Source organism: Gopherus flavomarginatus, chromosome 1 (genome assembly GCF_025201925.1).
Source record: "Gopherus flavomarginatus isolate rGopFla2 chromosome 1, rGopFla2.mat.asm, whole genome shotgun sequence".
Taxonomy (NCBI): Eukaryota; Metazoa; Chordata; order Testudines; family Testudinidae; genus Gopherus; species Gopherus flavomarginatus.
Genome location: NC_066617.1, coordinates 43,376,154 through 43,448,242, shown reverse-complemented (window position 1 = coordinate 43,448,242; position 72,089 = coordinate 43,376,154).

Below are 72,089 nucleotides of genomic sequence, written 5' to 3'. Positions count from 1 at the left end.
ATATGTTCATTTTGTCCATCTGGACCCAGTGGAGGAGGATAATGGAAGTTAGAAGACATGCTTTCCCAACAGGAGTGAGACTGACAGTAGAGTTTGGTGGCTTTGGTTGACTGCCCATCCTTCTCAAGAGCAGGAGGATGTGAAGGTCCCCTTGCCTTTAATCGCTGCAGGGCTGGTAGAAAAGGCTGTGCCTCTTTGCTGAGTGCTCTCCGGAGTCAGTAATTCCACCTGACTCACCCAGACCCCCCTTAGTGAATTAGATCATGAAGGGAAGTTCAGCATGAGTGTCAGAACAACCTGAGTGGAAGCCAACAGCATATGCAGGAAGTAGAAAGGACCTAATAGTAAGGAGTAGTGAGAAGAGAACATAGAAGGCAGGGATAAAGCCTCATTTGGTGCTCCGTGTCTCAGGAGGTGCAGCCTAGGGAAAGGGGGAACAATGGGAGCTTTGCTCCACTTTTGCACTTTCTAGTTTCTGGGCTATTCCAGGGCCTCACAGAATTGACAGAGTTTTTGGTGCCCACTCTCAGATGCCCCCACCTTTCTCACACAGAAGGGCCATAGTAGTGTAGGGATGCCAACATCTTTCCTATGTTTCTGCTGCAATGTTGAAGCCCCTTTATGCTACAGGAGCAACCTAAAGTATCTGTAGCAGGAACTAGAATCTGGCATAGTATATGTCTAAATACAGTGCACTGATCACTGCAATATCTGCATGCCATATTGGAGGGGTGGGGTAAAGCGAGAGACTGGAGACCTTGGATGTGGGGAAGGGAAGATGAAGATAAGATCAGTGGCTCTGTGGGTTTTTGGATGCATTTTCTGTGTTGTAATATAACACAATGTGCTATTGTCGGCTTAGCGGATAGAATCCCAGAGAAAATCATAGTTCCTAAATGTCTTTAAGTATTCTAAAATGCAGGGATTTGCATCTGTATGTTGAAATGTTCTGAAGGTGACCCAGAGACTGATCCATTTTTTGTTTTTAATCCTGGTCCCTCTCCTTTACGCTCTTTCCCAAAATAAATCTGCATGGTTGCACCTGTGCCTTTCATCCATGAAACATTATGTAATTCCTTTTTTATCACCTCTAATCAAATTGTACTGCCAAATACAAATTGTATGTTGTTCTACATTTTCATGGTCTCATATATTGCATTTTGAAAATATATTCAAGCTCTTCCAGCTGAAATCATGTGCCTAACACCACAGTAGCAGCCTGAAAAGTGGATCTTCACTCTGGGATGTTGAGGATTTTTGCATTATTTCTCCTTTGTTGCTATGACACACACTGATCACTCTTATGTTGGTTCTCAGCTAGTAACCTGGCACAATTTCCTATCATAAATTCCTTGATGCAAAAAGCGACAGATTGGTTTAGGACCTTTGTTAAATGCCAGGCAAATAGTACCAACTATTGTAATGGTATAAGAAAGAAGTTGCAAACAACCAGATTTGTCTGTGAGGAGAATAAATGGGAGCAATGACGGTAGTTGTCTAGTCTAAGCACAATTGTTGATCAATCCCTTATCGCAATATGGACTTAGTACCAGCCAAATGCAATTGAAATGGTGGTTTAGAGAAACGCCCACCTTCTGTTTAAAAGAGGCTGTGCATCAACAAATATGCCAGCCTGGATCTCCATGAAACTCATTGAATAGAAATGTTCCATGTAGTTCAACAGACCCTGAATGTATATTGTCAGTATTCTTTAGTCTCTATATAGAGACTTAGTGTGGCCAAGTTCAATGTACAACAATCTTAACTTATTATTATTTTGTTGTTTTAGGTTGGTGACACAGAAAGTGGGTTTTTTTGGTCCTTTGATAACATTTTCATTCCCAAAATGCTATTTTTCAATAAGACAAATAATTATTTATCTGCTGCTTATAAAAAATATTTCACTTATTTTTACACTTATCCTGTGCCAGTATAAATCAACAAATTCAGTTTGTTCAGGGCTGTCCAGTGTAGTTTTCTGACATTCAATTTATTCCAGTGACATGGCATTCAGTTTTATAGAACAATGGTTCATGCAGTTCTCTCCCTATCTGTCCCCTCTCTTACTTTTTCAAAACATTAGGTTTTGTATAGTGCGCCAGACTTAGTAACAAATAATGCATCATTTTTCAAACAGTTACAAAAACTGTGAAAAGAGAACAAATAAAGTACTTGCTAAAATAAAATAATAATAAAAACCGCCCTACCATTTAAAAAGCAAGGACCTATGTGTTCGCTGAGGTATGTGGCATTCATCTCTGAATGAAGTCCTGAAAGCACTAAGCAGCAAAATTAAAATGGTACATGAATTACTGGGATCAAGTCTGTGCAAAAGAAAGCCCTTTGCTGGGCATGAATTGTAAACCAATTTGATTTTGTATCTGTTTTTCTCCCCCTTCCTTTTGAATCCCATTTTATAAACCAGTTTTGGTTGGGTTTATTTCCACATTCTTATCTAAAATGTGGTACTTCATCCATGCAATGAAGTTGTGAATTTCAATGAAATGAGGCTGCTAAATGCTAATGAATAAGTGTTTGTATCACTTCATGAATGTCAAGCTTAATAAGTGTTTCATCAGAGTCAAACAAAGTGATCCCGTCTAGGGCCATTGGTCCTGTAACTTGATGAATTAAACACAACCACAACATCAAAGTAGATTCTGAGCTTGGGAGAGGGAGGAGGTTGGAAAGGAAATAACATAAACAAGAAGTACATATGCTAATAAATAATCCCTAGTTTTACCCTATGCCATTCCTGAGAGACTTTTCTCTTATATTTATGTAGTCCTGTGAGGCTGCATGGATGAAGACAAATGCCCGGATTTGACCCTAATGGCAGAATTGAATTCTATTCTATTTTTTGCACTCATAATTGCTTGGGGTGCTAATTAATTTTAAATAAATTGGAGAGGAAGTATGCATTTGTGACTTATGGTACCAGACTGAAACCCAGATATAGTTCAGTTTCCAGACTGATTTCAATGGGAGTTAGGAACCTTTCAGGATCTGCACCTCTATGCCTCAATTTCCCATCTGTAAAATGGGTATTATAGTACTACTCTCCCCCCCCCCCCTGCCACATCTTCGATATGTCTTGTCTATTCATATAATAATCCTCTGGGACAGCAAGTAATATTCTTGTACAATGTGTAGAACAGCAGGACCAGATCTAGATTGGAGCCCCTGGGCACTTTCATAACACTAATAACTATTAATATTGTAACTCACAGAGCTCTCTGTAGCATTTTTCTTTACTTATCAGTAAGTACCTACAGACCTGTATCCCGTAAGGCATTAACTTAAGCAGTTAGCAGTCAGACTTTGACACTTATGAACTTCAGCATGAATAAGTCAACCTGTGCTTTGGGGAACTGGGAACATTGTGCTTAGGCAGGGAGTCTGTACAAAGCGATACCGGGCAACCACAGGAACATTGAAATAATGCTAGGCTTGGATATTGTAGGATAGAAATGTTGGCACATGCTTAACCACAAACTTGCTTTGGCAATGAGTTGACATGTCTGATAGTAAGACAAAATCATTAGCGTACTAACCTATAAGACAAGGACACCCCAACAATATTTGGGTGAGGAAGTTAGAGATGGACAAGGGAGGCTGAGGATATGTATGAATAGTCATGACAATTTCAAAGCCCTATAATAAACCAGACTACTATGAAAAGGGAGATCTGGACCATCAGACTCGTATGGCATGTCAGGGACAGAGCAAGACCTTTGTCTCTTACCACCAGATCCCCAAGAGAGGGTGAAAATGTGAGGAGCGGTATGAGAGATTACCTTAACTCTGCATGTTTTCTACCTTTTTATGAGTTTTGGAGTATTTGTATCTTAACTAATTATGCTAATAACAGTGGTTAAAGCTTTTCTTTGCCCTCAGTGTGGATGTCATCATTGTTCACATAGGGGTTCTGAACTTGATAACATTGATTCTGTTGTGCCTGATTCTTGGACTAGAACCCTACAGTCCTCAACTCTTTAAATTGGCACTCACTGGAAATCAATAATGAACAAACACTGAAGAATCTGACAGCAGGTGGCAACCCAGATGGGACCCAAATGGATGCATGGTGGGGACCTCCATTTTGTGGCTTAAACCGCTGAGATGGGTTGGTCTCACTTTTGGCCAAACTGGAGTTAGATATCAAAGCAGCTGTGTCTCAGCCAGCATGTACTGTGCTCTGAATTAGCTTCAGGCTTGATAGTTCCTTTTTTGCTGTTTTCCCTTCTTATTCCTGGTGTGGCTAGTGAGGTATTTCTTCTTTTATCTTGCTTGGCCAATTCCACAACCATAATTCACACTGATTTATCGATTAGTCATATTTTATTGTGTGGTTTCTTTGCTGTTTGGAATTTTGCAAGAAGGGAGAGATTGTGCTGTTTAAAGTTGATGCACGTGTTAAGTGTGCTTTGTATGTTGAATTGTGTTGTGATATTAAAGGTACTTAAAGTTGAATTAGCAGTAGCAGTGGGGCCCGGAGACTCACACTTCGAAGCGATGGAACTGATTTCATATTCTATTCTTAGTCACCAACAGGCTGCAGTAGTTCAGAATCTGTCTATCTCTATGGATAGACTGGCAGAGTTTATCTCAGTCCCACAGCTCCTGAGCACTGCAAGCCTGAGCCATCCATCTTGGAGAGACTGTGCAAGCTTTTCCCTAGCTGTCACAGTGACCAGTGAGTCCTGACAGAGTAAACACCCCCTTGATATCCTAGTAAGCATGTGAGCTGACAAGGGAAGAGAGGGAACTAACCCCCATTCTGCAGGTTAATTCTTGGCATACATACCCTCTGTAAGGATGGATCCAGCTTAGCCTTTGGAAATATTCAGAGAGAAATAATTGTTAAGCTGTTAATTAAGTCAGAGGGTTACCATTTTGGGATGGATGCTTCCACACTGAATGCTTATTTTGTTCAAATTTAGAATTAAGCTAGCTAGGAAAATTTAATTGAGCTCCTTTGGAGTAGGAGATGGAGTTGAGTGGAATAGAGTCAGATGAAGCTTCTGATGATATCTTTTTTCTAACTGCTAGGTGGCAGCGAAGCTACTTCTGCCAATTTACACTCAAAACTAACATTTTCAGCTCTTAGTCTCTTAACCTCTTGGACAGAGCTATGGATGAACCGTGGGTCAGAACCCGAGTTTACAACATCTAGAATGTCATTCATGAATTGTTTTCTTGAGTTTGATGGTTCAACAATTAGCCGAATATGTTTCTACTAAACACTGTTGTCAGGGAATTTGGGATTGTGGGCCGCTACTCAAATGCCTACCCAGTATCTGCCTAACATGTTTAAGAGTATGTGTATTGTTAGTGCAGTCTCAATGGGGGAGGGATAGCTCCAGTTGGGGAAGGATAGCTCAGTGGTTTGAGCATTGACTTGTTAAAACTAGGGTTGTGAGTTCAGTCCTTAAGGGGGCCACTTAGGGATTTGGGGCAAAATCAGTACTTGGTCCTGCTAGTGAAGGCAGGGGGCTGGACTCACTGACCTTTTAGTGTCCCTTCCAGCTGTATGAGATAGGTATATCTCCATATATTTTAATGCTCCATATGGTAAATTTGGTCTCACCCCATATTGTAGTTACTGGTCTCCCCAGTATCTCTGTATATCTCCATCCCCAAATTACCTCATATCTTTCTGATTCCATGTCTCATCTTTTTGATTTCACACAATATTTACCACTGCAAAATATTTACAACCTTAGTAAAGTAGGAACGCTTGCTAAAGGATTGCTTTGTAGTTCTAAGACAACCTTATGGTTGGCAGCAGCAGCCTGTTGGATCTCGTCCAAGAGTGAGTTTTGTCTCAGGTGCATCAATGGTTTGATGTTCATGTGTCGTTGTACTTCTTGGTCTTGGGCATCCTGCTGTATTTTTTCTGATTTTGGCAGAGTCCTACCCTTGGAGCAAAGACAAGTGGTAATAAATCAGAAATACGAGTGTCCACTTCATGGTTGCTGTCTGCTGGCTTCACCCTTGGTGTTCCCACAGTGTTGTTCACCTAGTCCCTGAAAAGCAAGTTTATCCATCTGTGACCTGGGTGATTGACACAGCTTTAGCTGATTAGCATGGTAGATTTGATGTCTGGGACACTTACCTCCTGTCACCTTGATTTTGTACACTGCTAAACTTAATTTATCAATGATTTGGAAAGGTCTGATTCATTGATTTCTTAGCCCATGTTCTGATGCCTTATAGGACAACAGTATTACTTGGTCTCCAACCTCCTAAACATTCTCTCATTCGCTTTTCTCCAAGTAGTCTTTTGCCTTACATCTGGATTTTCCCAAAATAGCAGTTGCTTGCAAGTGGACCTGATTTAAATATTCTGGCAGATTTTTCAGGTAGGTGTGCATTTTGATTCCCTCAAGTTGAGTGCCACTTGTGTGCTATATTCTGTGTTCTAGCAGCTTCATGTTTTGGCCTGTCATCATCTCAATGAGTGTCTTGTCAGTGGACATCACTGGTGATAACCTTAATGCCATTAAAATCAAACACACGAGAGTGTGCCAGTTACACCCATTGGCATCAACCAACTTCCTCAACATCACTTTTATGATGTGGTTGGTTCATTCCACTATCCCAGATGACTGTGGTCTGTATGGGACATATAGTCTCTGTGGGACTCCCATCAGTTTAAGGCAGTCCTTAAACAACTGTGTGGTGAAGTGTAATCCCAGGTCTTATTCTATTCTCACAGGGATTTCCCATCAAAAGAAAACTTGTCAGACTAGGACCTTGACTATGGCTTTTGCAGTCTTGGCCTTTGAGAATTATAGAATGTAGATATCTCAGTACCTTATGGCACTGGCAAATTTTAGACCAGTTCTATTTATTTTGTGTCTGTCATCAGAGTATCTAGGCGCCGTGTGATCTCTGGTGATCGGGCAAGTGGTATGCTCTAGGTTGCCATGTTGGAAACTGTGAAAACACAGCACCATCATCAAGAGACGGAATTACTGGCTTCTGAGGGTCTCTGAACATCTACTCCACGACACTGGAGCTGCACAAGGCACACTCTTGAAACTTCTCATAAATAATTTATTAATAGCTCCTCAGGCATTCACTAAGTAAATGTTGAACTTCTTCAAATGCAATGGAAAACCAGCTTTGGCAAGGACTAATGACAAAATTCACCACTGTGCAGGGGGACAGCACAAGGTCTATGAACCACTTAAATCCTCAGAATAGGTCATAGATTAGACTTAACTCTTAGCACAGGCTTCACGATGGCCTTCTGCACAGTGGTGAATTTCCCTCAAAGAAGGTTGTACAAACCATGGAATAGAGTTGCACTTACAGTTGCTCATTAAAGAGAGAACTATACTTGTATTTTCACTTATTTTGGTTCTACTGTATTTTTATAATTATTCTATCACATCCTCTCTGGAAATTCAGTTCCCAAACTGGGCTAGTCAATAACAAGTATCAAGTACTTTGCATAACAGATTGAGATGTAATTTTTAAGATAGTACTTATCAGACCATAAGTTTATGAAAAGTCTTGGTTTAAGAAATACAGTCATAGTCCCATACATAAATTACTTTTATACTGCATCATTCATACAGAACATTCCAAGATGTTTTATAAACCAAACAGGAATCTAGTAGCTCACCAGAAGTTTCATCCATAAATATTAGTTGGGTAAAAGGGAAAAAGCTAGACAGCTTTCCAATGCAATAACCACATTAGGTATGTCAGATTAAGAGTGCCCTCTCCCCACCCCCCAACCCCTAAAATGTGGTAATTCCATTTTGGGATATGTTACTCTGGTCACTCTTAAAAGTTAGCCAGTTATACAGAGGAAAAAAATTCCTATACTTACAACAGGATATACTGCAGACGTTGAAGTGTAAGTTATTTACTTACAGACAGTTCTAAGTTTCTATGTTTGATGACGATAGCTGTCCGACACAGCTAAAACTAATATTTTAATTGAGTATTCACTGACTCAATGAATAAAATTCATTCATGGTTTTGTCCGTCAGTGTGTCAGAAATTAAAGTTTAAAATAATTCAAGCCTCTATACTACTTGCCCTAACCACTCCCTGCTGCCCTGAGTTCACCAGAATATGGAGATTCTTCAATTTGGGTTTGCTCAACAATCAATACTTTTACTTTGAATACCTTATATAAGCCCAGTAAATCACAGAATCATAGGTCTGGAAGGGATCTTGAGAGTTCATCTAGTCCAGCCCTCTGCACTCATGGCAGGACTAAGCATTATCTAGTTTATATCTGGTTTACATTTTTCATGTAGAAGATTTTGGACTCTATCTCTCTTTTTAGAGGAAGATAATAGGTACAGTAAAAACCAAAACAAAAATGAATATTCATTTTCAGTATACAACATGAATTTTTAAATGTCTGCATACTGAAGGATGGGTGCTATATAAAATCCTAAAAGAGAATAAAATGACTTACCAGTATATAGAAAAATACGCTGTGCAGAGCCAGGAACAAAGTAATTGCACGTAAGCTATGCAAAATGTACAGTATATCACCACGATATATAATCTTCAGCATACAATTGTCCAAGACTGACTCACAAACGTAAAAAGGTTTGCCAGCTCAGTTTGCTTTGTATTAACCTCAGGTCTGCTAACATTGAACTAGAAGCCATAGATTTCTGGTTCTTCCTACAATGCAGAGGGAACAATATGTCTCATTTTACTTCTACATTTTTGCATTCAGCTGGGGACCAGGAAGGATGAACGAATGTGAAAATGAAAAATAATACGAATAAAATGTTATCCACATTTTTCTGAACTTCAAAGAAGGTTCAGTATCAATTCTGGGTTGTAATATTTTATGTCTTGTTTTAAACATGCTAGAAGAACTCAGTTGTTATAGGAATATGCTTTTAGTTTTATATGCTCAGGCTGACTGTAAACCTAATATTGATTACTCAAACAAAGTAATTCTCTTTAGAAAAGACAAGTTCAGGAAGGTTTAGTGTGAACAAAACTGTTGTGATTCATGCAAAACATAGTAGCAGGTTCTGCTACCTCTTCCTTTGGAAAGTGAGAAAAACCTTCTGAAACATTTTTATGTTTTTATAGCTTCATAAGTCATATTAATAAAAATAAGTTGAACTGAGTGTGATAAATGGAACATATAATCACCGTAAAGGATTAGCCATTCCAGGTAAATAAAGTGAAATACATGCTTGGTAGGGCCTGATTCTGATCTCATACTGGAGTACATTGGGAATGACACCATTGACATGGATGGGCAAGATCTGTGTGAATATCCGTATTCTAGAGCAGAAAAAATCCTTGAAAGGGTAATAGTTTGGGGCATTTACTTGTCCCAGTTTCTGCTGTTCTAGCTTCTCCTAGAATTTATTCTTGAATTAAGAAGATTGATCAGTTCCACACCTGAATTCATCCATAAAACAAAGCTTCTTTCTCAGTTTCTGTGAGATGTCTTTGAATATCTGAACTGACTTATCAGACAATTAAAACTGAAAAGTGGTTAAGATTGCAGAGCACAATGAGAAGTAGTATTTCTGACCAAAATGAAAGGTATTATCACAACAGCCATCTTCATGTGGATGGGAAAACACTACGTATATAGAAAAAAATCTTAAGAAAAGAGTCTTTAGTTCATCTATCCCCCTTCACAAGATCACACAAGATAAAAACAATCCCTGTGTTCTAGGAAAAAAACAAGGCTAACACCTAGGAAGCTATAAATAAATGTCAAGCATGTAGTGCTGAGAATTTGTTTGCATAATCCTTAAAACCAGGTGAGTAAAAGCAAATTAGTTTTCAGGGAAACAACAAGACAGTGCATTCAAGCTCACAAAAGACAAATCATATGATAGGCCCATGGGCAACTTGAAAGCTGCTACACAGTTTGCTGGGGAGTTGCCAAGGAACCAAATGCTAAAGCTGGAAAGAGTTTGCACAGCTTGACATATGGCCTCCGTGTTGGCCAGCTAGGACTCCAGAGTGGCCTCAGGTGCTGTCCCTTCTGCAAAAATGGAAGAGGTAAACAAAGCAAAAGAGAAATCAGGTTTTTCATCATGACCTAAAGCTATTCTTCTAAAATAACTCTGAAGGTGACCTTTCTAGGAATAATAGAAATGATCCATGATGGCAGCCCTCTAAAATTATCTTAGCTAAATTAAGCAATCTACCTCAATATTTGCACTATTGTCTAGATAGTCATTATATTAAAATATGAAATTAAAACTAAAGAAACTGACTAATTATCTAAGTCAAAATTGGAAAAAAGCTAAAGGCAGCTAGTGTGCTAATTATATGCTAGTGCTTGTGTCAAGGATTGATGGTTTAAGGTATTTCTAACAAGGTCTTGAGTACAAAGAAGATTCTTAGAATCTACCATAGTTCTATATCACAGCCTTTTTTCTTCAATTTTAGGTACTGTCCCACCATCTTCAAGTGTACTATTGTTCTTTTTTCATTTACATTGGAATGAACTATTTACTTTTGCTTTTGAAAACTATCACTACAGTTCTGAGAATAGGAATTCTTGGTTACCTTGATGTAACAGAGTTGCAGATTCTAGAATCCAGAATGCTAAACAGAGAGGGGGTCCACCTATAGAGGAAGAGGAAGAGCATATTTGGCTACAGACTGGCTAACCAAGTGAGGAGGGCTTTAAACTAGGTTCAACAGATGCAGGTGACCAAAATCCCCAGGTAAGTAAAAAACATGAAGACCTGGGAGAAAGATTGGAATCTGGAGGGAGCATGAGCTGTTATAGCAGAAATAAAGGAGAGATGAGACAGAACTGGGGGGGATCAAATCAGTATCTTAGATATCTTTATACTAATGTGAGAAGTATGGGGAATAAACAGGAAGAACTCGAAATTCTAGTAAATAAGAGACAGACTTATTGAAAGTCTCTGGGTAAGGATAAAAGGAGTGAAAAACAAGGGTGATGTCATGGGAGAGGTCTACTACAGACCATCAAACCATGAAGAAGAGGTGGATAAAGCTTTTTTTAAACAACTAACAAAATCATCCATATCACAGGACTTGGTGTTGATGGGGGGACTTCAACTACCCTGGGAAAATAACACAGCAGGGCACAGATTATCCAACAAGTTCTTGGAATGTATTGGAGACAATTTTTTATTTCAGAAGGTGAAGAAAGCTACTGGGGGGAGGCTATTCTAGATTTGATTTTGATAAATAGGGAGGAACTGGTTGAGAATTTGAAAGTGGAAGGCAACTTGGGTGAAAGTGATCATGAAATGGTAGAATTCATGATTCTAAGGAATGGTAGGAGGGAGAACAGCACAATAAAGACAGTGGATTTCAAGAAGGCAGACTTTAGCAAACTCAGGGAGTTGGTAGGTAAAATCCCATGGGAAGCAAGTCTAAGGGGAAAAAAATTGAAGACAGTTGGCATTTTTTCAAAGAGACATTATTAAGGGCACAAGAGCAAACTATCCTACTGCATAGGAAAGACAGGAAGTATGGCAAGAGACCACCCTGGCTTAACTAGGAGACAGGGCAGGCTCCAGGCCCCAGTGCACCAAGCGCGTGCTTGGGGAGGCGTGCTGCGGAGGGTGCTCTGCCAGTTGCCGGGAGGGCGGCAGGCGGCTCCGATGGACCTCTCGCAGGCATCCCTGTGGAGGGTCCGCTAGTCCCGAGGCTCCAGTGGAGCATCCACAGGCACACCTGCGGGACGTCCACCGGAGCCGTGGGACCGGAGAGCAGCAGAGCGCCCCCCGCGGCATGCCGCCATGCTTGGGGCAGTGAAATGGCTAGAGCCAGCCCTGCTAGGAGATATTCAATGATCTAAAACTCAAAAAAGAGTCCTACAAAAAGTGGAAACTTCGTCAAATTACAAAGGATGAATATAAACAAATAACAAAAGTATGTACGGACAAAATTAAAAGCCAAGGCACAAAACGAGATTAAACTAGCTAGGGACATAAAAGAAAACAAGAAAAAATTCTGCAAATACATTAGAAGCAAGAGGAAGACCAAGGACAGGGGAGGCCCATTACTCAATGAGGGGGAAAAGATGATAACAGAAAATGTGGAAATGGCAGAGGTGCTTAATGACTTCTTTGTTTTGGTTTTCACCAAGAAGGTTGGTGGCCATTGGACATCTAACATAGTGAATGCCAGTGAAAATGAGGTAGGATCAGAGTCTAAAATAGGGAAAGAATAAGTCAAAAATTACTTAGACAAGTTAGATGTCTTCAAATCACCAGGGCCTGATGAAATGCATCCTATAATACTCAAGGAGCTGACTGAGGAAATATCTGAGCCATTAGCAATTATCTTTGAAAAGTCATGGAAGAAGAGAGACATTCCAGAAGACTGGAAAAGGGAAAATATAGTGCCCATCTATAAAAATGGAAGTAAGGACAACCCGGGAAAATACAGACCAGACAGCTTAACTTCTGTACCTGGAAAGATAATGGAGCAAATAATTAAGCAATAAGTTTGCAAACACTTAGAAGATAAAAAGGTGATAAATAAGAGTCAGCATGGATTTGTCAAGAACAAATCATGTCAAACCAACCTGATAGTTTTCTTTGACAAAGTAACAAGCCCAGGGGGAAGTGGTAGATGTGGTATATCTTGACTTTAGTAAGGATTTTGATACTGTCTCGCATGACCTTCTAGGGAAATACAGCCTGGATGGAGCTACTATAAAGTGGGTGCATAACTGGTTGGAAAATCATTCTCAGAGAGTAGTTATTAGTGGTTCACAGTCACGCTGGAAGAGCATAATGAATGGGATTGGTTCTGGGTCTGATGTTGCTCAATAGCTGCATCAGTGATTTAGATAATGGCATAGAGAGTATACTTATAAAGTTTGCTGACAATACCATGCTGGGAGGGCTGCAAGTGCTTTAGAGGATAGGATTAAAATTCAAAAAGGTCTGGACAAACTGGAGAAATGATCTGAAGTTAATAGGATGAAATTCAATTAGGTAAAATGCAAAGTATTCCACTTAGAAAGGAACAACCAGTTGCACACATACAAAATGGGAAATAACTGCTTAGGAAGGAGTAGTGCGGAAAGGGATCTGGGGGTCATAGTGGATCACAAGCTAAATATGAATCAATAGTGTAACACTGTTGCAAAAAAAGCAAACATCATTCTGGGATGTATTAACAGGAGTATTGTAAGCAAGACACAAGAAGTAATTCTTCAGCTCTATTCTGCACTGATTAGGCCTAAACTGGAGTATTGTGTCCAGTTCTGGGTGCCACATTTCAGGAAAGATGTGGACAAATTGAAGAAAGTCCAGAGAAAAGCAACAAAAATGATTAAAGGTCTAGAAAGCATGACCTAAGAGGGAAGATTGAAAAAAATTGGGTTTGTTTAGTCTGGAGAAGAGAAGACTGACAGGGGACATGATAACAGTTTTCAAGTACATAATAGGTTGTTTCAAGGAGGAGGGGAAAAAAATTGTTCTTAACCTCTGAGGATAGGACAAGAATCAATGCGCTTAAATTGCAGCAAGGGCGATTTAGGTTGGATATTAGATAAAACTTCCTAACTGTCGGAGTGATTAAGCACTGGAATAAATTGCGTAGGGAGGTTGTGGAATCTCCACCATTGAAGATTTTTAAGAGCAGGTTGGACAAACACCTGTCACAGTGGTCTAGATAATACTTAGTCCTGCCTTGAGTGCAGGGGACTGGACTAGAAGACCTCTCGAAGTGCCTTCCAGTTCCATGATTCTATGATTCTATGAATTGTGACATAGAGATTCAGGGCTGTCCATTGTTGTTTTGCTGCCTAGGGCAGAACATTTTTTTTGTGTGTTCTCTGGCCTCGAATGGCCAATTTAAAAACAAAGCAAAAACCATTTGGTACACACACATCAGATGTTGATTTCATGCCCCCAGCGACCACCCTGATTTAACTGCCCCCCAGGCCAGCCTTAATGTTTAGTCCTTGAACTGGCATAGAAAGGTGCAGTGAATTTTTCTAAATCAAGTTAAGGCTAGATCAAGAGTCCAAGTAATTACAAAAAGTTATTCTGGGGAAGATAAAAATAAGGACTTGGACACAGGAGGTTATGATGATTTGCGGAATCTATTGTAAAATTTATGTATTCAGTGTGAAATTATGAACTCTCTGTAGGTATTTTTACCAAGCTGCAAACTCCTTTCTGAAAGTGAAGCCATTTGTCTTCTCTGTGGCCCTTTCTCTTCTAATTTGTAGTAACATTCCAAATGGGATAGTGGCAAATGTATCAGGATCAGTCCCCTTGAGGGATTATTTGATAAGACACCAGAGAAACAGGGAACACCAGCCAATTAGGCTGGGGCAACTCAGCCACATGGACGGAGTAGGATCTACAGGATTTACTAAACTTTGACTTGCTCAACTTAACCTGCATTCAGCTTCATTCTTTGTGAATGAAACAGCAAAGAGCTAACAAAAAAGGCTTATTAAATCTTGATTGTCCTGTATTCAAGAAGAAAGCATCCTAGAGGAAAGACTGGCTTCTGGAACTGCTTTAGCAGCAGATAGGTCACCTAGCAGCAAAAGTCACCTAGTAGGAGTATTTGGTCACTTGTTGAGACTGATTGAGGGACTGGACGTTTATTATAGGGCAGAAGCTGATCTATTTGCTCTCCTCTGACTCTTTCCCCCCAGCTTAAGATGAGGGAAGCTGCTGCAGGAGCTGGATGAACTGTGGTAGGAGGAAACCCTGCCTACCTGAACTCAGATGGTCCCCCAAGCACTCCCAAAGGAAGAGTGATGTCAAGGCAGGGGAACTGAATGGAAGGTTTATTATTTTTGAACAGATGTATGTCTTGCTCGTGTGATTAAGTAAAGAACATATAATGTCTTAGACTCAGTGCAAACTCTCTGTATGCCATATCCATGTGCCCCCTGAGAGAGCTAAACTGTAACCCAGAAGGCTCATACCTTTAATGGAATTCTGGGAGAGGAAATGTTTAAGCAACTGGACTATCTTGGAAGTCAATGCTGGACCTGGGGGCCTAAGGCAGGTGGGCTGAGGGACTCTATTTCCATGAAGGGGTAACTAATTAAGAGTCGGTGCCCAAAAAAATATGCCAGAGAGGCCAAGGGAGGAAAGAGTAGTGCAACCTACTGAGATCCAAGGATGTTTAAAACGCCTCAAAGCAGTCTGGTGGGTGGCTAGCAGCGGGAGCCCTACTGGATCTGTTTGAGAGGTCCTGCAGGGAAAACCTGAGAAACAGACAAGACTGAGGAGAAAGCTCAGGCTAATGTCTATAACTGGTGTTTGTTATCTGAGTTATCGATAGAGCCAACTGAGAGAAATGGGTGGAATTATGCACATCATACGCTATTCAGAGCAGGTTAGGAACTCTATCTTTGTATATTTGTATGTAAAAGTAGAACCAAAAAATATAGGATCGTACCATAAAAATATTTCATTTAAGTAATTTCTTGGCAATTTTAAAAATACATAAAATATTTAGAATTGAAGGGACATCCCTCACAATACTTTCAAGGTAGCTTTAATTTTAGTGCTTAATCATTTTTGTCATTTTGCCATCAAGCCGTTTCTGGCCCTGACTCTGATGAATTCAACCACAACAAAAAGTAAGACAATAAAAAGATATCCACATAGGAGATCTACAGTACAAATTATTCATAGTTGCTAGTATGGGGTCTATTGCTTACTTTATTGTCCTCTTCAAGTATCTTACAGAAGGATAACACTGCTTCTTTACTGCAATAAGGATATGCTGTAAAAATGTCTATAAAATCTAGGGTGAATTAGCTGTTTCTACTAACTATAAATTGATATACAGTGGAGAAGTACATTTATAACATGTGACTTTGCTACACAGCTGCCAGTAATTTGACCATAAAGATTTTTATAGGGCATTTCTAACTCTGTATGTAGCAATAATTGCTCCTTGTGTGTAACATTTGTTTTAAAGAACTAACATTTCTTTCTATATTCCATTCTGGTTTTACTTTCGTATCAAGATCATTTTTTCAACATAACTTGATGTCTATTTGATACTTTTTTCATGTAAGGGTCAAATATTACAACTAACCACATTGCAACAGAACATTGTAAATGATAGTGCAAATAGTATACCCCAAAAGTACAGTACATCCAAGAATAACTTCACAGAACTAGTGTTGCTGTTTGATTGACTATTGATATTATTTCTGGAAGGACCACAATTTAGAGAATTAATGTCCAGAGATGCCAGCAACAAATTAGTTAGTTTCCTGCTGGAATACTGGAAGGCAAATCAGTTCCTTGAAGGGGACCTGTTAGCAGCTTGATTCAGACCCCACTAGAGGCAATGGAAGAACTGACTGGATCAGCAAAGCACTTTAGAGTCTGTGTAACTTCAGATGTGTGAGAAGTCCCATTGAAGTCAAGTTACACTTGTGATTAAGTATGTTGCTAAATTGGGGTCTTAATAGCCAATTAAGTTAATAAAAAGACTAGTTGGATCAGTAATCTCACTCCTGGTACATTTGCAATTGAAAGTTATTACATGGGAATGGACTAGATCCTTAGCTGCAACTGAGATATGCTCAATATATGGAGCTGAGCTTCGAGTCACCTTTGCATTCCCCCATTCCGGGGGCTGTAGGCAGGCTGGTCTCCAGCATAATTTAGAGAAGCCTCAGATCCGCTCTCTGTTACGCACGACTGCCCACAACCTCAAGGACTTGTCTGGCTGAGATTGTCAAGGTGTATTAATAACTTTCAAGGCAATGCCCCTTTCCTCCTGGAAATCAGCCCTACTTCAGGGGTCTTGGAAATGGAGGAGTGTATAGCTACTATACCAGCTTGACATTGCCTGAGGAATTTCCCTTCCACAAAGCTAATTCTCAGGAAGCCAATTAAGCCACATTATGCTTATGCAAACATTTCAACCACATTTCTGTACCCACCATTCATTTTGCCTGAGCAAAATGTGGTTGCAAATTCTCTGGGTACACATTGCACCTGTAACAGGGAGACCAGATTCAGCACGGTGGAAAATCTAACCTCTGGGTTATGTTAATGCTACCAATCATGGATAAGGATTGCCCATTATTTCCTATCCAGCACTCATGAGAGAAGGTTAATGGGTAAGAAAGCTCTTCTGAGACTTTGAAGACTCTTTTTACTTCTATTGATGATGTCCTGCAGCCTTTTGATGTCTGAGGAGCTTATACTCTAATGGATTGAACACAGCATGAGGTACTGGGGTGCCAGAAAACCTGTTCCCCTTCCCAATTCTTCCACTGAATCCCTGGGTTACCTTAGGCAAGTTACATACCCTCAGTTACCCACTTTGGGGAAAAAACAGATAATCCATATTCAGGTTTATAAAGGTCTGATCTGAAGTCCACTGATTTCTGTGGACTTAGAGTCAGGCTCTAGAACACTTTGAGAACAATGAATCAAATGTGATCTCTAAGTGCAATATATAATTATTTGTACTCAAACAGAGAGTCATACTGAGTTTAATGGAAAGATTTGTGACTAGTCAGGAGACAGGAAATAATTGACTAAACTATAATAAGAACATAAGAAGAGCCATACTGGGTCAGACTAGCCCAGTATCCTGTCTTCCAACAGTGACCAGTGCCAGGTACTTCAGAGGGAATGAACAGAACAGATAATCATCAAGAGTGCTACCCCCTGTCACCCGTTCCCAGTTTCTGACAAACGGAGGCTAGGGACACTTCAGAGCCAGGTTTTGAATTCCTGCCCATCCTGGCTAATAGCCATTAAGGGACCTATCTTCCATGAACTTATCTAGCTTTTTTTTTGTCTTGGCATTCACAAAATCCTCTGACAAAGAGTTCCACTGGTTGACTGTGCATTGTGTGAATAAATACTTCCTTTTGTTTGTTTTAAACCTACTGCCTATTTATTTCATTTGGTAATCCCTCGTTCTTCTGTTATGAGAAGGAGTAAATGACACTTTCTTATTTACTTTCTCCACATCAGTCATGATTTTATAGACCACTATCATATCCCCCCTTAGTCATCTCTTTTCCAGCTGAAAAGTCTGAATCTTATTAATCTTTCCTCATATGGAAACTGTTTCATACCCTAATCATTTTTGTTGTACTTTTCTGTACTTTTTCAAATTACAATATATCTTTTTTGAGATGAGATGACTAGATCTACATGCATTAGTCAAGATGTGGACGTACCATGAATTTATACAGAGGCAATATGATATTTTCTGTCTTATCATCTATCCCTTTCCTAATGATTCCCAAAATTCTGTTCTCTTTTTTGACGGCCACTGAACATTGAATGGAAGTTTTCAGAGAACTACTCACAATGACTCCAAGATCTTTCTTGAGTGGTAAAAGCTAATTTAGGCCCCATCATTTTACACGTTAAATGGAAATTATGTTTCCCAATGTGCATTACTTTGCTTTAATATCTACAGATGGTTGATATTACAAATATTTATTTTATATCAAATGGCCTTTTTAGACAGATTATTTTGTTTCTTTCCACATTTTCTGATTTTAGGATAAAAAAACTGAAATATGATTTTTAAAACATATTTATTTATTATTTATTTCAGAAAATATTTACCTTTTTCTGACCAGTTCTAATATTAATTATATCTAATAATAATTATGTCATGCAGCTTAAACCAGACCCTGAGATCTGAAATATGAAGCAATGGCCATCCTTCTTCTGTTACAAACTCCCTTTGGGGTTTAGAGAGCCTGGCTCCTTTAAAACCTTATCCTGCTGGAGAGAAAGTGATGATTGCTCAGGGCAGTGGATAGGGACAGGGTGAGTGTGTCTTAGTTCCAGACAAGAGGCCTACATTGAGACGGCCTTTACATAGTAAAGCAGCTAAGAATCAGTCTGAAGCCCAGAAGGGACAGAGTGGCCAACGGGAGATGGCCCAGGACAGGAGCCAGGAAGAGCACTGTGCCTGAGAAGGGCAAGCCAAAGCTGGACCCAGTATCACTGCTGCCCAGAGCTGTATGGGGCCCGTGAGAACTGGGGTCTGTGACTTTGCATTGGGAAGAAGGAGGTAGGCTGTAGCTAGCTAAGTGGGGAGGTGGTCACGCTGTGTGGGTTTGCAAAGAGCAGCAGAAGAGGGCACTGGAGGGGTTTGTTGCTGAAAGTTTACTGTGCCGAAGATGACTAGGAGCACACAAAACTCACTGCTGGTCTGGAACTCTGCTCAGGACTCCTGAACTCTGTGTGCAGACACATTGCTCGGTGTCTGCCTTTTCAACGTGTAATACCACTGGGCCTGTGGTGCCTTGTGTTGGATGTAACCATGTTTCACGGCTTCCACTATATTCCCCCATGTTGTTTTTCTCTATTCATCCCTCTGTAAATCAATATTTTCCCTTTCCTGTATTCATTGTACTATTTCAGTGTATTTGTGATCACTTCAGTAGAAGGGACTTTCCCTGCTGCGTTCCTGTACATGCCTTTTCTTGGCCAGAGCTGCTTGCAGAGCAGACTCCATCTTGGCCAAGAATGTGCTAAAGTTACACAAATCTAATAAAATTTGTTAAGAAATATTAATCCATAGATGCTTAGAGTTTTAAATCAATTACTTTTTAAATATTAAAATACATTTATTCATAAAATATTAATTCAAAAAAGGAAACATTTCTGTTGCTATCGAAATTATTAGAAGGTAATATTTCTTAATAAGACTTGTGCTAAGACTACTTTCTAATGATTCTCTCTGTTCTGTTACAATATGGATATCAGTATTTAGGAGGAGAGACTGCAAATTCTAATAATGATCCAAATGTCTACTAAAATGATCTAAACTGTTTCATGAAACATAGACGAGAAAGGAGAGATGACTTAGTGTTAGGGTGTTAGCCTGGAACATAAGAGACTAGGGCTCAATTTTCTGGTCTGCCAAAGTCTTCCTGTGTGACCTTGGTCAAGTCAGTTACGCTATATTTACATGGGGAATTAGGTGCTTAAGCCCAATATTTAGGTGCCAATGACATTAGCAAAATCTCTGCTCAGCAGCTAATTAACCCTGTAGGCACCTAAATTCCCAAGGTGCCTCAGTTTCTACCCTTAAAATCCAAAACATCTAAATTTCAGCAATGAGCATGCACACAGCTGCCTCACTTCTGATGCCACCCAGCAGCTCAGCATTAGCTCCCAACTGTGCGTCAGTGAGATTCAGAAAATAGGCATTGCCTCATGTACCTTGATTGTGGGGGCTGATCTGTTTTTCAGAGCACATCTAATTCCATACAAAACAGCTGGCAGGGGAAGGAAAGGAGGAGCCATCCTCCCTTATAACTGTTAGCCTTATGGTTAGGGTCTGCACCTGGGATGTTGGAGACTCCAGTTTAGTTCTCCCCTCTGCCTGGTGTAGAGAAGGGATTTGAACATAGACCCCTCACATCTCAGATAAGCGTCCTACCCATTTGAGTATAGATTCATTATCTCTCTGGTACAACATATTTCTAATTACGTATTTCCTACACTGTGAAACAACTTCAACAGGAAAGAGTCCTAGGCTAGAATGTCCCATAGTCCCATGTTTAGGGCATTGAGGATTATTGCATTAAAGATTGTGAGGTGCTCCGACACTACTGTAATGGGGTCACATAAGTACTTGGGGTAGATCTATGTGCCATTCGGGGGTTGTGAACTATATTCCTTGATTTTGGTGTGTGTAGGTTGACACCTCATGGTTCACTTTGACTTTTGGGTTTGAGCAAACTGTGAGGTAAAGGTGTAACTCACAACTTCTGAATTTCCACTGGTATTGAAAACCTGAAAAATATAAAATATAAATAATTTAAATGCAAAACCATCTGCTCAATACTTTATGAACTTATCAGCAAACCTATTATGAGTTAGAAGTTAGAAGCAAATTTCCTGTGGCTTTGGATTTTGTGACATATTTTTCACCTAGTGCTCCCTGTAGGATCTTATTTTGTATTATGTATTCTACATTAAACCTACATAAATGAATATTGATACTAAAAGAAGTGCAAAATTAACTAACAGGAAGATAAGTTACTTGAGACGTAATCTCTATCAAGTGTAGAATATATTGAGTGCATATTATAACTGACAGCTTTTACTTCCTTTTAAAAATAATGAACTTAGTGTTGTGTGGTATTTTCATACCTGCTTCTCTGAACTGATAAAGCATGACATGAAAAGACAGAGGACTTTTGAATTCTTTCACTTACAAAAAGCAGATCTTTAGCAGAGGTATTGTTGGTTTCTCTAACAGCTGTGAAATAATAAGGGCTTTGACTCTTCAGTCTGGAGTATGATCTCAATCTTAACTACAGTTTAATGTCCAGGAAAGTCCTTAGTATTTTTTAATTTCATTTCATTTTTTTCATTTTAAAATGTTTATGACACACATTAAGAGCCAGGAAAGACAGAAAGCAGGCAATTCAGCAGAATTCTCAGATGCCACAGGGTGCTGGGGTGAGGAAGCAAGAAGTCAGGCTGGCTAGAAAACAAGAATTTCACTTCACAAAAATGTTGTCGAGTTTGAATTTTTTTTGTTCCACATCAGAACGAAATAGAGACCTTCCCACAAGAACACATTCAAAGACAGACCCATCCTAAAAGAGTCACATAGGATATGAACTGCCCAGGTTTGAGTTCCTTTGGTGCCTGATTCAGCAGATCGTCTGATGGAGAAGATTAATCTCCATGTACAGTTGGTCACTTTATATTTTGTGTATTCAGGTTGGTTTGAATAGTCTTTTTATTTATTTTCATCCTTTTTATATGTTTTATATGTTATTTGCCTAAGCAAACATCCAGAATACTGGCAAGATGCTTTTAAACAAAATTTGAAGAAATTAAAGGAAAATGCCATCATTTTGATTCTCCTGAATGGTATAATTAAACTGACAACAAAATTATTCTCAAAGAAGAAAAATCCAAACCATCTTCTGTCTCATGGATGTTTCCTTAAAAAAAGTTAAACAGTATTATCTCTCTGGGGGGATTTGTCCCTTCAATTTTACTGAGCATTGGGCGTAAATAATACACAATGCAGATTTATAAAATGCTACTCAGGATCTAACTGATAATAATATTGTATCTGTAGGTACAGGTCATAAGTCATAAACTGGGCTGCATATATATCTTGGAGACATACAACATTTTTACCCATACTTGATGTAATTAAAATATCAACATTTATCTAATTGGAGATTTTGCAGTTACTTCCGCCTCTAAGAAGAAACACTGTAGAACTGAATAAATGTTGAAATATTTTAACATCAGTGACCCTATATTGTATTTACGTTATAAAACAAAGTTAAAAATAAGGACAAAGATCAAGAGATTACCATTCATTTCAAATATTAACTGTTCCCATATTTTACAGTACTTTGGGAGACTTATTTTTTCCTGGCCTGTATCTGTGTCTATTTGTGCTTTGGAGATACCAGAGATCGGCAATTGTCAATATATGCAAATTGCAAAAGCGTTTCCAGTTAAGATGAGTTTTATCCTGAGAATTAAGAAAATGCCAATCATTTCCTTATTTGTGTGGGATTTCAAACTGACCAGAAAAAGGATGGTTAAAGGAAAATACAATTAATGCAATTTATCTTTTGTAGTGATTTTTCCCAGAAAGATATTACAAAACAAGAGCAAAACAACATACATGCAAGTGAACCTGCAGCATGTTGGCGTAATCAGAAGATATTAGGAAGCATTTGCAGCCTTGGTCATTTTTGGAGGTATATGAATAGCTCTTGGAAGTAAAAATGTAATAGTATATTAATAATTAGGAGAAGTTAGCTTGTACGTGGTACCAGATTATGGTTCCTATCCTCATATACCACAGTACTCTGAGAGTTCAGACTCTTATTTCACAGAATTTGAAATTCTGGTGAACAGTTGATTGCTGATGTGGAGTTTGTAGCTATGTAACTGAAGCAAGGAGTTACCAGGTAAAATTTTCAAAAGCACTTTAGTCATTACGAGCCTAATTCTCTGTGATGAGGTGTGCATCCCACACCAACCCTTTTAGGATTAACAAGGGCCTGAGAGGCCAATTAGGTTATCTAGCATCAACTTTGAGAGGGAGGGCCAGGGCTAATTAAGAGTGAAGCTCCACTGGGGAAGGGCTAGAACAGCACTATAAAGCCAGTAGGCTGAAAGCACAAAAGGGCTGCAGGGAAAGGAGGCTACAGTCACTCCCTGGGATGAGGGAAGTCATCAGAAACAAGGATGAAGTCCAGAGAGAGAGAGAGAGAGAGAGAGAGAGCTGTGATCTTGCCCTGAAGAAAGCAATTTAACAAGAGGCTAGGAGGGGGTGAAGTAGCCATGGGGAATAGAGTAGGCTTCCATGGTAAACCTAGAAACAGGCAAGGGAAGAGAGAGAGAGACTGGGCAAGAAGAAGCCCAGGGAAACAGAAACAGGAATGGGGATTGAGCAGACCTGGATTGCTGGTTTTAGGATCCCTCAGCTGGAACACAGTGCAGGTGGTGGGCTCAGGTTCCTCTACCTACTGCAGGTATAGTGGCACAGAGCTCCACCGTTGGACTGAACACTATCCAGAGAAGGCATTTAGACAGTAGTTCTGTTGGGCTTCATAACCCCAGAAGAGGTGGACTAATTGGGGATCTGGATGGAAGACCAGGTTACCAGAAAAAAAATCTATTTAAGGGAGAGCAGAAGGGGCATCTGATGCCATCAGAGCCACTTTCCCAGACACAGGCACAAGGAGGTGCACTAATGGTGAATGGTAACCTTGTTACAGTCCCATTTTCAGACAAGATCTAGGAGCCCAAGTTTCATTAATAGTCAATGGAACTTAATCTTTTTACCTTTGAAGAGATCCTTTTGTCACCTTTGAAAATGGAACTCGGGCTCCAATCCTAAGTAACTTAGGAACTTTTGAAAAATTTATATGTAGTCTTTTTTGTTTCCTGTGTAGTGTGTGTGAACTCTCATTATGGTTGCAGGCATGGCCTAATCTGACTACACCTCTAAATGTGTAATACACTACTACTACTGTATACTACACCTTTGCGTATAGACTCCTTGTTGCGTATTAAGTGTTTCATTTCAGACTCTGAAAATTGTAGGGTAAGTCACCTAGAGATGTGCAAATAATGGATTTTTAGTTAGCAGGAAATTCTGAAAAAAAAGTTTCATACTAAACCAAATTTATATTGTTAATCCAAAAGTTGAAAAATAATTAATTTAGGGTCAAACAAAAATGTTTTAATGCATGTTTTTTTAAAATAAAATTAAAGAAAGTTGGAATAAAAAGTCATTTTGAACTGGAAAACAATAATTTCATTTTCAAAATACGCATCAATATTTTTAAAACATGTATGGATTTTTTTGTTTTTTTACTGAAACAATTGGGTGACATTAAGATGAATTCAGCAAACTTGTGGTATCACTGAATCTGGATTTTTTTTTACTGAAAAAGTTTTATCCAAATTTTTTTTCCCAGCTCTAAAGTCACTGTTTTCCCTCTATGCAAGCTTTATATTCATTCTTTCTTATTTAGTGGTTTTCCTTATGTTAAAAGCATTTATTCAGACATATTCTCTGTCTCAAATGTGCATGCATGTGCACAAAGTGTAACAGCTAATTTTTCAAATGGCTTAAAATGGCAAGTAGGTGATGTCATTTAAAAAAAACCCTCATGTATTTATTCTTCTTGCTTTTCCCAACATTAGCCTGCCAGCAATTATCTAGAGCTACAAATTAATATGCAGTGTAATAATCAATAGCAATTTTTTATTTAATTTTACTTTCCCTTTACTGTAACTTAACACAACCTTCCTGACCTTCCAGTCCTCATGAGAGTTAATGGCTGCTGTGCACAGCCAGCTGGTGATGCTACCATATGGCAGGTGAATGCGTCAGCACAGACAAAAAACGTACTAGTCCATATATCTCAGAGAGTTGGAGTATTTTGTACTGCTGTTAATATAACTATTCGCTTACTTTCCACATGCATAGTTGATTCTCTAAGAACATAAAATACCTTGCTACATAATAAGCATATGTTGGAAAACAAACTGTAGAAAAATCAATAAGAAAGGAGGGGAGAAAAATCAGTATGAAAGTTCAGCAGTTACACTAATTTCCCCTAACTGGGCATATTGCTCACTCAAAATGTGTGTGGTTAACATTATCAGACACTGCTATAGCTCCTGCTCCAGTCCTCTGCAGTTGGAAACTGCTTATTGAGCAAAATTACTTTTTTCTTATTTTAATTTTCTAGTGAAAGGAAGCAACATATCAGAGAGTGTACTGTTTTACTGCTGTATCGAGACAGTTTGCTGCTGTGCTGGAATTTGACTTTGATGCTCCCTCTTTATGGCAGGATGCAGACTCAGGGGAACTAAGTAAAATCAGAGTAAATATTGTGACTGTTTCAATATATTGTTGTTATAAAAGCCCAACAGGCCTATAAATCATTTTAAAAGCAGGTGGTGATGGGGAAAAAAAAGTAGCCACCTTGTGTAAATCTTCATTTTGTTTCTCAGTTGCTAACTCTATTCTTCCAAATATAATACCATGGTGAGTAAGAAGCCTTGAACTTTCCCCCCATTCCAAATGTCCCCCCTGAAGGCCACATACTGAATGAAAGAGGGATATGCAAAAATGATTGTAGGGAATGTGGATGGGGGAGATAAATGCTGTGTTTGATTCATCCCAGTTGTTTGTTATAAAGCAGAGTGTGAATTAAATAGGATTTAGAAAGCAAAGGTTGTGGTCTCAGGGTTATATAGATACTTCCTAGATGAAATGGAGAGCTTTGCCTGTAGTTTCTCTTTGGGGCATGTTTCATCAGCCTACCCACAGTGGCAAGTGGTGAAGTATATTTAGTATCTGGGTTGAAAAGATCATGGTACAATTTCAAGAACTGTTTAGTTCAGTGTCCAGTCTTACAAATGGCCAGGGCTTAAGCTCCATTTCTTTCTGCAAATCCTTTCAAAAATAAAATTTTATTGTATGTGCCTATTTTTTGTAAAAGTCAAGTCAAAATGTTGTGAGCATGTGCACTGAAGGTGTGACTGTTGAGGACCAGGAGAGAGTTAACCAAGTCAGAGGAAGTTCTCTTATCCTAATCTCTCACTTCCTGTCTGGGATCAGGCAAATGAAGCTGGAGCATAGAGCATGGGCCCCAAAACAGATGGCTCTCTCAGTGAAATGAGGCTACATGAGTGCCAGGAATCTCTTTGGGGTGCCAAGCTCCATAGATGTTCATTCCATGAACAGCACTTCAGCCTGCACCACAGATTTAGCACAGTCACTCTGCTAGCCTATTATTGTATCCATATATTCTTCCTATCAGGACATCCACGTATGAGGAGTCTGGTGAATCTGTCTCATATTCTAACAGGGGAAATGATCCTCCCACACTGACCAAGATGCTTCAATTTCTCTCCACCACATTCATCACAAAAATGTCTGCACCCACCACAAGAAGTGAATGAGGTCATTTGATTGTTCTTTCTTTCTTTGCCAAATTTCCAAATTGTTTTCTTTTTCAACTCACTGTATTTATTTCACTTGTATCCAAACTTCATCTCTTTAAATGAATAAACTAATACAAATTTTAAAATATATGTTGACCAACTCTAATCTGAAATAACTATGACAAGTGAAACAAAAAAAAGTTATTTTAAAAAATCCATACTACAATTTTATCCCTTTTCTCACCTTGAGCAAGAACGTTGCTAAAATCTTATTGTTTCTGTTGAGCACCAGAGTCTTGGCCCTGGGTGTCCTTTGGATGGCAGGTGTGTGTGTTTGGTACTGTCCTGCTACTATATGTGATGTACAGCAGTGTTTCCCAAACTTGGAATGCCACCTGTGTAGAGAAAGCCCCTGGTGGGCTGAGCCGGTTTGTTTACCTGCCGTGTCTGCAGGTCTGGCCGATCACAGCTCCCACTGGCCGCGGTTCGCTGCTCTGGGCCAATGGGAGCTGCTGGAAGCAGTGGCCAGTACGTCCCTTGGCCCGCACTGCTTCCTGCAGCTCCCATTGGCAGGGCTGCCCAGAGGATTCAGGGAGCCAGGGGCAAAGCAATTTTGGGGGCCCCTTCCATAAAAAAAGTTGCAATACTATAGAATACTATATTCTCGTGGGAGCTCCTGCAGGGCCCGGGGCCTGGGGCAAATTGCCCCACTTGCTCCATCACTGTGGGTAGCCCTGCCCATTGGCCTGGAGCGGTGAACCACAGCCAGTGGGAGCTGCAATTGGCCGGAACTGGGAACAGGGCAGGTAAATAAACTGGTCCAGCCCACCGGGGGCTTTCCCTACACAAACAGCGTCCCAAGTTTGGGAAACACTGATACAGAGGGACAACGCTGAAAGGGTTTTCTATACATTTCAGTATCCCGCTTGATCACAAGAATGGAGCAGACAGGCAGAGTGGAGGGGATGGTACAGTGCCTGTATGTGCCCCATAAAGCAAAACACAGCTGATCGGTCTAATTTTAGGCCTACCAGCCTTGATGGTGTCTATTTAAAGATGTTATGTTTTATTTCACATCTATTATATTAATCCCTCTCTTCCCATAACTTTGGTATTTATTATCTGTCCTTGAAAGTAACTTAAGCACCTTTCTCGGTCACTGAAATTCAAAAGCATTATTGATCTCTTGTAAAAAGTCTCTTGAGGATCATCTGAGGCACAATCATGATAATATACGAAACAATGTTCTATAAGCTGAGATAAATAATATATCAGCTAGTACACCTTAGATGATTTGTTGGTTTCATTTTACATATCCTATTGTGTGAGTAGAACTGTGCAAACTGCAAAGTTTTTTTGATTTTTCTGGCTGAACCAAAAAAAAAATCATTTTGGATTTATCTGAAATGATTATTTTGGTCTGTTTTCTCCAAAAAACAAAGACTGGGGGTAGGGGAGGAATTGTTTCACATTGAACAAAACATGTTGTCTGAACTGAAACTAAGGCCTTGGCTACACTTGCGAGTTACAGTGCAATAAAGGAACCCTGGGCACATTAGCTCACTCCCCATTCACACTGGCAAGGCATGTACAGCGCTCTGACTCCGCAGCTACAGTGCTGCTGATACTCCACCTCGGTGAGTGGAATAACGTTTGCTGCGCCCCCACTGGAGAAATGGAGTGCCAGTGTGAATGAGGTGTTGTGTTATCGCGCTGTGATCAGCCTCCAGAAACATCCCATAAGCCCCTTAAGTCAAGTAGCCACTCTTGTCATTGTTGTGAAATTGGCCGCAGGAATGCGGAAATATCCTTTCAAAGCTCTGTTTCAGAGAAGCTGGCTGCTTATCAGCTCCGAACTCTGAGTGAGTGAGAGAGAGGCAGGGAGGGGAAGGGAGGTCTGAACTTACAAGACAGTATGCTGACACATGCTCAGCACCCCAAAAACCCACGCTCTCTCCTGCCACATACACACAACACACTCTCTGTCATACTCCACCCCACCCCCTCATTTGAAAAGCACGTTGCAGTCACTTGCATGCTGGGATGCCCATAATGCACTGCTCCCAATGCCACTGCAAGTGCCACAAATGTGGCCACGCCAGTGCACGTGAAGCTGTCAGTGTGGACGGACTGTAGCACTTTCCCTACTGAGCTCTACGAAGGTGGGTTTAACTCACAGCACTCTATATCTGCAAGTGTAGCCATGCCCTCAATGTTTTGTTTCAATTTCAGTTTTTTTAAGGTCTTTTCTACTAAGCAAAGGAAATTTGGAAACACCCTTCACAAACTTGAGGAGGAGGTTGTAGTGCTGTCCCCTTTATAGCCGATACACATGTGGTCAGACAGGGCCATCCCTAGGGGCATGTGGGGCCTGGGACAAATCAGCCTCTGCCGTCTTGGGGTCCCCACCCCATCGATGGCTGGGCTGGCAGGATGATCTGGGCTGGTGCTGGGCTGCCTGCTGCTGCTGGTAGTTGCCAACGCCTACCGCAGGGCTATTGTTGACCATAGTGCCACAGTGGCTCAGGGATCCAGCTGGGATGGGGGATTCACTGCACCAAAATGGGACAGCTGAGCCAGGCTCTCTCTCTGCTAACTGCCAACAAGATGGCGGGCCTGTCATAACATTTCTTCCCAGATCTGGACCTTAGCGTCCAATATATGGGTGTTAGCATGAAAACCACCAAGCTTAGTTACCAGCTTGGACCTGGTAATTGCTGCCACCAGCCAGGAATTATACAGTGCCTAGCTCACTGTGGTCTCCCCAAAACCTTCCCTGGGGGACCCCAAGACTCAGATGCCTTGAGTCTCACAACAAAGGGGAATAAACCATTTCTCTTCCCCCTCCTCCCCTCCAGGTGTTCCCTCCGTGGGTTCCTGGAGAGATATACAGAAGCAAGCTCCGTGAATCTAAACAAAGGGCTTCCACCCTCCCTGTTTCAAGTCCTGGAAACACAAGCACCGAGAGATCTAATCTCTCTCCCCCCCTCACCCAGAGGGTATGCAAAGTCAGGCTTAGTAAATCTAACACAAAGAGATTTTCCCCCTGACTTTTTCCTCCCACCAATTCCCTGGTGAGCTGCAGACTCAGTTCCCTGGAGTCCCCACTAAAGAAAAACTCCAACAGGTCTTAAAAAGAAAGCTTTATATAAAAAGAAAGAAAAAGGACATGAAATGGTCTCTGTATAGGGTGACAATATACAGCGTCAATTGCTTAAAGAAAATGAATAAATAGCCTTATCCAAAAAGAATACACTCCAGCAACTACACACATGTAAATACAAAAAAAACCAATATAAACCTATTGTCTTACTATCCTTGTACTTACAACTTGGAAACAGAAGATTAGAAAGCCTGGAGATTCCTGTGGTCACTCTCAGAGCCGAGAAAAGAACAGACCAAGAACAAAGGACTCACACCCAAAACTTCCCTCCACCTAGATTTGAAAAAGTCTTGTTTCCTGATTGGTCCTCTGGTCAGGTGTTTCAGGTTACTGTTTGTTAACCCTTTTATAGGTGAAAGAGACATTAACCCTTAGCTATCTGTTTATGACAGGGCGCTGCGGAAATGATGGACTCATCTTCTGGGACTGACTGCACCAGGCAATCACACCGACCTGCGATCAGTGGTTAGGGAACTTGAACTTGGGTTTCTCAGATCCAGAGTATTAGCTGAAATGATGGGATATAAGGGGGGGGGGGGCTCCTTGGTTTTGAGAATAGCTCCTAAATCCTTTTGTGATCTATGTCCCCCAAAAATAAATTGGGAGGAGGGCAGAAAACTATTCAGCAAATTAACATCAGTTGCAAATAGTTTTGGTTGACTTGAAACAACATTTTGGATGAATAAACTATTAATGTGAAAAATTTCACCCAGCTGTAGGTGTGAGTACCTTTCAAACCAGATGATCTAGTAAAGGAGTTATGGACAGCAAAGTCTCATGCACAGATGTTCAGTATTCTTTGGGTTTGGTCCATGAAAACATTTTATTTGTTTTCTATTCTTGCATTATTTTTACCCCATTGTTTCACTTTGATCATCAGGATCCAATAACTCAGTAAAACTCTGTCAAAACTGCAAGTTCACTTGAAACTAGGACAAACTACACATCTTCCACGTTCTAAAGTGAAGCCATAAATCAGTACAGGTAGGTTGCATAAAAATTAATCCAAAGCTTGTACTTGTAAACGTCATTTATATTAATGCCTTAGCACCAGGGTTTTGAGTTTGCAACAGAATACACACAAATTTGAGCTTAAGATTTCATAATGAACAATTTTTCACAGTTTCTTCACTCAAAGTAATAAATAAAGCTTCTCCACATAATTCTTCACTTCAATCTTGCATAGGCCAGAAGGAAATGTGTTGAGACCATCATTGAGTTGGAGTATAAGAAAAGGACGATGTAGTACACCATCCAGACCGGAGGTCAGGGAAGGAGCAGAAGAGTACCAGCTAGACTCCTGCTGCTATCAGAAACACTAGTCAGGCCTGACCTAAACTAGAAAATGTGGTCATCATAATTACATTGCTCAAGAGCGTGAAAAATCCATACCCCTGAGCGGCATAGTTAAGACAACATAAGTACCCATGTAGACAATGCTAAGTCGACAGAATAATTCTTCTGTCAGCCTAGCTATCACCTCTTGGGGAGATGAATTATCTGTGCCAATGGGTGAATTCTGCTGTGCCACTGTAGTATTTTGAGTGTAGTCGAGCCCACGGTGGCTGCTGCATACCTCATTTGCAGACAATGGATGAAGGTTCACCAGCATTGAACCAAAGAATGACTTACTTTGGGTGATAAATGCCCATGTGCAAAACAGGATGCAGCCTGAGGTGATGTTTCATCATCTTAATCAGGATACACTATGCAGTTGTTGCCTATGCATCCGCTGAGCATGTGTGTACAGTACATTCCTGCCTGTGCTGACTATGGGTTCTGGCTTAAAGCCTCTAGAAGTATTTTAGTTTTTTATTATTTTATCTTGCATTGATTTCCAGTGGCACAGATTTATCTTGTAAAAAGGCTCTTGGACTGTCAGCACTCTGAGTTTTTGACAGCTAGGTATCCATTAAGAAATAAGCGTGTCAAAATTAGAGTTCGCTGACAAACATAAAAGTGACAGCATCATGTACAGCAGCTGTAATTTTATAAATGACAGTTTATTATACTGTATTAAGCCTTCCATAATACCATGTAAATTACTCTAATCCGGTATAAGCAGGTGCATTTTGCATATCTTGACCATTACAACAGGAAATCTTTCAGTTTCCTGGTAATGTATGTTACCCTTCATTATCTGGCAGTTTTTGTAGCGCAATGCATTTGTTGTTGCCCAAGATACCTTTTGCTTTGTAGCCTCTTCATTTGTTTATATTTTTTACCTTAAATACCAAAAGAATGAGTGTGAAGATAGATACATACTGGTGTAACAAGCAGGAGAGCAAATTACACATTAGAAAATCATTCCATTGTACTGACGGGTAATTTTCATGAGCAAAACCTACTACTTTTGTTATTGTTTAATAGTTTTTCTGGAATGTTCAGATGTACTGTACTCATGGATTCAGAGGCTCATTCTAAGAGACTTTAGCTATCAAATTAGGTGGACACAGGAAAATAATGGAGGCACTTCATTTAGTCATTCAACAAAACAATTAGGCATGTGCATAAATTACATTGACGTAGAACGTAAGCATCTGTGTAACGTGAAGCACATGCTTAATTGTTTCAATGGGTTAGGGTCTTATATAGTACAAAAAACCACTCCTCGGGATATGAATATACTTTGGATTGGGGTGTGAATTTGGGTTGATTCATTTAGCTTAAATAAAGTGCTCCTGAATTGCCCTGATTTTAAAGAGTTTCTGTTGAGTTTTATACATCAAGAATATTTGACTGTTTTGTGTATGGTTAAATTTGAGTTAAGTAAATAATTCATTGTTTGCCGTGTTGTTGCAGCTGTGTTGAGAGAGACTAGGTAGGTCAAGTAATATCTTTTATTGGACCAACTACTGTTGGAAGGAACAAAAAGATATTACTTCACCTACCTTGTCTCTCTAAATAATTTATAGGTAATTTATTTGGCAAATTTCACCCTCTTTTTCTCTTTATAACTTATCCAGAAGTAGAATGCAGTATGCACCAAATACTGTCTGCTAATAATACTTGGAAAGTAGACATATGTGAGCAGTTCACTGCAAGTTTTCAATGTTCAAAATTTAAGGTGTGTTGGTTAGTTTTGAATTGACCTACAGGTCATATGGCATTGTTTGTATTTTGTTCTGTGGGACATGCAGCGTCTAGGGTCTCTGCAAGTTGCTATTACTAAACTTTAACACTAAATGGTAATGGACCAGATTCACTGGAACACTGGCTGCTTTCACTGCTCTGGTGATGGAGAACAGCTGTAAACTGGTCAGTTATGAGGGGTTCACAGCTCCTTTGTGACTCAAAGGAGATGGAGTGCAACAATATATCAGACTATATGGATGGAAATAGATTATTTCATTCAGACTAATTTTCCCCATGGTGGGGAATGTAGTAAATTGCCTTTAGTTAATTAAACAGTCTGAAAGGCTTAATTTTGTTTTTAATTTATAAATTAAATCCAAAAGACTTTCTTTCAATATTATACTGAGATATGGAAAAATATGAAGAAATCAACATTATGTATGATGAGATAATTGGCTCTGTGGATATGAGAAAAGTGGTGGACATGATATACCTTGACTTTAGCAAAACTTTTGATATGGTCTTCCACAGTACTTTTGCAAGCAAGTTAAAGAAGTATGGATTGGATGAATGGACTATAAGGTGAATAGAAAGCTGGCTAGGTTGTCAGGCTCAATGGGTAGTGATCAATAGCTTGATTCTAGTTGGCAGCCGGTATTAAAAGAAGTGCCCCGGGGGTCAGCCCTGGGGCTGGTTTTGTTCAACATCATTAATGATCTGGATGATGGGATAGATTGCACCCTCAGCAAGTTCACATATGACACTAAGCTGCGGGGAGAGGTAGATATGCTGGATGGTAGGGATAGGGTCGAGAGTTACCTAGACAAATTGGAAGATTGGGCCAAAAGAAATCTGATGAGGTTCAACAAGGAAAAGTGCAGAGTCCTGCAGTTAGGAAGGAAGAATCCTATGCACCGCTACAGGCTGGAGATAGATTGGCTAAGTGGCAGTTCTGCAGGATTACCTGGGGATTACAGTGGATTAGAAAATGGATATGAGTCAACAGTGTGCCCTTGTTGTCAAGAAGGCTAATGGCATATTGGGTTTCATTAGTAGGAGCTTTGCAAGCAGATTGAGGGATATGATTATTTCCCTCTATTCAGCACTGGTGAGGCCACACCTGGAGTATTGCGTCCAGTTTTACCCTGCCCCCTCCCCCCCCTGAAAGGATGTGAACAAATTGGAGATAGTCCAGTGGAGGGCAACGAAAATTATTAGGGAGCAAGGGCATATGACCTTTGAGGAGATGCTGAGGGAACTAGGCTTATTTAGTCTGCAGAAGAGAAGAGTGAGGGGGATTTGATAGCAGCCTTCAGCTACCTGAAGTGGGGTTTCCAAAGAGGATGGAGCTAGGCTATTCTCAGTGGTGGCAGATGAGAGAACAAGGAGCAGTGGTCTCAAGTTGCAATGTGGGCAGTCTAGATTGGATATCAGAAAAAACTGTTTCACTAAAAAGGTGGTAAAGCACTAGAATGGCATACCTAGGGAGGCAGTGGAATCTCCATCCTTAGAGGTTTTTAAGGCCCAGCTTGACAAAGCCTGGCTGGGATGATTTAGTTGGGATTGGTTTTTAAGGCTCAGCCTGGCTGGGGTGATTTAGTTGGGGTTGGTCCTGCTTTGAGCAGGGGTTGGACTAGATGACCTCCTGAGGTCTCGTCAAACCCTAATCTATGATTCTATCCCATTCATATAACATTAAAATGAACGTTAACAGATATTTTTACAAAGCTTCCTCTTCAAGTGACTGTGAACATTTTAGAATTTTTATAAAATCAAAGACTTTCCCTTTAGCTAGTTCTCAAGAATTAACATTATTTCATTTTGAGTCTCTGATCTCTCTTCAGAACTTCAAATAACATTATTATATATGGTCAGTTCTGGTGTATCAAAATCAGATTCTGGTGCATTTTAGGTGCGTTGGTATTGTGATTCTAGGTATTACCATATAGTATGAAGTACTACTTTCCTGTTAATCAGTTGTAGTGAATTTTGTGCCATTTCTAATCAAGACTTACCACACTTTCTTTCAGATGGAGTCCAATTTACTCACACCTGTAATGTTCACAGCAGAGATGATAATGTTAGCTCGAGTTAACTGATCAGCATATTGTTTTGTTTTGTCTTTGTGTACAAAGCCACTGGGAATTATACAAGCTTAGAGTCTCTAAAAGCAGGTGATTTATTTTGCTGTCTAATATTTAATGTCTATATTAGCTACCTTCCCAAAACATCATAATGGATATTTGTCTAAGCTGATGTCATTGCTTTGACTACACAGACATGAGATCTACCTACTACAGAACCATGGTTTTAAGGTTTGTTAGAATATTTCTTATATTGGCAGCTAAAACAAAACCCTACTAAGACTGTCTTGTCAGCATTTCATTTAAACAATTAAAAGGCTAGAGCAGAGCTGCATGTGGACTTTTGTGGCCAGCAGATAAGACACAATTCCACTCTGAAATATCTTGGTGTGACATTAGACTCAAGTCCTAGTTACCACCAGCACCAGAAAAATACCCATGATGAACTAAAGATGCATGAAAATCCAGAAACTGGCAGGAATGACCTGGGGAGCCAATGTGAAAACTCTACAGAACGCTTTGCTGGTCCTTGTCTACTCTACTGCAAAATACTACTCAATCAGCTGGATGCAGAGCTTCTACATACCGCTTGTTGATTCTCAACTAAACACCAGCATGTGGATCATTGTGGGGCACAGTAGAAACAATACCATAACCATGGGTTCCTGCACTGGTATATATCCACACACACCAAATTAATTGTGACATTAAAATCCTTTGGGAGTTCCATCATATCTGAGGGAACACAGATGTTCGAGTGCATGAACATCTAAATAATATACTGAGATTTTGACTCAAATCTAGAAAATATGTTGGCTTGCAGCACAAGAGCTCTAAGACTTAAGTTTCTGCCATGAAGATGAATGGTGACTAAGATCAGTCAAAGGATGCCAATGTCTCAAATGTAAGCCACATCAAGACCTAACCAAAGAACCCAGTAGCTTTTCACTTCCCCGGAAAATACAGTCAGCTTCTAATCACATCTACATGACATGGCAGATGTGCCTACCGCCTCTATAAATGGGGACCGAGGCACAATTCTATTTGGGACTGTGGAAATGAACTTCAAACTGCAGAATACATTCAAAACCACTATCCTAAACAATCATAGCCTTGTAGTATTTCTTCCGTCCACTCTCCATCACCTGACGCAATCAACTGGATCATCAGCCTAGATGTGGACCTCTAACATTACTGTTTTTAAGCCATGAAAAAGATGGAGAATATGGACATAAGTAACAAGCGTTAGGCACCCAATGTTAAAATGTGAGAAGTGAGCATCCAAAACCAGCAGCAAAACAACTTCAGTACCATAATAAATTGAAATTAGAGCTGGATTAAGTTGTGTATTTTTCCAGTTTGAGCCTATCTTCCCCTGCTAGGGGTGGAAAACTTGTGATGTTTTGGGATTTATTTCTGGGGCTGTTTGGATACTTTGGGGCCCAATCATGTGAGATGCAGAACACCCCCAACTTCTGCTGAAGTCCTATTGACTTCAGTGGGACTAAGAGGTGTTCAACCTGTCACAGGTTCAGGCCTTTGAGTCCTATGCACTCACCATGAACTCTGAGGGAGGAAAAATGACCAGAATGATGGGGGTTGAATTCCACTACTCAAAACACATTCAGGAGAACCCAAAACATAATGGACATTGCATTTTTCATAGGAATTTTGTTTCTAACAATAGTAATAAATAATGTTATTTTACCTCCCTTATGCCATTAATGAAGACTGGGAGAGACCAAGAGCAGACAAAAGAATTCAGATACATAACAGTTCCACATACGTTTAGTCTTCTGAGAACTTAAATGGGCTCAACATAGGGGCATTTGGGTGCAATGTGGTATTTGGGTATTTTTCTGTGATATACAGGAGGTCTGACTAGATAATCTAATGGTCATTTTATACCTTAAACTATAAGAAACTCTAGGGATATGTCTTCAGTACCGGCTGGATCATCAGGCAGAGATTGATCCAGCAGGAATCGATTTATCGCATCTAGTCTAGACACGATAAATCGATTCCCAATCGCTCTCCCGTCGACTCCTGTACTCCAACTTGGTGAAAGGCGAGCGTAGAGTCAATGGGGGAGTGGCAGCAGTCGACTCACCGTAGTGAAGGCACTGCGGTAAGTAGATCTAAGTACGTCAACTTCAGCTATGTTATTCACGTAGCTGAAGTTGGGTAACTTAGATCGACCGTTCCCCCCCAGTGTACACCAGACCTAGGTTGTTAAAATAAAAAAATGTACTTATTTATTAAACAGAACTGTTTTTATTTAGAATTTTATTTTAGATCAATTTTAAATTGGTGTCTATTTTACATACATTGTCTCACCAACAGAAGTTGGTCCAATATTAGATATTACCTCACTCACCTTGTCTTGCCAATGTCCTGGGACTGACACAGCTACAACTACACTGAATATATTTCAACTTATTTGTCAACTAATACAAAATTTTAATTATATTTTGTGGGGGCTGAAAAGTGTCTAAACATAACAGCTTAAGTCATTGTTATGTTTAAACTACCCTAGTATCATGTGATTTGGAGGTCAGAACACTAATTTTTAAATTACTGGAGAATTAGAAGGAATAATTATTTCATGTGAGACCAGAAATACTTATTCAGGCTGGCTGTGCAGAATGTTTAGTTGGTTAAATGAAAGAGGAGAAAATCAGTTAATGTTTAGCCAATTTTTTGAAATGGAAGAGATAAAGACAGGACGTGGGCAATCTGATGAAACAGCTCGTATTTGTCTAAGAGAGGTTTTGGACAGGTAAAATCAAGCATAATTCAAGATATCTGATGTACATTTTTTCTGATAATTGAAAAACTGACAGATAAAACAGTAAATCTAAATGAATTACCCTTGTCAAACCAATCAAGCAGTGTTCTACTTATATATGCCAGATGCTATGTCTATTCACAGACCCTGTACATCATGTAACACCGATTTTCCATAACCAAATTTCGAATTAGAAAAGAAAGAATTAGAGCAGAAATACCTGATGTACATGGCATGTGTCTCCAAAATGCCTAATGTAGCTATAGGCTATGGTACTTCAAACTAGTAAAGGGCTTCACTTAGTTAAATAAATAGGCCTATTTAAGCAACACCTTAAAGACACATCCTTAACTTTAGAAAGACAAGGTAGGAGAGGTAATATCTTTCAACAGACCAACTTCTGTTTTTAAGAGAGACAAGCTTTCACAGAGCTTAACTTGTCTCTCTAATATTGTGGGACCAACATAGTTACAACAACACTTCATGCTTAACTTTAAGCATTTTCATAAATCCTATCTATTTCATCTGGGACATAAGCACATTCTTAAATGCTCCGCTGACCTGATTTTTGAATAGAGTAAATAATAGCCTTCCCTCTATGAGTTTCCAGTGTGACCAGGTATTAGGAATCCATGTTTTGACCAATAAAAATGTGATGATATCTTTCCTGCAGGTCATTCATTTCTTTGTTTGTAAAGTGCATTAGGAAAATCCAAGATGGTGCCACTCATTGATTGGGTAACAGGAATATTATAAGCACAGATTGACAAATGAACAGGGATATATTCAGTTAATGATCTTACAACATGGAGACCTTAGATGATGTTAACTTTATAAAGGAGGAATTTTTGAGGATTCATTATTTATTGATTATGTGAGTAATTCTTTAGCTATTGTGTTTTCCCCCCAGACAGATATCTTTAAAAAATTGCAATCCATGTATCTTTTTTTGTGTAAGATGCTTATGGAGACAGCTGAGTGAAAATCAGAATTACCATCTGGGAAATTCTGATATTTCAATATCTGTATTCACTCCGAACTGGATGAAAAGCTGAAATATCTACATTTTCCATGGAACAGAAAATTTAAAAAAAAAACAACCCCAAACCTGGATCTAGAAATATTGAAACAGTTCATTTCAAATCAGATCAACATTTTCCTGCATCTGTCTATGGTGCCCTAGTGCCTCATGGAAGTTGTAGTTCAGGTGCCTCATGCTGTCATTCTTTCCTACATGCCAGGATACCGGGTACAGGATGCTATGATTCAGAATACAGCTCGTTGGTAAGGGAGAGTATAATGCATCATGGGACACAGGGCTGGCGCTTCCATTTAGGCAACTTAGGAGGTTGCCTAGGCCACTAGGATTCGGGGGGGGTGGCATTTTGCCACTCTCAGTGGCAATTTGGCAGCGGGGGGGTCCTTCCGCGCTCCAGGCCTTTGGCGGCAATTCTGCGGCGAGTTCTTCACTCGCTCCAGGACCTGCCGCAGAATTGCCGCCGAAGACTCGGAGCGCGGAAGGACCCCCCCGCCGCAGAATTGCCGGCAACGACCAGGAACGCGGAAGGACCCCCGCCTAGGGCGCCAAAAACCCTGGCGCCACTCCTGATGGGACATTGGTGAGAATGGGGGCATGAAGTACCTGAACTACAACTCCCATGAGGCATCACAGCATAGTAGGCAAGTGCAGTTTTATGTCAAAGTCACTCAGAAATAAAGGATTTTGATTCAAATCAATATATCAAAATGTTCAGTTTGGGTCAAACCAAAATAAACCCAAACATTTTATTTTGATTTTTCAAAAGGAAAATAGAAAAATTGGACATCATTAAAATTTTCTTATGGAAAGTTTCCATTTTGCAGGCACTATATTTTCTGCCTACATATTTTTTAATAGGAAAAAAGGAAACTATCAGGATGATTACTGACCCAATCATAACAATTTTAATCATACTGAGGAGCACTTCACTCCGCAAATAGTCTCACTGATGTTTATGAAGTAAGAATACTACTAATTATAAGTAGGGGTATTGGAATCTGGCCCTAAATATTAAATGTAGCACTTTATTTTCTACTTATTTGAATCCTGGATGAATGCATACACTATGTAAGTGTGCAGGGTATTAGTTTTTGACTCAGTGCTATGAAAATGAATGACTTTCCTGGTATTTTATTTGATTGTTTTGGGTTTTTTTAGAGTTAGGAAATGTTAAGCACAGGAGACAGTTTAGCCCATTGACTTTGGATGTGTACAGAGGTGTATAATATTAATTTTTGCAGTATTGCCTGATTGGCTTCTTTAAGATTGGTCTTGTCTTTTGGTTTGTGTGGTTTTGGTTTTTTTTTGCCTTTGATAGGAGGAAAGTTTTAAATTTAATTTAAACTAATTACAATTGTTTTTAAATTAAATTTAAAACTTGCCTCTTATCAAAGTCAAAAAAAAAACCCAAACAAACACCAATTTTAAAAAAGCCACTCAGTAACTCCTGAAAAAACTCATCCAAAGAAGATGTTGCATTTGTCTCCTTAGTACATGGTTCTTCCCCCACCTTGGTATGATTAATTTTGTCCTCAGACAACAAGGAAATCTTCACACAAAGTGAAAGCCCTTATTTTGTTACTAGGCCAAGAAAACAAACATTTAACACACTGTGAATGTCAATCATTTTGAGCAATTTCACTTCTCATGACTTTGTGGATGGAATAGTGGAAGATTAAAAAAAAAAATACTCTCCAATCTCCACCAGACCATGACATGGTCTTCATGACAAATCTCCTTTCTATAACATATCAGATGCTGGGAATGTAACTGCCACCAGAGCCATCTGTTTAATCTATCACAGCTCATCCATGTACTAAGGTGAAGTGTGAGGGCAAATGTACAGAGAGAGGTCACTGATAAGTAGAATTTAGTGAATAATTTGCAAATATCTCAGACAAATGCATTCTCCTTTTCTGTTCACAGAATAGCTTTAAACCCGTTGAATCATCTTTGGATGGTTTATTGTTTGAAATTTAACAATTTTTGTGAATTGTTTGACAATTTTTTATCTTTATAGAAAAAGTTTGAAACAATTGTGAGATTGTTATCTTATTTTAGATATTTTATCTTCAAGCTCTATTGGTTGATTGTGGTATCATCTGCCTCCTGGAAGTAAGGGGTGAGCACTTTTGTCATGACTACTTTTGTGTATGATTTTAATATAACATTTCCAAAATTGGTCACATGTGTGACTTTTATCACATCCTTTCTGGACACATTTATGCTAGTAAAAAGAACAGGAGTACTTGTGGCATCTTAGAGACTAACAAATTTATTTTGAGCATAAGCTTTCATGGGTTACAGCCCACTTCATCGGATGCATAGACTGGAACATATAGTAAAGAGATATATATACACATACAGAGAACATGAAAAGGTGGGAGTTGCCCTACTAACTCTAACGCTAAGAGGCTAATTAATTAATAGAAAAAACTTTTGTAGTGATAATCAAGATAGCCCATTACAGACAGCTTGACAAGCAGGTGTGAACATACTTAACATGGGGAAATAGATTCAATGTGTGGAATAGCTCAGCCATTCCCAGTCTCTATTCAAACCTAAATTGATAGTATCTAGTTTGCATATTAATTCAAGTATCAGAGTGGTAGCCGTGTTAGTCTGGATCTCTAAAAGCAGCAAAGAATCCTGTGGCACCTTATAGACTAACAGACGTTTTGGAGTATGAGCTTTTGTGGGTGAATACCCACTTCGCCAGATGCATGTAATGGAAATTTCCAGGGGCAGGTATATATATGCAGGCAAGCTAGAGATAATGAGGTTAGTTCAATCAGAGATGATGAAGCCCTGTTCTAGCAGTTGAGGTGTGAAAACCAAGGGAGGAGAAACTGGTTCTGTAGTTGGCAAGCCATTCACAGTCTTTGTTTAATCCTGAGCTGATGGTGTCAAATTTGCAGATGAACTGAAGCTCAGCAGTTTCTCTTTGAAGTTTGGTTCTGAAGTTTTTTTGCTGCAGGATGGCCACCTTAAGGTCTGCTATAGTGTGGCCAGGGAGGTTGAAGTGATCTCCTACAGGTTTTTGTATATTGCCATTCCTAATATCTGATTTGTGTCCATTTATCCTTTTCCGTAGCGACTGTCCAGTTTGGCCGATGTACATAGCGGAGGGGCATTGCTGGCATATGATGGCGTATATTACATTGGTGGACGTGCAGGTGAATGAACCAGTGATGGTATGGCTGATCTGGTTAGGTCCTGTGATGGTGTCACTGATGTAGATATTTGGGCAGAGTTGGCATCGAGGTTTGTTGCATGGATTGGTTCCTGAGCTAGAGTTACTATGGTGCGGTGTGCAGTTACTGGTGAGAATATGTTTCAGGTTGGCAGGTTGTCTGTGGGCGAGGACTGGCCTGCCACCAAGGCGTGTGAAAGTGTAGGATCATTGTCCAGGATGGATTGTAGATCCCTGATGATGCGTTGGAGGGGTTTTAGCTGGGGATTGTATGTGATGGCCAGTGGAGTCCTGTTGGTTTCTTTCTTGGGTTTGTCTTGCAGTAGGAGGCTTCTGGGTACACGTCAGGCTCTGTTGATCTGTTTCCTTATTTCCTCGTGCAGGTATTGTAGTTTTGAGAATGCTTGGTGGAGATTTTGTAGGTGTTGGTCTCTGTCTGAGGGGTTAGAGCAAATGCGGTTGTACCTCAGTGCTTGGCTGTAGACAATGGATCGTGTGATGTGCCCAGGATGGAAGCTGGAGGCGTGAAGGTAGGCATAGTGGTCAGTAGGTTTTCGGTATAGGGTGGTGTTAATGTGACCATGAGTTATTTGCACCGTGGTGTCTAGGAAGTGGACCTCCCGAGTAGATTGGTCCAGGCTGAGGTTGATGGTGAGGTGGAAGCTGTTGAAATCATGGTGGAATTTTTCCAGAGTCTCCTTCCCATGGGTTAATTCAAATTCAGCAGTTAATTGAAGTTCAGCAGTTTCTCATTGGAATCTGTAGTAAACTTCAATTATTCAGATATTCACAGAAAGTGAATAAAAAGGGAGTGTGAATGTGGCAAAAGTGAATTCATTTTAAAATGGGTGAACAGTCACATAAATCTTTTGCAACATTCAACCACTTCTACTTAGGAGTCACTGTACTGGGAGAGAACAAGACAACAACAGCTTTATATCCTACTTGGACATTTACAGAGTGCAGAGTGTTTTCCCTTAGAAAGTTCTGGAACTCATTTGTGTCTATCACTCTCCTTGGCCAGATCAATTAAATGTGTCTACTGCTCTGATGGAAACACAAGCAAGCCCTGACTGTAAAGCAGAGAAGGAAGGCTATATATTCACATCTGTTCACTGCTTATTTTATGTATGTGCACAAAACATTTCCACTGATTCTACTGCTTTCGTTTGCCCTCCTTCATGGCCAGATGAATAACAGAAAAATTCATATGTTAATGTGACCTTTTTACTAGAGCTAGCTGAGCATTTTTTAACAAAACCTTTTTCATCCCAAAATGTCAATTCATCAAAACTGAAACTTTTTCCAAAACTGCATCAATTTCAGTGAGATTTTCATTGGGAAGGTTTCTCACATATAGAGAATTTTTTGTTCAAAAAAAACCTCCATACCAGAATAGTCATTATCCCAAGGCACTCACTTGGGATGTGGAAAATATAGGCTCATATCCCTCCTCTGAATTAGGCAGAACAAAGATATGAACTTGGGTCTCCCACATCCAAGGTGAAATGTTCTAGCTATAGGCTTATTCTGGCATGTGTGGGGGATAAAGGTTTCTCCCCTGTGCTCTTTTTTTTTTCTCTTTGTAATTTTTTTTTAGAGGTCTCCAGTCTTGTCCCAGTGCAGAATGGGATAAGAATGGGAAATAAAAAAAATTTCATGGGCAGAGAAAATAGTTTCTCATCCAGCTCTATTTCTAACATGCTTCTCACCCCAGAACCATCAAATTACCTTGTTCATTCAACAGTGGTCTGTACTTCCTGGCTGACTGTCTTTAACAAAGTCTGAAAGATGATTTTAAAGAGGTGGTTATTATGCTGATGGCAAAAGCATGTCAATCCTAGGATTCTGCAGGGAAATCAGAATGGTGCCTTTTTTAATGTTTGCAAAAGGTTTTCAACTGAAACACATAATATGAGATTCTGCCACTGGTGTTTTTTGACCTAGTGGTTGAAAAAGATAGTGGTTTGCCATTTGGGTTGCATGCACCCTCTCAGTAGTACCAGATTTGCCTTCCATCATGTACTTTTCACTGTAAAACAAAGCCTATAAATATTACTGTTCTTTCAAGCTATTCGATACTACGGTATTCTCTACCTGTTAATACTGTAGTTGTTTAATATACAATAGAATGCAGATGAACAGCAATCACTGTGTAGAGATATCATTATTCATTCTGTGAAATTCTTTCAGTTGATGAACAATATGTCCTGTTTGCTTTATATGAATGTTAACACTTTTTGAACATGATGTATGCTTTGTTAATTTTATTACAGGTATTTGCCAACATATTTCAGATTATGTTAGCAAGTTCATTAGGAATGTTGTAATGGCTCTTCATTTGGTGGTTTGGAAAGCTGTTTCTATTTTCTATGCTATGATTGAGATTTTAAATATTAAATAATTAAGCCCCTCTCCACTGAAAAATAGATGTTGCATTGTTATGATGTTTTGTGAGCCCCATACATGAGGTTACTAATAATTTGTTAGGTAACACCTGTAAAATGCCATAAAATTACTTGGTTTGATATAGGATGTGTTGAAGTTAAGCATATATTTTCACATCTATTAAAATGACATTGGTTAGGGAAAGCTGAGTATTCTCTCACCAGTATTGTATTATAAATTAAGAGATTGATTGTGCTTGGCTCTGTGCAGATTTGCTGGGGGAGAAGGAAGAGAGAGTGCAAGGATTTAGTTTAACCCCTTTCCAGGATCCTGCACAATGGCACTCTGTGTGCTGGCCCTGGTGCAGTAGTACGGGGTTCTGTAATCGGCATATAAGTCCTACATTTTTAAATTTCCTTTGTCCTCAATGTACCCTTCTCAACCCATATTCTTGAACATCTTATTCCCTCTCTGGCATATCATCCAGGATGCTGTGCCACAAGTTCAGGATCAACATGGCCAAAAGCTTCCTATTCTATCACATCTGTCACGGAGCGTGGGGGCGTCAGGGCCCTGCATCCCCCACTTCCTGCGATTCACCGTGACTCTCAGCCAGCCAGTAAAACAGAAGGTTTATTACACGACAGGAACACAGTCCCAAGCAGGGCTTGTAGGTACAACAGGAACCCTCAGTCAGGTCCCTCTGAGGGGCAAGGATCTTAGACCCCAGACTTGGGGTACCCTGCCTCTTCCCAGCCAGCCCAAAACTGAAATCAAAAAACCCCTCCAACAGGCTCACTGCCCCTCCTTCTTTCCCCCTCTCCCTTTGTCCAGTTTCCAGGGCAAAGGTGTTGACTCGCCTCACCCCCCTTCCTGGCTCAGGTTACAGGCTCAGGTACTGTCCCTCACCCAAAGTCATCCCCTGCTCTCCCATAACCCTTCCGACAGTTCCAGCAAAACTAAACGACATTCCCAGGTCAATCAGCCCCACTCCCTATTGCGTTACAACATCATCTTACCTGTTGTGCCTTTTGTAATCGCTGTGATGGTGATTTCACCTTGGATTCTTGGTGTTTCCCCCACACATCCAAGCTATAATCAGGACTACTTTATTCTTTGATAAAAAAAATCTGGCCCCTCTTTTCAGTACTGATGGCTAAAATAATTGTCCACATGCTAGTCATGTCCTGTCTTGATTACAGTATCCTCCTCTTTCTGGCTTTCCTAAGAACAGCCATACTGAGTCAGATCAACAGTCCATCTAGCTCAGCATCCTGTCTTTCAACAGTAACCCATGCCAGGTGCTTCAGAGGAAATTAACAGAACAGGGAAATTACTGAGTGATCTGTCCCCTGTTGTTTACTCCCAGCTTCTGACAGTTAGAAGCTTGGGACACCCAAAGCATGGGATTGCATCCCTGATCGTTTTGGCTAATAGCCATTGATGGACCTGTCCTCTATGAAATTGCCTAATTCTTTTTTGAACCCAGTATTATTTTTGGCCTTCACAACATTCCCTGGCAACAAGTTTCACATGTTCACTGTGTGTTGTATGAAGAAGTACTTCCTTTTGTTCGTTTTAACCCTGCTGCCTATTAATTTCATTGGGTGCACCTAGTTCTTGTGTAATATGAATAGATAATAACACTTCCCTTTCACTTTCTCCACACCATTCATGATTTTATAGACCTCTATCATATCCTCCCTTAGTCATCTGTTTCCCAAAATGAACTGTCCCAGTCTTTTTAATCTCTTGTTATATAGAAGCTATTCCACACTCCTAATTATTTGTGTTGACTTTCTCTGTACCTGTTCCAGTGCTAATATATTTTGATGGGTTAACCAGGACTGCATGCAGTATTCAAGATGTGAGTATACCATAACTTTATATAGTGGCATTATGATATTTTCTGTCTTCTTATTTATCCTTTTCCTAATGGCCCCTATAATTCTTTTGACTGCTGCTGCACACTGAACAGATATTTTCAGAGAACTATACACAATGACTCCAAGATCTCTTTCTTGAGTTGTAACAGCTAGTTTAGACCTCATCTTCTTTGAGTGCTCCTTTAGCACATTGATCATCCAGAGGCCCCATAGATTGTTTGGCAGGCTTCCTGCTATGGAATTCCCTAAAAATCTGCTGTTAGTTTTTGCATCTTTTGCAAATTGCTCTTCAAATTCTTTTTTGGCCTGCCTAATTATACTTGACTTACCAGGATTTATGCATCTTTCTATTTTCCTCAATAGGATTTGACTTCTGTTTTTTAAAGGATGCCTTTTTGCCTCTAACTACTTCTTTTAGCCTGTTGTTTAGTCATGGTGGCATTTTTTGGTCCTCTTGCTATTTTTTTTTAAATTTGGGGTATACATTTAATTTGAGCGTGTATTTCGGTGTTTCCCACATCACTTTTCCTCATGACATCTGTTATACTGGAAGGTGGTAATGGCTGCCGTCAAGTGAGTCTTTGATCCAAAGACAATCACAGACATTGTTAAAGTGTTTGACACATTCATGGACTCTTTCAGAGTCAGGGGGTGGAGCAATTAAGCCTCCTTTTTGTAGGAAAGCACATATAAACAATGGAGGGGATTATCCAAGGTGCACAACAGTCAGAATTAATCTGTGTGGGTTGAAGCATTTGCTGGTTACAAACACAGGAATTTAGGGATTTGTAAAATGTGGATGAGAGAGGTAGAAAGCCAGAAGAAAACCTGGTGAAGCATTTGTGAGTGGGATGCTGGGAAGGAGCAGAGAGATGGAATTTCCTGGGCATAGAGTTTACAGGAATGGCAGATTTGGGATTTCTGAGCAAGGAAACTCCCTGCTGTTGTTAGCTTTTACTGTGCATAGCAAAACTGGACTTTGTGTACATTTCTTGTAATTAACAAGATTACACAGAGTATACACCTGAGAATACCTGACTCATATCACCAATTTCTCCTCCTAACAGAACCAACACAGCAAACCTCAACTATTGATTTATCACTCAGGCGAAAGGAACAATATATCTATAATGCAGCAGCTAAAATTATCTTCCTTGCCTGTCAGTTCTGACCATCCCTTTCCTCTCTTCAAATCCCTCCATTGGCTACCTCTTACCCACTCTATCAAATTTCTTGCTGTTGCCTTCAAAGCCCTGCACAATTTGGTCTACATTGGTATCATTGGGCCTGCTCATCTGATCCAGGGCTTCTCAGCGTGAGTGTAGGCTGAAGAATCTGGCCTGGAGAGAACAGCAGTTTTTTGCTACAGTCAATTTTGCAGTTATGCATTAAGTTGTTGATCCTGCTTCCCTTTCATTAGGAAGTATATTTCAACTGTCAGGCAACACTGAGTCTTACCCCAGGCTGAGATAATGAGAAAGGACACAAGACATGCATAGCACAATACATATCACATCCATATCGCACCTGACACGATATATCTGTATCTTCAGAATTAGTAGGGGCACACTGATGTCTTTATATACATATATATTTGGATTTTTAAAATATGCCTATCCAATGCTATTGTGTCTAATATTTTTCACTGCTGGTGATATCAGTATATTTGTTCCCTAGTGATTTTGCCCCTGGAGATGTTCCAGGAATTTGTGCATATGCAGTTTCAAATGACACTAGGGGCAAAGTGAAATAATCTAAAATAAAAAAAGTTCTATATATTTTTACAGTTTCATAGGATTATTTTAGCCAGTGCATGACCATTGAAAAAATGTGAATAATTTTGTATTCAAAGAACATCCTTCTAGGTTTACTGCTCTGTGCTTAGAGTTGTAGGGTGATAGTCACCTCTGGCATAAGTACATAAAACTCATGCCCTTTGCAGAGTCAGATTCTAAAATTCCAGGTAACGACATCTCATGTAACATAACTACACCATAAAGGTTCCAGAATCTAGCTCTATGCAAGTTACCCATCATCCAGCATGTACTTCAGTTTTATATTCTTACAATAAATATATTTTTATGTACAGGGTATGATTGTAAACCTGGATTATGGAATTGTACGTGACATTCCTGTTCAGAGAATGCAGACTGTAATGTGCAAACATGGCTAATCCATTGTGTCAGAAAAGGGAAAGCTAATATTTCAGAAACAATAGAATACATAACTTTTGCAGAGGAGCCTGAGATGAGCCACATCAAGAAAACAACAGAAGAAACAGAGAATCATCCAAGAAAAATTACTAGATAGACACAATTCCTGCTACCAGGCAGATGTAATTCTTTTAGTGGTACCAATCCGTGGTTGGTTCTATTGGGTACTTGTCTCTGCCTTTCGGGAGTCTTTCTATTAGTTTTGTATTTTTAATTTTTTTAATAAAATTGTCAGCTATTTTTATTATTTGCATGACAATAGCACCTATTATTATTATGAAATACAAATTATTTTTAATTATTTCTATTACCGTAGGCCAAGAAGCCTTAGAGGCCCCAACTGAGAATGGGGTCCCTTTGCAGTAGGTGCTGTACAAACCCACTGTAAGAGACAGTTCCTGACCCGGGGAGTTTGTAATCTAAATAGATAAAATAGACAAAAGGTGGGACAAAGGGAGCATTGTTAACCCCATTTTATAGATGAGAAACTGAAGCACAAAAAGAAAAAGGGTAAAATTTTCAAAAGTGCCTAAGCAATTTAGTAGCTTAAGTTTGGTTGAAAGTCAATGGAACTTAGGCTTAGAGGTGACTTTAGGTGCTTTTGAAAATTTCACCCTAAGTGTCTTGCCCAAGGTCACACAGGAATTTATCCCTCACCTGACTCGCATTCCAAGGCCTTAATTACATGACCATCATTGTTCTGTCGTTATTTAGAATTCCCTAAATATTCTGACAATCAAAAACTGATTTCATACCTGTTAATTACAGCTGGCTAGAAACAGAATTTCTGCTAATACTTTTTTTTTTTTTTTAGGTTTTGGATTTTGGCTTAATTTCTATGCAGAATGAAACTGAGATCTTTCAAGATTCAAACCAGAAAAGAGAGAGAGAGATGCAGACAGGTAGAAAGTCTGATTTTAGGATTTGGACTTGAGCCTTGATCTTCCACATCCCAGGGGTATTCCCTATGCATCACGCTATTTCATGGTCTCTCACTCTACGTCTCTGGTTTTGACCAGAAATGACATCTTTTATTTTGGATCTGAGAAACCTCCCTGATTAAAGTTTTGTTGAAACTGATACGTTCCCTCAAAAGTTTCAGTTTTGATGAAGCAGCATTTTTGATGGAAATAAGTTCCATCAACAAATTCCTGGCCAGCTCTACTGTTAATAGAATGTGAATGGAAGGATACAATGGGGAGTGTGCGTATGCAAGGGACAGCACAAATAGATATTTGTGAAAGCATTTATACACACATTCTTTTGATGCTCGGGGTGAATAGAGCAATTTAGTTCTGAATGTTGTCCAGCTATGCTGGAAGAATGCTGGAAGCTGGGCAGCCGCTAAGCCAGCAGCAACAGTTTGGGTGTGTGGGAGGGGGCTAGGGGCAGAGTTTTGGGAAGGGCGCTTGCCTGGGATGGGGGGACCCCTGCAGCTCCTAGGCAATGGAGGGAGTATCCACGCCATGTGCTGCTGGTGCCTGAAGGCCCTGCCTCCACATCTCCCATTGGCTGCGATTCCCAGCCAATAGAAGCTGTGGCAGCCGGCACTTGTGGAGAGAGTAGCGGAGGAGCTCCTGCCCTGTCCCCTGTCTCTGCTGCCTAGGAGCTGCAGGGACGCAGAGTGGGGTAGGGAGCCTCACCAACCCCCCACACCCAGTACCAGCGGGGGTCCCAGGTCAACTCTCCCAGTACCCGTGGTGCCCCTGGACCAGCCCCCACTTCTTAGAGCACCCCCTCCCAAGTTTTAATCATGGTAGGTATTTTTATTAAAAGTCATGGACCAGTCATGGCCCGTGAATGTTTGTTTATGGCCCATGACCTGTCCATGACTTTTACTAAAAATGCCCATGACTAAAATGTAGCCTTAGTCATTAATGGAGTCTAGAAATTTGTTCTCCGCATCCCATCCTGAGGAGACATGTACCAAGTCAATATGGGAAAGTTGAAATCCGCCATTATTACTGAGTTTTGTATTTTTATAGCCTCTCTAATCTCCCTACGATTTCATCATCATCATCATCATCATTCTGGTCAGGCAGTCGGTACATTCTTATTATTCAAGCATGGAATTTCTATCCATAAAGATTCTATGGTACAGTTTGATTCATTTAAGATTTTTACTATATTTTTCTTTCATGTATGGTGCCACGCCCCAACCAACATGACCTACTTTGTCATTCCTATATATTTGGTACCCTGGCATTACCATGTCCAGTTGATTTTCATTTTTACACCAAGTTTATATGATATCTATTACTTTATATCAATATCATCATTTAAAATCAGCCATCTTAATATTTAGACTTCTTTGTATACAGGCACTTACAAAATTTGTCAATAGTTAGTTGTCTGCCTTCGTGTGATGTAATTGAATGGGATTCTTTTTCATTTTACTGTTTCTCTTCAGCTCCTACTTTAGCCTTCAGCCTCTGTACTTTATTGATTTCTATCCTCTCCTCTTTACTAAGATATTAAGAATCCACATTAATATTTCCTCCCCTAAGGCATGTCTCTTTCCAAACCATGTACTCCCCTGCACCTTATGGCTTTCCCCCAACCCTTAGCTTAAAAATTTCTCCACAATTTATTTAATTTTACTCACCTGAAATCTTATTCCATTTTGGTTTCGATGGAGCCCATCCTTCCTGTATAGGCTTCTCCTTTCACAAAAGGTTCCTCAGTTCCTAATAAACCTAAACCTCTCCTCCCTACACCATTATCTCATTTATGCATGGACACTCTGCAATTCTGCCTGCCTACCTGAGAATGCTACCATGGAGGTTCTGAATTTCAATCTGTTACCTAGAAGCCTAGGATGTCTTGAGAGATCCACAATCTTCACACCTGACAGGCAATTTACCATGTGGTTCTCCCGATCATCTCAAACCCAACTATCTATATTTCTAATAATCAAATCCCTATTACTATTGCTTGTCTCAAAATCCCAACCAAACACCATGTCATTGTAATTTCATCCCTGGAGTTCGTTTTTTGCCAGAAGCAATTTAATGACAAGAGAATGAATCTGTAGTGCAGCAGTTCTCTAACTGTGGGTCAGGACTCCAAAGTGGGCTGTAGCCTCATTCTAATGATGTCTCCAGGGCCACCATCAGATTTGCTGCTACCCAGAGGCAAAGCTGAAGTCCAAGCTTTGCTTGGGTTGCGGGGCTTGGGTTGAGTAACTTTGTTGTCAGAAGGGGGTTATGATACAATGAAGTTTGAGAACCCCTGCTATTGTGGCAACCGAACAGTCATCTCTAGCAGAACATCTCCATGTTCTGAAACACTTAAATCTTGCCAGACACCTGTCTGCAATGTTCTCTGTGAAAGACAGAACCGCCAGAAAGAGATGGGAAGAAAACATAGTGTTTATACGTCTGAAAAAAAACAAATTGCTAAACCAATGAGAATCAGAGAAATGGATAACTAGAAGAATATTGAATTTCAGAAGTCATGCTAAGATCTAATGTGTCTTCCTAAATGGTATGCTAGATCAGTTGGTTATGGATTCTCTATTAGAACGAATCAAAGTGTTAGCTGAACATGGTGTTATTAACTGATTGTGCTGAATCAGCTACCTCTACGTTACTATGCTGTAACAGTGACCCAGACTCTGGATCAATACCCACAAGCACTGGAATGTGCCATTTTAAAGCAAGTATTTGTTCAGAGTATACTATTCTCAGACAAAACATGGGCTGTCAAGGTCTAGGCCATCATGGAGGTTCATGAATCAGAATGCTCCTTGAGAGCTGAACTCATGGAAGGGGACTGAAAAATAAACATTCCTGAAGCGAAACCTCACACTAAATTAACTAGGGCTAGCAAAATATGAAATGGTTCATCTGCATGACAGAGGAAAGGAGCAGTTCCACAGCAGTGTCTCATGAATAATTGATACTCCCTTTGTTTGAGAACACACACTGAATGGGAAATATATGGAAAACGGTATGTTACCTTTACTTAAAAACACATTTTTGTTGGCCTGATTTAACCACTGAACTGTGGTTTAAGGAGAGAAAACAACTCTGTTTTTAATTTTTAATAAGCTATATCAAATAACGGAGTTGTAATTCACCAGGCTGTATCCAAGAACTCTGCAGCACCTCAGTTGTAAAATAATGTTATTTACAAGTAAAAACTGAAATAAGACATTCTATACTGACTATATAATGGGAGGTTATTGTTTTATAAAGGACTATGACTAACATTTGATTAAAGTTGACAAAGAAACCAACATCTCTTAGCCCAAATCACACACACTCACTCTCTCTCTCACACACACACACACTCTCTCTCTCTCTCTCTCTCACTCTCAAACTTTCTGGGATGTAACACTTCAAGTTTAATATGATGAAACAAACCAGTGATACGTGGCTTTAATTCATGCTCATTTTATGGCATTCTGCATGCAACAACCTAAATAAACCTAATATTCCCAAGTCTGGTTACATAAAGGTAGTACAACAATATGATTTTGTGTTTGGCACCCTGCCTTAAAGAAGTTGAAAGCCGAAATATCTATGAGGAGAAAATAATTCTTCCAAGTGCAATAAACCCCAAGCATTGCAGATAGTAGCTTTATGAAAGAAAGCATAATATATGGACAGAACCAAGGTGTCGTTGATGAAAACTTAAACATAGAGTATGGGGAGTGTCACAGTTCCCTCCCCACTCTGAACCCTAGGGTACAGATGTGGGGACCCGCATGAAAGACCCCCCTACGCTTATTTCTACCAGCTTAGGTTAAAACTCCGCAAAGCAAAAATTCTCCCTTGTACCTTGGATTAGGTAATGCTGCAAACACCAGGTGATTAGACAAAACTCAGGGAAAGGACCACTTGGAGTTCCTACTTTACCCTAATATTCCCCCAAGTCCTAAACCCCCTTTCCTGGGGAGGCTTGAAAATAAACAAGATGAGCACAAACCAACCTTAGGTTGTTTTAGATCACTAAAAAAAAAATCAGATTTTTAAAAAACCCAGAACTTTATTAGAAAGAAAAAAATTTAAAGAAGCACCTCTGTAAATTTAAATGGAAGATAATCTCCCAGGGCAGTCAGATTCAAAACACAGAGGATTTCCTCTGGGCAAAACTTTAAAGTTACAAAAAGAAAACCAGGAATACACTTCCCTCTCAGCACGGAGAAAATCACAAGCCAGAGTAAAAGTAAACTAATGCATTCCCTTGTATTTTTCAATCCCAATGGAGTTGGATTCCTTGCTTTCTTGATCTGTCTCCAGCAAGCACATAGAACAGACAGACAAAGAACAGACAGAACAAAGTATTTTAAAGTATCTTGTCCCTTTATTGGTCCTTTTCGTCAGGTACCAGCTAGGTTACCTGAGCTTCTTAACCCTTTACAGGTAAAAGGATTTTGTGCCACTGGCCAGGAGGGATTTTATAGTACTGTACACAGGAAGGTTGTTACCCTTCCCTTTATAAATCCTGGATGCCCCATCATCTTTGGAATTGACACTCTCACTGAAGGACTGTCCGGATATGTGGACTCTGTACTCAGACCCTATGCCACCAGCACTTCCAGCTATCTCTGTGACACCACTGATTTCCTGAGAAAACTACAATGCAGTCAGTGGTGAGCTTCCAGAAAACACCATCCTAGCCACCATGGAGGTGGAGGCTCTCTACACAAACATCCCACACACAGATGGGATACAAGCTGTCAGGAACAGTATCCCTGATGATGCCACAACACAACTGGTTGCTGAGCTCTGTGACTTTATCCTCATGCACAACTGTTTCAAATTTGGTGACAATATATACCTCCAGACCAGTGGCACCACTATGGGCACCCGCATGGCCCCACAATATGCCAACATTTTTATGGCTGACGTGGAACAACAATTCCTCAGGTCTCGTCCACTCACGCCCCTTCTCTACCTACGCTACATTGGTGACATCTTCATCATCTGGACCCATGGGAAGGAGACTCTGGAAGAATTCCACCACGATTTTAACAGCTTCCACCCCACCATCAACCTCAGCCTGGATCAATCTACACGGGAGGTCCACTTCCAAGACACCACAGTACAAATAAGTGATGGTCACGTTAACAGCACCCTATACCAAAAATCCACCGACCTCTATGCCTACCTTCATGCCTCCAGCTTCCATCTCGGACACACCAAACAATCCATCATCTACAATCAAGCACTGAGGTAGAACCGCATTTGGTCCAACCCCTCAGACAGAGACCAACACCTACAAGATCTTCACCAAGCATTCCCGCATGAGGAAATAAGGAAACAAATCAACAGAGCCAGACATGTACCCAGAAGCTTCCTGCCACAAGACAAGCCCAAGAAAGAAACCAACAGAACTCCACTGGCCATCACCTAGAGTCCTCAGCTAAAACTTCTCCAACACATCATCAGTGATCTACCCGTCCTGGACAATGATCTCACACTTTCACAGGCCTTGGGAGGCAGGCCAGTCCTTGTCCACAGACAACCCGCTAACCTTAAGTATAGTTTCACCAGCAACCACACACCTTACCATAGTAACTCTAACTCAGGAACCAATCCATGCAACAAACCTTGATGCCAACTCTGCCCACATATTTACACCAGCGACACCATCACAGGATCTAACCAGATCAGCCACAACATCACCGGTTCATTCACCTGCCCATCCACCAATGTAATATACGCCATCATGTGCCAGCAACGCCCCTCTGCTATGTACATCAGCCAAACTGGACAATCCCTACATAAAAGGATAAATGGACACAAGTCAGATATTAGGAATGGCAATATACAAAACCTGTAGGAGAACACTTCAACCTCCCTGGACATACAATAACAGATTTAAAGGTAGCCATCCTGCAGAAAAAAAAAACTTCAGGACCAGACTTCAAAGAGAAACTGCTGAACTTCAGTTCATTTGCAAATTTGACACCATCAGCTGAGGATTAAACAAAGACTGTGAACGACTTGCCAACTACAAAAGCAGTTTCTCCTCCCTTGGTGTTCACAGCTCAACTGCTAGAAGAGGGCCTCATTCTCCCTGATTGAACTAACCTTGTTATCTCTAGACTGATTCCAGAGGCAAATATAAATATGCAGGCAAGAAATTTCCACTACATGTGTCTGACAAAGTCGGTATTCACCCACGAAAGCTTATGCTCCAATACATCTATTAGTCTGTAAGGTGCCACAGGACTCCTTGTTGCTTTTTATAGATACAGACTAACAGGGCTACCCCTCTGATACGAGGCAAGGAATGAATTACAACTGGCAAGAAATGTTAGAGACAACAAGAAGGGGTTCTACAAATATGTCAGACAAAAAGGAAAGACCAGGGATGTTGTGAGTCCACTGCTCAATGAAGAAAGTGAGCTGGTAATGGATGATGATAAGAAGATGGGGCTGCTCAATTGCTACTTTGCTTCAGTCTTCACACAAAAAATGATGTTACTGGATGATTAGCGATGTTATCATAGACAATTAAGGGGGAGGGTTGCAGATCAGGATAAGGAAAGAGCACATCAGAGATCTTCTGACTAATATGAATTAATTCAAGTGAGCAGGACCTAATGCCACTCACCCCCAGGGTGCTGAAGGAATCAGCTGAACAAAATATCAGAGCCACTGGCAATAATATTTGCAAAGTGATGGATGACAAGAGGGGTCCTGCAAAATTGGAGAAGGGCTAACATAATGCCCCTCTTCAAAAAGGGGAAAAAGGAGGAGTCAGGGAATTATAGACCAGTCAGCCTAATGTTGATACCTGGGAAGCTACTAGAGCAATATATAAAATATTCAGTTTGCAAAAACCTGGAGGATGAATGGGTGATCACTAGCAGCCAGCATGGATTTCCTAAGAACAAATCATGCCAATCCAGCTTGATTTCTTTCTTTTCAAGGTTATTGGTTTGCTGGATACGGGGAATGCAAGGGACATAATATACCTAGACTTCAGCAAGGTTTTTGACACAGTTCCAGATGACATTCTCATAAGTAAGCTGGAGAAATGCAGGCTTGGTAGAACTACAATTAAGTGGATGCATAATTGGTTAAACAACCGCAAACAAAAAGTAATTATTAATGGGATGATGTCATAGTGGAAGGTCAGAAGTGGGGTTCCACAGGGATCTTTTCTGGGTCCAGTGATATTTATTGTCTTTATTACTAGACATAGGAATAGAGGGCATGCTGATCAAGTTTGCAGATGACACAAAGCTGGGTAGTGGTGGTTTGCAATCACTTTGGAGGATAGAACTAAAATTCAAAGGGATCTTGATATATTGGAGAACTGAGCTATGGACAAGAAAATGAAAATTAAGAAAGATAAATATAAGGTCCCACACTTAGGGAAGAAAAAATAAATGCACAAATATAGAATGAGGGATAACTGCTGGGAAGGATCTGGGAGTTCTGCTGGATCACAACCTCAGCCTGAGTCACTGGTGCGATGCAGGGGATAGTACCACTCTACTCAGCGCTGGTTAGTCCTCAGCTGGAGTGCTGTGTCCAATTTTTGTCACTGGTGCACAGAAAAGATGTAGAGAAACTGGAAATGATCCAGAGGTCAGCAATGAAGTTAATCAAAGAAATGGAACGCAAGCCATGTGAGGAAAGGCTGAAGGAACTGGAAATGTTTAGTTTGGAAAAGAGGAGATTAAGGGGGAACATGATAGCAACCTTCAAATACTTGAAAGGCTGCCATAAGAAAGATGGAGGAAAATTGTTCTCTTGCCACAGAGGGCAGGACAAGAGGCAATGGGTTCAAACTACAGTATAGCAGACTTAAATTAAATCTCAGGAAAAACTTCCTACCTGTAAGAATAGTAGGATAATGGAACAAACTGCCTACAGAAGTCATGGAATCTCTTTCACTGGACATTTTCAAAAGGAGGCTGGATAGTCAGCTGTCTTGCATGGTTTAAGACATAACAAATCCTGCATCATGACAGGGGGTTAGACTAGATGACCCTTGTGGTCCCTTCTAACTCTGTAATTCTATGATTCCATGATTCTGTGATTTATTATTGATTTTTACGGAGGCACCATGCCTAAAAGACCTACCAGGATTAAAGTGCCATTGTAGAGTATACACATATGAAAAAGCAGTCCCCACTCCAAAGAGCTTACAAATTAATTATAAGATGAGAGACAACAGATGGATGCAATAGACAAAGGAACAAAAAAGCAACAGCCAGACAGTTGTGGTTACTGCAATACCCAGTAGTCTCACATACCAGCTGCCTAGTCATTGGAGCAAAATGAAGAAAAAGGTTCACAAAAAGCTTTTAAGGACAATTTGTAGATTGAAAATGTTCTCAGCAACATGATGGTTTCATGTAGGTAGATTGAACTTAAACCAAGCCTGAATTCGAGTGATCAGAGTAAAACTTCATGCACAGCTCCACACATAATTCCAAATTTTCACAGTGGAGGACTTTGAACCAGAACTGCTTTCATGAGAAAAACATCTTTGTTAAAAGGACAATTAAAGGATAATTTTTAGGGATGCCCACATGAAAATTGCCTAAACCTTTGAATTAAATCAGCATCAAACTTTTTCAAAGATTTGGTTATGTGCCAAAGCATGCAACCATTCAAATGGGAGATAATACACCAGAGCCCCACATGGTCTCTATTGCAGTTGCAACTTTTGGGTATTCCAAATCAAATGTGTTGATTTCAGTGACAAATTCAATTACATATTTGTAGACTGTGTAGACATACAGTGCTTTATTGGCCTTGTGGTATAGTACTTCATTATCTTGACAAAGATTGCAACAAACGCTGAAAATGGCACCACAATACACCGTATGCTTACAGCAAAGATGAGATGAGGAAAAGCAAAGGCACACATTACCAATTCTCCGTACAGCCATCAGGATGTAATCTCAAGGGCTTTCTTTAATGACTTTACCCCAGGCTAAAAAAATTGGTGTTAGCTCATGGACATGGAAAATCTTTTAAAATTGGTGCAAGATTTTTTATTTATATTTATTATTTGTACTGGGGCAGTACATAGGTTCTCCAATCATCAGTCAAGATTATGCTGCGCTAGGCATTGTAGTAACACAGAACAAAAGAACGGTACCTACTCCTGATGGCTAGCCTATATGATGCAGTAAAGCACGTTAAAGGGGTGTTAATTTGTAAAGTGCTCTAATGTGCTACACTCTAACTGTCTCATATAGACTCTCCTCATGCAACCTAAAAGGTACCTAGTTTGCACTAACGTTTAGTTAATGCCACCAGGATCTACACAGGGCAGTTAGAGCATAGCATTTTAGAATGCTGTACAAATCACACCGCTCTAATGCGCTTTGCTGGCAATATGTGGACAAACTCAAAGTTCTTAACTACCCATTTCCCTTTCCTCTCTTCACCTTCAAACTCATCTAACAGTTGCCTGTTCCTCTGCTCCAGCTTCATCTTGGATCTCTTCTAACCTGACTTCTGCCTTCTCTACCTCCTTGAAACTGCTGTCACCAAAGTGTTTAATGACCTTTCTCTGGATACATCTCAAGGATTCTCTTCTACTCTGTCAAGGTACCTTCCCCACTCTGAACTTTAGGGTACAGATGTGGGGACCTGCATGAACACTAGCTTAGATCTAGTCTTGCTGCCACCACTCTCAAATACTAGCTCCCTTTTCTGGATAGTCTTAAGAGACTTCTCCACCAATTTCCTGGTGAACACTGATCCAACCCCTCGGATCTTAACACAAGGAGAATTTAACCATCCGCCCTTCTTTCCCCCACCAATTCCTGGTGAATCCAGATCCAATCCCCTTGGATCTTAAAACAAGGAAAAATCAGTCAGGTTCTTAAAAAGAAGACTTTTAATTAAAGAAAGAAAGGTAAAAATCAGGATGGAAAATAACTTTACAGGGTAATCAGATTCATAGAGCCCAGAGGAACCCCTTCTAGCCTTAGGTTCAAGGTTACAGCAAACAGAGGTAAAATCCTCTCAGCAAAAAGGAACATTTACAAGTTGAGAAAACAAAAATTAAACTAACACGCCTTTCCTGGCTGTTACTTACAAGTTTGAAATATGAGAGACTGGTTCAGAAAGATTTGGAGAGCATGGATTGATGTCTGGTCCCTCTTAGTCCCAAGAGCGAACAACCCCCAAAACAAAGAGCACAAACAAATGCCTTCCCCCCACCAAGATTTGAAAGTATCTTGTCCCCTTATTGGTCCTTTGGGTCAGGTATCAGCCAGGTTTCCTGAGCTTCTTAACCCTTTACAGGTAAAAGGATTTTGGTGCCTCTGGCCAGGGGGGATTTTATAGCATTGTACACAGGAGGGCTGTTCCCCTCCCTTTATAGTTATGACACATCCTCATTCTCCATGATCTCTCCGAGGCTTTTGATCCTGTCAGTCATGCCCTCCTTCTTGACATCTTGATCTCTCTGGACATTTGCCATGTCATTCACTCCTGATTCTCCTGTTTCCCCTCTGGTTACTTCAGCAACAACTTTTTTAGTATGTTCTCTTCCTTCTCACTCCCATTCTTTAAAAAAATTCTAAAGGACTCTGTTTGTGGTCCTCTATCTTTTTTTAAATCTCTCTGAGTGATCTCATCTGACCAATGGCTCCAGCTATCATCCTTATGGATCCCTCCCTTGACCCAATCCCATATTTCTGCTCATTTTTCTGACTTCTCCTCTTGGAATTGTTGCCCTAAATTTAAACCTAATGTGTCAGGACTTGAACTCTTTATTTTCCTTCAAAGCCCTTCCTGCTCCCCCTTTCTTTATTATGATTGACAAAAGCGCCATCCACCCTATCACTTGGGTCCATAATCTGGGGTTCATCTTTGACTCCTGCTTCTCCCTTCCCCTGCACAGCAAGGCTGTGTTCAATATTATTGCTTCTTTTATAATATATCAACAATTCAACCTTTATTACCCATGTAACCAATACTTTTGTGCAGACTCTATCATCCCATTTTGATTACCAATACCTCTTCGCCTCTGATGCCCTCATCAACTCCACCCTAATCTCTTCAAAATGTTTCTGCAAAGGTCATCATTATTGCCTATTTGTTTAATCACTCCCTTCCTCCAATTTCAATCTCACCACTGCCCTCCTCTTCTTCATGGTATCAAATTCAAGCTTCTTGTTCTCACCTTCATGGTCCTTCTGCAGATCTCCATACTTAATGTCTCTTGTCTCTAGTGGCATCACTCTCACACTTGTTTGATACTTGTCCATCACTCCTTTTCCAACAGCTGATTTCTATGCTGCCCCTCAATATCGATCACCTTCCCTGAAATTGTCCATAAGGCCACTATTCTCTTCTCCTTTAAATTCCTCCTCAAGACCCACTTCTTACAAGATGCCTACAGGTAATCAATCAGCTAAGGATAGGCTGATGGACAGTTGGGTAAACTGAAGCATGTTTAGAAATTACACGTATTTTGATTGTATTCTTCTCTCCCACCTTTATAAGTTATCTGTCATCTTAGGCCTTGATCCTGAAAACACTTACAAACAGCTGTCACGACATACAAGATCTTTATGGATAAAAAGGGGAATCTCTTGTCTAAAGGCCCTAGGAGTGACCAATAAGTGCTGACCATAAACCAATTCTATATGTTTGAGTAGTTAGGAGTTTTGTTAAGCCCTCTGCAGAATTCCTTCATTTTAGGTGCTCAAATGCATTTGTTTTCCTTTGACTTTCCTTAATCTTCTTACAGTGCTTAAAAGCACTGTCTTCTGGAGATCACTGATTGTGATGTCTTGCACACCTAACATGTTCTTAAGATGTTCATTCATGCTCTTAGGGATCACTCCAAGTGCTCTAGTAACCACTAAGATTGTCTTTGTTCTAGTTTTCCATAATCTTTCCCCTTTGTGGCAAAGATCTTCATATTTCACTGTCTTCTCCTCTTGCTTCTTTTTTTCTGTTTCCATCTGCTGGTATGATGATATCAATTAACATGGTCTTGTTTGTCTTGTTTTCTAGAACAACCACAGCCAGGCTGTTTGCCAGCACTGTTTTGCCTGTGACAGTTGCCAGATCATATAAAACCTTAGTCTCTTCATTCTCTAGAACAGCAGTTCTCAAACTGTTGGGTCAAGACTATAGAGTGGGTTGCGACCCCATTTTAATGGGGTCACCAAGGCTGTCATTAGACTTGCTGGGAACCAAGCCTCACCACCCAGGGCTGAAGCCAAAACCAAAGCCAGTGGGCTTCAGCCTTGGATGTCGGGGCTCAGGTTACAGGCCCCCTGCCTGGGGCTGAAGCCCTTGGGCTTTGGCTTTGACACACACACACACACCCGGCCCGGGGCAGTCGGGCTTTGGCCTCCCCCTCCTGGGGTCATGTAGTAATTTTTGTTGTCAGAAGGGGGTCACGGTGCAGTGAAGTTTGAGAACCCCTGCTCTAGAGCACTTCCAATTCATTTTTCTCAATACCACATGGTTTGTTTAAATCCATACTTGTCACAGAGGTTCCAGTGCAGGCATAACATTTGTAACATAATTAGCTATGTCTACACTGCAATTAAACACCTGCAGCTGGCCCATGTCAACTGATTTAGGCTCACAGGGATCTGGCTGTGGGACTGTAAAATTGTAGTGTAGAGATTTGGGCTCAGGCTCGTAGGGCCCCAGAGCTCTTCTCCAGGCCAAACTCAAACATCTACACTGCAGTTTTACAGTCACACAGCCCAGACCCCATGAGTCCATGTCAGTTGACATGGGCCAGCCACAGGTGTTTAATTGCAGTGTAGACTACCCATTGTGTTATTATTATTAATTATTATTATTTTATTTTATGATGCATATCTGGTACAATAGAATAATAATAAATTTAGAAAACTGCAGTGTATTATAATCGGTAGGCGTGAAGCTACTCCAATCTGCAGAAAGAACAAGTCTTACCAATGACCTCAAGGAGCCTTTCAAAGATCAGAGGTTAACTTGGGTTTCCGTGACCCATTATATCCTTGGTGTTCCTGCTGAGACTGCAGTGGAGCTATGCTGATTTACAGCAACTGAGGAGCTGGATAGCAAATCATGAACTGATGCTGTTGTCTATGGATATATTAATTATGTGCCAGTATTTGCCAGTGTTTATGGCACATAATTTTCTGCCTATGGATTGGTCACCCACTGTTCACCTCCACTCTTCGTTGTTTAGTATTGTGGTGTGTAGTTACTCACTTATATCACGTGGGATTGTTTCAGCTCCCTCATCAGATGACAGAAACTTTTAAAGATAGCAGTGATGAATAGTGATGAATACTTTACTTTTCTTCATGCCCAGATTCCCTTGTTCACATATGAATACAAGAGCAGGTATTCTCCAAACATTTCTGCCAACAAAAAACAATTTGCATGAATGTTCACAAATAGTAATAATAAGGGTCAAAAGCATGGTCAAACCGAACAGCTGCTCTGAATTCAAATAAATATTTACAAACACTGCCTTTGCAGAATTCCTCTAGTATGGCTGCTGGGAGTGCATCTCATTACAAGCCTCTGAGCCATCCTTGGAGCTCCAGCCTCATCCTCAAATTTCCACTCTTCCACATCTGAAGTGCATTTGTTTTGTGCACAGTGCTTATATTTCAGGGCTGGGGTTGGGAGTGTCATATCACCACATCTCTCTGTGGGTGGTTGAATAGAGCAGGAAAGTTGTGATCCTAATACCACTTTTTAGATCTCAGAAAATTGTTCAAGCATTCATGTCTGACATGTGAGCAATACAGGATTTGATTTTTAGAGGATTGGGAGAAGGGGCTTGAAGTGAAGATAATGAGAGGGTCTTAGAGCAGAGAAAAGGGGCTGTTAAAAAAGCTAATGCTGAAAGCACTGCTGAAGGAGTCAGTCCCAGGAGGAGATCCAATTAGCCAAAAGCTGTGAGTATGAAACTTCAATTATTCATATCCACAAGAAGTAAAATAATTTTTTTCAGTTGGAAAAATATGCCTTATTGCATACTCAGTAATTTTCCATGAGAAAACTGTCCTATTGTAAATTACTTTACTACACTGAACCCTTTAGGATTTTCTCTTCCCTGCAGTTGATATCTCTGCTCTAAAATATTTTCAAATGGTGAGTTTTACTCCTTTCTAATAGAGATTATATACATGTCTTCATTCCACTACTAATGACTACTGATTATATGTGCACACACAGAGAGAAACACATAGTAATATCGCTGTATTAGCAATTTCAGTCATTCACTGCCATCATGGAAATCTCTAAGACCCAACATGAAAAGTCTCAGTGTATTAAGACCTCAGTATTTATATTATATCTGACTACTTGTGACTTTTTTCAAAAAGTAAGGCATAGAACAGTGACTAAGTTGCACCAACCCAAGGATAGCAACAGGGAGGTTTTGTGACATACAGAGATGCACATCTGAGTTACAAACCTGCTCTGGATGGGGTGGGAATAATTTACTAATGGCTTGCAGAGTAAATTAGAAAAAGGTTAATTTACATTAGAAGAAAGTGAGGAAAATAATGGTTCTAATTCCGTTAACTTTCTTGCAAGGTCAATACAGAGATTTCTTTTTCTCCCCCATCTTCAGCAGTGTATAATATCCAACAGAGAGCTCCCAATTAAAAGAAGTCAGACAAAATATAATACACAGAATGCTGGAATATAAATGTCAAGTTTTTGACAAGAAGGTGGAAACTATTCCTTTATCATGGTAGATTTTAAACTGGAACTCCTGATGACTTATGTAAAGTAAATTGAGGAAACAAAGAATGAAATGATGCTGCGAGAATTAAAAGACCCCAGGAGAAACAAGTTCTGAGAGTCAGCAGGCAGATAGAATAGCTGGATATGCAAGAAAGAGAAACAAACTTGAGGATCCTTGGGTTGCCAGGACAGTCATTTTGCAGTTAGTAAAGCTATAAAAAGTAAAATCCCTTCCCCACATAAATACGAAGATAATCCTATATGCATAGCAAATAAGCTACAGGATTCCACACACGGGTAATCTGTGGATAGAAACACCATGATTTTTACTTTCACAGATACCTAAGCAAGGGAAAAAACTTTGCTGCAGCTCAAAGAAAATTAGAAATTCATATGAAAACTAGTACCCACTGATATTCCCAGATCTGAGTCTAGTCACCCATCAAAGGAGAAATGTCTCTTAATGCGATATAAAAAAATACTATATTTCTGCTTCCATTTTGTTTTCAGTCAAACACTAGTCATTCATGCAAATAAAATGTTCTTGTTCTAGAAAGAACAATAATCTTCTCCTCTGACCCATTGCTGGGAAAAAATTATTGAAGAGAAAAATCAACTACATGGAAATTTGAAAAGTAACCTTCGGCGGAAGGAACACTGAACTGATATGCTTCTTTGACTATGGTTGCTTATCTGAGCTTTGTTATATGCTTTGTTAGATGTTGTTCAGTGACTGTAAAATGATTCCTGAGGTGGGGCACCAACTTACCCTTGAACATAGTGCATGGATTTTTAATTCTTTTGTTGTTTTAGTTGTGTATTCTCTATTCATGTACTAGTTTTCCAGCCCCGATAGGAAGGTGACAGAACTGAAGTTCTATTCATCTGATTGACACAAAAATTTGTGCTTTTGGGTCTCTCTGTTATTCTAAATGCTGAAATCGCCACAAAATACATTTGGATCCCTATTGTCAATCTTAGACTTTGTCTCCATGAGAAAGTTGTATTGATTGCAATCCTCTGGTGTAGACATTCTTACTTTGGTTTGAGAGTGGCTCACATCAATTTAGATTAAGATGTTTCATTACTAACTTCAACTAAATCAATATAAGAATCTCTTAAACTAGAATAAAATTGTCTACATAATGGAGATTGAACCACGCTAGTTAAATCATGAGTACAACTTCCTCTGGAAGCTGAAGCCAGACAAACTCAAACTGGAAATAATAAGACATATTTTTAACAGTGAGGGTGGTTAACCAATGGAACAAACTATCAAGGGAAGTAGTACATTCTCCACCACTTGATGTCTTCATATCAGGACTGGGAGCCTTTCTGTAAGATATACTTTAGTCAAACAAGTTATCAGGTGCCATATTCAGATAACTAGGTCAAATTTAAGGGCCTATGTTACACAGGGGATCAGATTAAATGGTCTAGCAGTTACTCTTCTGGCTTTCAACTCTGTGAAATTATGGGGAGAGGATGGAGCCTTCATTATACACAAACCGTATCTACCTGGATGCAAAGTCAGCATATTCCCCCATCTCCCTTTAAGCAAAACAGACTCTACACAAGATGTGACTCAGAAGGTTGTCACAGTCCCTTTCCAGAGTGCCTTATGGGATGTGCAGCCATTCGCTACCCTCAACACAGGCCTGAGAGTAAACTATAATCTAGCAAGTAGTCAATAAAAACAGGTTTATAAATATGAATTTCACAGTTATGGTAGTATACATTCAAACCACAATTATGTAACAAAATAGAGCACATTGGAAGAGAAGAACAAAGCATTTCTATATATCATACTCTTTTGTTCTCATCTCCTCCATCCCAATTCCTCTCTCAACTTTCCCTCTAAAATGAGTAACAAACATTTACTATCTGAAGGAGAAATACAGGCAGTTCATAGATTTCCTAGGTAGATATGCTAATGTGATATATTCCATCATGTGCCAACAATGCCCCTCTGGCATGTACATTGACCAAACCGGACAGTCTCTAAGCAAAAGAATAAATGGACACAAATCAGACCTCAAGAATTATAACATTCAAAAACCAGTCAGAGAACACTTCAACCTTCCTGGACACTCAATAACAGACTTAAAAGTTGCAATTCTACAACAAAAAACCTTCAAAAACAGACTCCAACGAGAAACGGAATTAATTTTCAAACTGGACACCATTAAATTAGGCTTGAATAAAGACGGGGGCTGGATGGGTCATTACACAAAGTAAAAACTATTTCCCCATGGTAATTCCGCCCCCCCCCCCACTCCCCCGTTACTCACACCTTCTTGTCAACTGTTTGAAATGGGCCATCCTGATAATCATTAGAAAAGTTGTTTTTTTCTCCTGCTGATAATAGCCCACCTTAATTGATTAGTCTTGTTAGAGTTGGTATGGCAACACCCATTTTTTTCATGTTCTCTGTGTATATATATCTTCCTACTGTATTTGCCACTGCATGCATCCAGTGAAGTGGGTTTTAGCCCACAAGAGCTTATGCCTAAATAAATTTGTTAGTCTCTAAGATGCCACAAGTACTCCTCGTTCTTTTTGCTAATAGACAGAGTTGCGTGTGTAGACTGTGCTTTGATTAAATTTTGTAGCATCAGATAAAAAGGTGCTGGACCTGTTCAGTATGTGGATGGGAAATTCTATATTAAATCCAGGTGCTTCATGAAATAGTACTGGTATTCCTTGGACAGTATTCTTTCTTATGTGTAAATAGTGAAGCATTCCAGCCTGATGTGTAGCAGAACATATCATTCTTTGCATGATCATAGAACTGACACCTTCACCTCTTATGTTTTTTTAAAGTGATCGTAGCACTGTTCTGAAGAGTAGGAGCCTTCATCACAGTCTCCTGTGGAAATGAAAATTAAGCGCAATTACGTTATGCCTCAATCCCTTAGACTCTAAGGCTTAGAGTTTCAGTTGGAAAATGTAGTTTTGATCATTTCATTTTAGGCCTTGATTCTCTGATTCGATGCCCACAAGTTTCAGGACTGTGGTCTTAGGTTGTTCAAGGCATGGACCATATCTTCTTATGTCTTTGTACAGCATCTGTCACATTCACGATTGGGGCCTTTGACTAGTATTGAAATATAAACAACATAGTGGCAGAACCAACCTGTTTTACTCAGATTTTACTCTATAAAGAATCCAGTTGCAGAAAATGCAATTATTTATGGAATAAAATACCACTCTGCATGAAGAAGGGTGACAGAGTCTGTCCTAAATAAAATAGTAATAATCTTCTTTGCATTGTGTATGGCACTGATCTGAAGTTATTTTCCAGGTTGAAAAGAAGGAGTATAAGATATTTAATCTCTTTGAAAAAAATGTTTTCTAAACAAGCTAAAAATAGAGTAACTCTTTAAGGGGAAACGTAATTGATGTTTTTGTGCTTACCAACCACAATCTTACTCATGCAAGAGGCTATTATACATTGCTTACTGACTGTTGTTGGGTTTTCTCTATTATCCATTTACATGTAATTACGTCCCTTTAGTCACCCTTGAAGTACCTATATCTTGCACAGCCATATTTACTTTTATAGTATTTTTTTCCTACAGATGCCTTAATTTCTTTTGTGATTGTTTGCTTACATTTCCCAAACTTTTTAACTAGCAATTGTCACTTAAAATAATCCATGCTTAATAATATACAGAAGCATGAGCTTTAGGCCCCCAAACAACCTCAGCTGTGCTCTGTAGTGACGCTCTGAAGGGGAAAAATAATAAAACAAAACCCAAAGTGTCTGGTTAACTAACTAAAAGTTAATTTAATCAAATCTGGAACCATAAGCACTATTATGCATTAATCTTAACTGTATGGTTGTTGCAAGTCATGTTTACGTGATAGTTGACACCATGCAATAACTATATAATTCTGATTATCCACTGCTATGAAAGTGGTATGAGTGAGAAAAGGATCAGGCCTTAGAATGAATCTATCTATCCATCCATCCCCGTGGCATGAAGTAAGAGAGTAAAAAGCTTTCTGCTGTCATCTGTTGATTAAAAGGGAGAAGAATGACCCAGAGCAGCTTATGCAGATATGCAGGAGTTATGTTGGGGAGGGAGCTATCTGTCAGCACATGTTGGAGAGCAAAGGGAATTGACTGAATAGGCCAGTTCTTATTTGCATTTTAGTTATGTGACAGTTTGAGGCATTTTGGTTAAACAACAGATACATTTTGAGTCTGGGAATAGTAACGTGTGTATTGATCTTGTTGGGAAATACGACAGTGACTGTGGCCAGCCTCCCTGAGACTGTCAGGCATAGATCCTGGACAGAGTTTCTGCCATTTGCTGGGAGTGGATCTCTGGTGATTTGGACTCTGTAAAGGGTCATAGATACTACTGGTCTATGTCTAACCACCTAAACTGAGATTGCTGCAGAATATTAGATTGTGCAGAGCTGAGGGCAGCTTTGATGAGACAAATGGTGCAGAGCAGCGGCTTTGAGGTCATGGACAGAATGCAGCAGCGGTGGTGGGAGCAGGGTTGAGGCATGTTGGGCTGAAGCTGCAGAGAGAGCAGCATTCTCTCTAAGAGCCTCTGGTGTCGGTTTGCCGGCCCAGCCCAGTAGGAGGGCTAGAAACAAAACCCAGTTCCAGGGAATCTGACTTATGTGCTTTAGCCACTAGACCATGATTCTTCACTTTGGTGAGTGATTATACTGGCTATCCCTAGGGAAGTGAATTTGGAATCTCCTTTTTCAGGCCTCCCTCTTAAAATCATCTTTATCTTCTGTAGCAATGGACTCCATCTCAAAACCACTCCCTATCTGAGGAAGCATCAAATAAATTCAATAGCACAAATCTGAAACAGAAAACAGTGTGCAGGATTTGTACTCTTTGGACAGCAGATGATTTATGAGCCTTGACAAGCTAATTTACAGTTCTGCTCTTTGTACTCTCAGAATCTGTTCTGTGTCTAACAGGGACTCCAATTAATTACCATAAGAAATAAAGTGATGGTTGATGTTACGCACAAAATATAGATGATTGCAAAAAACAGGTTTGATAGTGTATCATACATGAATATAATCAGAACCACTGTAGAGGAAATTTGATAATGATTTGTCTGAGCTTGTGGTTTATAAAACAAGGAGAAATCCTATTTCCCAGAGAAGTAAATAAAAATCTAACAATGGAGGAAAAGTAATACAATAACTCCACGTTGTTTGGCAAAATATATCTTGGCAGTTTGAAAGGTATTTAAACCTACTTTAGCAGGTTATGGACCTGGATTTTCTGTGTTTCTGTTCTAATATTAATACAACATAATAGAAGGGTATCACTACATGAGAGTGTTTACAATTAAAGGGAAAATTAGCTTTATAATTATGCATCCCCATTAAAATTTCTAAAAGCTTTGAAAAAAAAAAAGAAAAAATCTTTAGGCAATTGTAGTCCTTGCATATTCTCCCTGCTATGTGTGTGCACTACTTTCATTAACACTAATAGGAATTATGTGTGTTCATTGAATGGAGACTAGAGTTGGTTGAATTTCTCATTGTGAACAATTCTAAAAATGTAGCCTTTTTCTGTGCCTAAATTGTCTGTGAACATATCACAATTATTATTAATTTTTTTGTAATTGGAAATTGTTATGTGAACAAATTTCAGCTACACAGTTTATGGAAATTGTTCATATCAAGTTGATTCATTCATGTATTCCATATGCAGAATTCAGAATTCTAGATGTGGGACTGATCACCAAAGATTGTTTCTGTGACAAGTTAGATCACAGAACCCCCCTTGGGAGCTGCCAACTGATGTGCCAAGACTACTTCTGCCCCTGCTTTCCAGGACCATCAGTTTAGGACTTCAGTGCCCTGCCTGGTTTGAGCTAGATTCGCTAGCCTGCTGCAAACCCAGACCCAGGTCTGAATCATGTCCCCTAACAGCTGTAGGCTTACCTGAAAGCAGTTTACAGAAGTGTTCTTGTCTTTAACACTCAAGATACCCAACTCCCAATGGGGTCTAAAAGCAAATAAATTCGTTTTATCCTGTATAAAGCTTATACAGGGTAAACTCATAAATTGTTCACCCTCTATAACACTGATAGAGAGATATGCACAGCTGTTTGCCCCTCAAGGTATTAACACATACTCCGAGTTAATTAATAAGTAAAAAGTGATTTTATATACAGAAGTACAGAAAGTAGGATTTAAGTGGTTCTAAGTAGTACCAGACAGAACAAAGTAAGTCACCAAGCAAAATAAAATAAAACACGCAAATCTATGTCTAATCAAACTGAATACAGACAATCTCACCAGTTTCACCAGAGATGGTGAAGGGGATCAAATTTTTGCATGCTTTGTGCGCGGGATGCTTGTGCTGTGTGACCTACGAGTAGCAAGGAACACTTCTGGGAGCACTTCTGTTGGTTCGGACATGCTACTCAGTTGCCCCTTCCCTAGCATGGCTCAACATCACAAGAGATAAAACTGAATCCTAAATCTGTGGCCTGAAAAATTATGCATGAGCTATTTTCATCATATTTAAAGTATGGCTCCAGGATCTTTCACTACTCTTTTTTGTTGTTATGTAGATGTCTCTCAGTTTCTAACTGTGCTACATCTGTAAGGTTCCTGTGAGTCAATTTGACTCAATGGGATCTTGCTTCATGTGCATTGTAATAGTTTTCTTTCTGCAAGTTAAATAACTATGGGATACTTTTAAAGCTAATCCGGAGGAATTCAATCATTGCAGCTGTATTATACTAAACATTGCCAGTTTCAGTTTTTCTTATTAAAGAATTTTGTTCATCTAGAGTGGCCCATGTAAACATAGTGTTTTTAAAATTCCATTCAAAATTTATTTTTAGTTTTGCCTGATCCCCACCTATTTCATGATGTGTCAGGCTATCTGCACCAATGCAACATGCATTAATTCTCAAGCTTAATGGAGATTCATTTCACATCAAGCTCTTTCTAGGGAGTCTGAAAATCAACTTGCACACCTAAGTGCTGGATTTTAGGGCATAGTAATAGGCATTCAGTGCTTTAAACATCTGACCCAGCATTATTCAAACTTGAAGAGTTGAAGAGAAGATGAAGTCAATGAACAAAGTCACACAGAGCTACAAAATAATTGCAGTATGTCATCCCGACATGACCCAATGTATTGATGTGTTGATGCAATATCACAGTGAAAACACTGCAAAGCAACATCAAGGCATCAAGCTTTATAATGTGGCTCTCCATAACTATATGACACTGTATCTCTAATCTCTCCTCCATTTCCTTTTTCATCTGGCTACTTAAAGGAATTGTACACAGGTGTTTCATTTCTCATCTGTATCCCTCCTCCTATAACCCCTTTTCTCCAATTTCATGAGTCAGGGAGGGAATCCAGTGACTTGGATCCATTTGTTTATGGCTCTCCCCATACAGCTTCATGTGTCAGGCAGCACGGGGAGCACGCCTGTGATCAATGCCCTCCTCACTTTCTGGCAGCAGGCAGCGTGAGAGGCATTTCAGTTACACTTTTGGACTCTACATGAGTCATATGCGGGGCATAATAGAATTCATGTGGTACTACAGACAAAAATGAATCTCACTGACTTGCCCCGATTGTGAAGAATCATACTAATCACATAAGGGAAATATCTTATCTTTGTAAAGAAGAGGATTTCTGGGGATTTGTGGTCTGAGTCCAGTCCTAATTAAAGCTGTATAGTGTATAGATTTGAGTAGAGCCTATGGCTTTAAAGTTATCACAATTTTAAAGTTAACTGCCATTTTTTTACACTGTGAAATTATTCTCCCACAGTTTTTAATTTGCATATTATTATAGTATTCTGGTATTTGATCCTGCATTTGTATTTTAACTCCCACAATAGTCAGAAGTCAGATGCTAGAGATGAACGTCAGAGCTGGAGTCAGAAGTCAGAAAATGGAACTGAGGGTCCTGGGCAGGCTAGCAGGAGTATGGCAAGGCAGGGGCAGGCTGAGAGTCCATGGCAAGAACAGTGCTGAGTCAAAGGCAGGAACAATGCAGGAGTAGGACTGGGAACAAGGTGGAAGCTGCATTGGGAACAAGGAAGAAGCAGAATTGAGAGCTATCACAGCCTTGAACAAATGCTTAAGAGCTGGTCTGCTGACTCCTCTGAACAACCAGGCCCTGTAGCCAATCAGGCAGCCTACTTCAGGCCAGCTGGGCTTATTAGGTTACCTAAAGAGTATATTTGCTGC